We start from the raw sequence: 71160 nt of genomic DNA on the forward strand, positions 1-71160 counted from the left end.
GTGCGGCCGCTCGTCGATCGCACTGCAGTAGCCTCGCTGGAGCTGGCGACACAAACAGGTCGGCCGGTGAAAGTCGCTGAACAGTATTAAAACTTGCGCGTCAGCACGTCACACCAGAGATAGGGAGCTGGGAGCTTCATGGCCCCAGAAGGTAGGAGAGATTGGTCGTCAGCGAGACTACAGTTTTGGAACCAAACCGGCCTAACCATCTTTTCATATTGAGTTTGATCACTTGCCTCTTGCAGAAACTTCAGAGCCGGAATAGTGGCATGGTTTCCTTGGATGAGAACGCCATACATGGAAAGGTCAATTAAATTCCTTTGTTGGCGAAGGAATTTCTGAGTTTGATTTGTTTCCAAAAATCAAGAAGAGGAGACGAAATTGAAGTGCTCTTGATGCTCTCAATTTTTTTCGAAAATATTAACGCCCACACGTGTGGGCGTTTGCATCTCGCCCACACGCGTGTATCCACGTCCGTTTGTGGTTGCACGAATCTTGGCATGTTTGTGGTGCCACGTAGGACTGGGCTGGTGTGTGCGCATTCATCCGGTCGCCCACACAGAAGGACCGGTGTGTGGGCGTTTAGCAGTCCGCCCACTCGTCAGTTTTCACTCACGCACAGGGGCTGGTGTGTGGGCATTTATCGGTCCGCCCACACGCCCGTCTCCTCTCGCACACCCAAAGCTGCCAATTGCCATGTGTTTTGCGGGGTACATGGCAATTGCCCTAGTGTGCTTGTAAGCAGATGACAACTCTCTCTTTTACCCGAACATGTCAATTGCCAGGGGTACATGGCAACTGCCCTAGTGTGCTTGTAAGCAGATGACAACTCTCTCTTTTACCCGAACATGTCAGTTGCCAGGGGTACATGGCAACTGCCCTAGTGTGCTTGTAAGCAGATGTCAACTCTCTCTTTACCCGAACATGTTATTTTGTTATGTCTTTTTGTTGCGCTACACGGCAACTGCCTAGTGTTAGTAGGTGGCAACTCCTAAAGTTTTCAAATCATGGCAACTGTAGTAAACCGGACCATACATGGCAACTGCCTAGTGTTAGTAGGTGGCAACCCCTAAAGTTTTCAAATCATGGCAACTATAGTAAACCAGATCATACATGGCAACAGTTGCAGTTGTCCAAAAATGACATCTGGCACTTGACCTGAGATGGCAACTGCAGTTGAGCAACCATGGCAACTGTAGTTGTCCAACATGGCAACTGTAGTTCAACGACATGACAACTGCAGTTAAACGAACATGGAAGAGGGGCCGGACCATGGCAACTGCGGGGCGCGTGGTGACTGTCACGCGGGGCGTGCGGGACCATGAGGTAGGCGGCCTGACGTACGGGCGTGTGGGCGTTATCTATTTTGTCCACACGTAGGCGTGTGAGAGGGACCGTGAGGAAAAAAAGAGACGTGTGGGCATTATTTGTTTTACCCACACGTAGGCGTGTGAATTGATCCTTTTAAACACCACATAAAACGTGTGGGTAGACCCCTTAACGCCCATACGTGTGGGCGTTATCTGTGTCTTTTTTTAATCTTTAGCCATGCCATTTTATGCTACATAAGGGGAAAAAAACTCTAGCTTGATTGGGACAACTCCAACGTGGTTGCTCGGGCCGGTCGGCATTGAGCAGTCACACTGTTCGGTGATGGGTGCATCTTGCATCATATTTTACTTATTGGTTTTTTTATCGGATATTTTACTTATTGGTTTTGCATTATAGACGTATAATTTTTATGGACTTTAATAGTGAGCTAGCAAGTGCCCCGTTGTCTGGGGCAGGTGCACGAAGACTTCCGGGCTATCATCGATATGGTCAATCGATTCCGGTAAGGGAGTTATGACAGCGACGCGTCGGCGGCTCGTTTTGGTGGTAGCAGTGGCCGTCTGAAATCACCTCCGAAAGTGATCCAACAATGGAATCGGTAGAAGGGCATCCACCTCGGCATTGCTTCAATCAAGGGGGCCACGACATGGACATCCATCCTCACGTCACCATCCACGCTCATCATCGACTCTTCCATCAATATCATTGTAATCCAAAAACATATTGTGGATTCATACGTGGATCACTATAATTATTCATCTGCTATTAATGTGAACACCTCGATTATGTCTAGTGTCCCCATGTCTGAGTAGTTTTCTTAGTTCTCGGTGATATGGAGGAACCCCTAGTATTTCTATGAACTGGATGCAATAAGATATTTGATCTATGCAATATGGTTATAGTAATGTTCCTCGTGATATATTTTTTTGGTATTTTTTTTGTTTCTTCTTCTCTTTTTATTCTTTATTTTTTTCACATGCTAATTCATGAATATATTAAAAGTTGCAAGCATTTAAATACTATGTTTTTTTGAATTCATGAACATTTTTTTAAATCCAGGAACATTTGTAAAATTCACGAATATTTAAAAGTTCATGAAGATTTTTAAAATTCTATGAACATTTTTTAATTAAAAAAACAAATTCATAAACATTGTTTGAAATCCATGAACATATTTTAAATTCATGAGTATTTTTTCAAAATTCATGTTTTTTCACATCATTTTTTCAAAATTCAGGAGTTATCAAAATACATGAACTCTTTTAATTTAATGAACTTCCTAATATTTAGGACAATAAAACTGAACCTAAACGCAACCCTCTCAAGCTAGCCGTCTGATCTCCTCGTTGGCCGTCCTAGACCATCAGATCTGAGTGCACTTTCGCATGGGCTAACTGTGCATGGGCCGAATGTCCTATAGGGCCGCTACTCCGGGAGAAAAATCTGAGCCCTCTGGTTAACTGGGCCTTTTTCTCCCAGCCCAATTGGGAAAACTGTTATTTTCTGGGTTTTTTTTAGGGGGTTATTTTCTGGTTGACTGGACTATTCTTGGCCATCCGACGGTGAGAACAGACTGCTTGGGATGCATCTGTTGATCGGGCTTCATGGGGTGTTTTAGACCCTTGCGAGTTGTGTTTAGCTATCTCTGTCAAAGTTCCCCTAAAAAGAATCTCTGTCATGGTTTCTCGAAAAAAAGAAAGCTACCTCTGTCAAAAAAAAATGTCTTCTCAAGAAAAAACAAATAGCAGCAAGTACCCTGAGGTGCGGCTCTCGTTGCTCGCTCTCTCCGGCTTCAGGTTACGTGCCCCTGCCCGTTGGTCTTCGTTGGTTCTGCACCAACGGACGCTTTTCCATTTATTTAGCGCTTACAAAAAATGGGAGCAGCAACAGTCATCTGCTCCCCCCTTCTGCTTCGTCGGTCCCTGGCATAAGATAATCCATGACCCATAGGAAAAAGAACATAATCCACGTCATTTTTTCTCCCTTTTTTTCCAAAAAAGAAGTTGAAACCCCGGCCTCGGCATCAATTAATGCACACATCCACTTTGTAAAAAATACAATAGCCAGTTTTTTCTGAGCTAGCAGTGAAGCAAGCGAAAAAAAAGCTAAGCGAGTAATCAGGGAGGCAGTTGAGCTGGGAGCGAGAGTTTCATGTGCTAGCCCATGTGAGCGCTATAACAACAATTCATTGTTTCAACGTGAAATGAGAGCTCCCAAAGGGCTCACATAATCAACATCGACTGACAACGTGCGAGGACTCCACAACCATGCACCTAATAACTCCACTCTTCTCTCAGAACAAATATCGTCTCCAACAGAAGCCCAACTTGATATACGAATGAAAAGAACATCGTCAAAACATTATTAAAATTCAAGCCAGCGTAGATAAACCAAAACGAAACAGCCAACAAAATAACCTGCTAGAGAAAAAAGAGTTGATCCCATGAACGAAGAACGGCGTGACAAAGGACACGTTAGCCTCGAAAGTATAAATTATGTGGACTGGATTACTGGAAGGAACCTCCATCGAACCGTTTCAGTTAGTAGTAGTTTATTTAACTGAAAGATAGAGCATGAACAGAGCCACCTTAGTCTGAATCACTGTGTTAACTGAACTGACCAACGTGACTTGGAAAGTTGGAATTGGCAAAGACAAGCTAAAGAACAATGAGATGGAGCAGAGGCCAGAGGAAAGGCTAACAAACAATGCTACTCGTATCATTTTCCATTTTAGCGAGGGAACACAATATCAAAATTCATAAGATGCCTTCTTATGGAGTATCGTCTCACGGTTTCCCGCGCTAGGACCAAGCTATTTATAGTTATCTAAAATGCAAAGACTAAAAAGTTCAGACTTCTGAACTCCTGACATCCATTCAAGTAACCAAAACATAATGCAAACAGAGGAGCGGCCAAATATAATTCCTCAAGGAAGTGACCCATAAGTACAACATGTTTTCAAGACCTCCAACAGTGTATGGTAGTTCGAATTGCTGCAATCTAAACAGATGCAGTTTGGATTGACAAACCATTTTACATCAATTATTGTCACAACTCATATAGAACGATCTCATCAAAAGACATGACTGATCACCAGGAAGATACACCCACCTAGCCATCTCTCTAGATAATAACAGAAGGCAACTGAACAACGAATCCGCCATGGAACTTCAACAATTGTGCCACACAAGCACATGTGAGACAACTAGTAGAGTTCCTCCTCTTGGTGGGTTTGAATGACGCAATCCGCCTTGGGGAATGAAATACAGGTCAGAAGGTATCCCTCACCCATCTGGTTCTCATCGAGGAAGGAGCCCTCCGACTGATCAACCTCCCCGGTAGTCATCTTGCCCGCGCATGTGGAGCACGATCCGGCGCGGCAGGAGAATGGCAGCTCCACTCCAGCATTTTCAGCTGCCTCGAGAATGTAGGTGTCTTCAGGGGCCTCAAACTCGTGCTCTTCACCGTCTGGGCTTATGAGCTTCACCTTGTGCACGGCCGCGGCAGACACCCTGAACTTGTTTGACATCCTTAGGCCAGACAAGTTTGGTGTTTGCTTGGCGTAACCGATGAAGGAAGCGCTCCTGATCGCCGGAGCAACAGCCCGGGAACCAGACCCGGATTTAGCAAAGGACACTCCTGGAGCAGTGGCAGTTGACATCTTGCTGATACTGAAGAAAACACAGAATTAGGTCGAAATAAAGTATAACGGCAGAATTAAGTATCACAACTTTGTAAACTTGTAATCATATACTGCTATTATGATCACCAAAATTCCTAGCTGCACAGCTTTTAGGTTGTAATCATGCATATGATCAACATTAGTCCTATCTGCAAAGCTTAAGAGTGGTCCATTTCCCGGATGGCACATTCACAGGTACAGCAGAGTATGTGGTTGTCTGGTAGAACAACACCAACACCAAATCACTGTCCCGATTTAAACCGGTTCAAATTAGAAGCCCCTAATAACTTGGCAAGTGGATTTCTTGTACAAAAGCCAGTTCTGTCCCCACTTTCCAGAGTTCAGCATGATATGGACAGTAGTACGGTGCTAAGGGCCAAAAACCTATCGACCAGGCACAGATCCGGCGAGCGCATGGACTCGCCGGTCGCCGGCACATGACACTGGAGCCGGGGGCGCATCACAACCAAGGCGGCGATCTACAGCAACAAACAACGGGGCAGCCTAGCGGCGAGCGGGGCGCGGCGTGCGATCGATCAATCAACACGGAAGCGAAGAGGGTGGCGGATCGACAGGCGGGGTGCGTACCTCCTCCGACGAAACAGACGGGGGAGAAGGCGGCGCTGATCTCGCAGGCGAGGCGAGGAGAGGCGGCGGAGGCTGGTTGGACTTTGGGATCGCGAGATGCTGTGGGGGGTGGTGAGGTGGCCAGCACGCGCACGGCGCCTTATTAATAGGGGGGAGGGGTGGCAGACTCTCTGCTGCAGTGCTCGGCTCTGTCTGTCTGCCCGCTGGCCCTGGCTGCCGGGCACGCGCCTCTTCCGTCCTCGCGCTGGGTGGGCCGTGGGTCGCCTCCCCGCGGCTGGCGGCTTGGGCGAAAGGCCGCGGCTGGCCGGTGTGGAGTGCCAAAGCATCGCGCCAGGGCGACCTAGGCCAATTTTTCCTCTGCTTCTTATTTCGAGAGGGATCGTCACTGGAGTAGTTTAGTTCACGGCTCTGATTAGATCAGGCGGCCGCTCTCGGCGTGGGGCGCGCCGCTTGGCAGGGCTCAGGGGCCGGATCGGGCAAGCGGGTAGGTGGGCAGCCCCTGCTGACACCGGGGACCCACGCGCCGGTTCCACTAAAAAAGGAGAATCAAAGGCGCATCAAGCAGACAAACTCAAAGCGGACTAGCGCAGTCAGAGCCGCACATCAGGCTTGATAGGGGTCAAATCACGCAAAACATAGCACAACAGAGATTGGGCACCATGAGCAAAGCAGATTTATGTTATTTAATCACCAGGTAGAGGCAGGCAGTTTACAACTCAGAATATAGCAATGAATCAGCTCCGTTCGAGTGGAGTTTTCATTTCGCGAGAAATATATTAACATTGAGGTTGCCACAATCAATCAAAATCTGCAGTAACTGTTCATCTCACCGATCTGGCAATCGTTGATTAGCACAATGGCATCAGCATGGTACAGTGGTTTTGGAGCCAGAAAATGACAATTAGCGGGAGTATCACAGCATCCTCTGGTGCCGGGTCATGCCACCGAGGAGCCAACCACAGTTATCAACTGCGCAAAAACGTGGGCAAACCTCTGTCTGTGTCATGCCGCGATCAGAAGCCTATGGATCCTTCTTCATAGGGAACCATCCATCAGACAGACTGATTGGTGCGATGCAACGCAGCGGCTGATACATACGTACATAACGGTGATTGTTACATGCACAGGGACCAAAATTAGATACATGTCGCAGCATTCACCTCACTTGACATGCAAAACCAGCAAGCCTGCAACATGGACGAAATCATATCAGCTGAGGACGCTTACAGAGAGATACATCTTATGGAGAATACTAGCTTGGTTTGATGCAGGTAAAGAACTAACTGCTGCCCGTTAGGTTATGTAAATATATGATCTGAGATATAAGATATGTGAACAGTACTAACAGCTGGCAACAATATACGTTGCCTACCAAAGAACGTTAAATTGATAAACTTGACCGATCAACAGTCTGTGAGCAATAATGTGTGTTGCCTACAAAAGAACGTTGTCATCATCATGGATGCTTTGGTCCAATCTTTTCTATTGTCTTGATTCACATAGAGTGAGAGCGCGTGTCTGTGAGCTTGCCCACCCATGTTTGAGGCACAGCCTTCACAGGGTGCCTCACTTCTATTAAAAAACACCCTGGGTGCTAATGTCTATTGGTCGAGTTGTTTTAGTTCATATAAAGAAAAAAGTCCATTTTACTACCCTGAAGAAAATGGTTGGTTCATATAACCCCCTGATCTTTCTTTTTTTGTTCCCTTGACCCCCTGATCTATCCGATACCGTTCAGAAATAGTTATGGGTGATTTGCTCAGGTGGTTTGCTGACATGGACGTAGTCAAAGCAGTTTGTTGACCAGTGTTGACGTGGACATACTCTCTGTGGCATTAATTTTACAGAAAAGCCCCTAAAAGCTAGAAACTCTATCAGCCGGCCACACCAAGCCTCGTGGCCGAACGACGGCGAGCGTGGGCGCAGAGCAGAGGAGGCCCAACCAGGCAACCAGCATCTTATGCAGTTTGGTCCCCAGCATGGTGGTGCACGCCAGTCTTGCTGATGCCCTGCCTCCGCTGCAATTTTCTTCCGACAAGGAACGAGCAAGCCAGCGGCGGGACGCAGCATGTGGCGCGGCTCCATGGCGGTGCAACCTAGGCTAGCGGACTGGTCAGTCAGCCGGTGGCGGTGCGCCAACCACAACGGTGACCGAGCTCCGGGCTCACCTAGCGCTAGCGCGTGAACTTTGGAGGAGGCTGTGGAGCACCGGAGGCAGTTTGACTCCTGACCATGATGCGCCTCGCCTGTGCGCGCGCGCAGACCACAGGGTCGCCGGAGCGGGCCTGGACAGCGCCAGGGAGCGACGGCGAGGAGAGGCTGCGCGCAGGCGCACACTGTTGTGGGGCCGCGCTGGCCGGTAGTAGCGGTGAAGCGTGGCTTTCCCGGAGCGGCGCCTGCAGAGGCTCACACGGCAGCCACGGTTGGTGCTTTGCAGGGGCGACCGCGGGTGCTCGGGGAGCTCCGGACTTGTGTCTATGGTGGCAGCGTGGGGATGCCGTCGACTGAAGCAGTCCCGTGGTGGCCTCGTCTAGAGGAGAGCCTCGTCCCCATCGGCTGGGAGAGAAGGGAGGGGTAGTCGTGGAGTGCCGACTGGAGAGCCGGGCCGTAGGAAAGCACGACGGGAGAACTGGTGGCCACGAAGTAGACGCTGGAGGTCGTCCCCGAAGCCCACGACGGCGTGGTCGGCCGTGGCGCTGCTGGGGCAGCCGGCCAGGGGGAGAACCCACCGTAGGCGGCCGAGGATGAGGACTGAGCGCCGGCTGCCCTCTTCACCTGACGACAGGGCCCTACTGGTCAACAAACCACTTTGACCACATCCACATCAGCAAACCACTTAAACAAACCAACCCAAGACTATTTTTAAACAGTATTGGACAGATCAGGGGGTTAAGGGAGCAGAAAAAATGATCAGGGGGTTATGTGAACCAACCATTTTCTTCAGGGTAGTAAAATGGACTTTTTTCTTTATATAATGCAGCTTATCTTCTGTGTTCTCTTAATTGACATAATGCAATGGTAAATAAAAAAGAGAGTGAATGTTGAGGATATTAAACTATTAAAGAGCATACAACCTTGGTGCTTTCCAGGTGTTTTCACACTAGCTAAGTATTTGTGATGGAACATAATGGATGCCAACAGAAGAAGAATACACAAACTAAAAAACTGTTCCATTCCTACTCAAGTCTTTGATGTGACAGCTGCAAATATAGTGTGCTTACATGAATCAAATATCTGCTTGTTCCTAAGGGATATGGTCGATTGATCTGAAGCTCTGAACGTGTAAAAAGAGATATGAAACATAGCAGCATGCACAGAAATACTCACCAAGGACAGCAAGTGCAACTAGTAGTGATGTTGCTACAAAAAGTTGGGGGTGATTGTAGCGTGTAGAATATTCAGATCTACTTAATGTTCTCTTGATAAGTTCAGGCCAGCAATACATAGTCTGCAAGGAGTAACAATAGAAGGTCATTACTGGGGAAATTAGTATACTACAAGATCATATTCAAAGAACTAACAAGCTGAAACGATGTCTGGATTGTAATATAGAAAACAAACAGAGAATATTGTAGATCATAGCATACCCTTCCTGATGTACGTAGGTTGAAGGGAGGCAATATATTTCCATTTCTCAAGCTATCAACAAATTCTCCATCTTTTCTCCTCTTTGTAAAGCTCTCATGGTCTCTATTCGTAAACCATAAGTTTCTCATAAAACTGCGGTACTGACTGCTCAGTTTGTTCTTGTAATGATGGCTCGTACCTAGCGAATCATCAGCATCCAAACTACACAAAGTGCTACCGTTATGATCTACTTCAGATGCACTTTCTCCACGTGAACATTGCAATCTGGATGCTCCTTCGACATCATTTCCTGAATATCTGAGTTCACGTGTTGTATGTTCTTGGGCAGAATGATAACCATTCATCATAGGTGCACTGTCGAGCTTAAGTTCAGTAATTTCATTTGTATCAGTGGAGTAGTATGCATCACTATGATTGTTGCCACCAGAAAGAAAAGATGCCAGCCCATCTCCATCCTGTTCACTTGAGGAGTATGGAGATTTCGGAGTTCTACTGAAATCTGTCCTAAGAGTCTTCAAGCTTTCTTCCACCTCAGAAATTTGCTCAGCTATAGCTCTAATGAATTGCCTGAATTTTAAGATTGCATTTTCCCTTGAAGTTGACTTATCAGAGAATGCAGCTGCATTCACCTCCCTCTCAAATTGCTCCAACTGCCAGAGTTAGGAAAATAAAAGTCTTAGAAGAAATCCAGAAAGAAGCAGATAACTCAGAAACATGGATAAATGGACTAGCATGGTCAAATATGGAAAGCTTGATTGTTTGAACCTGCCACTTGGTAGTTCCGAGAGCAGTAGCCACATCTCTCTCATACTGTATCGGTGCATGAAGTTTTGCGTCTGAAGTGTCATCTTGTATAACTTTCTTTTCATGCAAAAGCAAGCGGTAGACACCGTCCATCCTGTACAGCAACCCACCCAAAATTAAATCCAATGAGTACAGTCAGCAAACTGCACAACGCACACTCCATGCTAATTAAAAAATATAAGTACACTGGAAGAACTCTTAACACTGTACGTGCTTGCATACTACATAACCTCTAGGAAACTGGGGGAACTCTTAATACTGTACGTGCTTGCATACTAGTACATAATTCTGAGGCAGCATTAAAAAAATATAAGTACCTCTTTATGAGAAAACATAATATTTTCAGGTATGATGACTGGGTCAAAGCTTGGTGTGTTTCTGTGTTTATATTTCTTGCTATAATAACCTTTTCTAACAAGAGATTCCTAATTGTAGGATTGCCAGCTGCTCCCATGCTAAGTGGAACAGACCATCCATGCTAATTGTAGGATTGCCAGCTGCTCCCATGCTAACTGGAAGAGGCCATCCATGGAAATTCAGAGATTATATTTTAAGATTCCGTACTTAAAATATCATGTTGGTTGGGACAATAACAAGAAAAATGTAACTATTAGTGTATTATTATTTTCTTTAGATCGGTGCGGTACACAGTAATTCCAGGATACAACAAGCATATTCAATTATTGAGGAAGAGGTACTTATGAAGAGAAATCCTAAAAATACTAGAGAACATTACTGAACCTCTGTAAACGTGGAGATACATGCTGATGGCTAGTTCGTACCACATTAGCAAACCTGTTTCGCTTTCTGTCAGAAGGTAAGCTATATATATGATCGAACAGAAGGCGTGCACCAAAACCTAATTTGACAGCAATAAACTACTGCAGGTGCATCTATAACTCAATAGATAAGCTACAGAAACCTGTCAGTAATTTCTCATCGAAGACAACCATGATACTTTGGGAATTCACCAAAAACATGGCCCTAGCCTATTGGTCGCAAATGCCAATCCAGGCAGAAACAATCACACCCAGAGATTCCCGAGCTCCGGAACTCGCACCACATGCTCAGAACCCGCACCGAATTCCCCACAATGCGGCGGCGAATCCCGCGAGACAAGCAACCGAAGCTCCTACGCGCGGAATTTCTACCAGCGGGCAGCAGATCACGAAAGGAGACGGAGGGAAGGAGCCGAACCTGTCGGCGGAGTCCTGCACGCACTCGGCCGCGGGGAAGAGCGGATCCGACTCCCAGCGCCCGAAGCCCTCCGCCATGGAGCGAGCGGGATCCGGCCGGCCCGCGACGAGCGGATTCGAATCCGCGGGAGCGGGGGAGGGGACGACGACGGGCACGCGGGCGCTGGAGCGCGGAGGGAGGTGAGAGATTCTCTTCTCCGGTTGGTGGATTTCTGGTTCTGGACTGGTTTTCTGTTGCGTTCCTCCTGCTTGCCCCCTTCCCTTTTCCTCTTTCGTGCGCCGTCTAACGGGTGGCTGCTTTGCGGATGAGCCCCCGTGGCAGCGCAAAATTGCGCGTTCGGGACCTGCAAAGGCCAATGAGTTGCGCGTGCTGCGTGCGCGTCAGTTCCAGCTTAAAATAGGCACCTGACCTGGGCTGAGCAGCCTCGGCCACCTTCAATGTGATTCACATTCAGGCACGCGCTTGTTTTCTTTTGATACAGGACATTTCATTGAATTGATATATTAAGGTGATACAATCGCATCTAAAAAATGTCCAGCCTCTGCATAACTCGATGTATACAGCCAAGAAGCCAACCGACCCAAAAAATAAAAACGTTTTACAACTAAAAAAGATAAATAAGTCCAGCCTATGATGTGGCAGATCCTATTCGGAGATCACACCGCCATTCATGGGGAGAAAACCTCCCTGGTCGTACGCTCCAGCCGCGTAGACGCCATCATAAAAAGGTCCCTGTCCTCCGGCCTCTGCAGGATAGACCAAGTACGGAGCCATCGCATACATACATTCCTGGTAAGCTACAATGCCCAGCATAAGGCAGCCGCCCCCACAAGAATATGTGGAGAAATTTGTTTATCAATACCCCTCAACCAATTGCCGAACATGTTACGAGCACTACGTGGTGGGTATAAATTTGAAGCTACTTGAACTATGGCCAAAACCGCCCGAGCTAACTTACACTCAAAAAATAAGTGCTTAATAGACTCGTCATGTTGGCAAAAAACACACGCCTTGGTGCCTTGCCAGTTGCGTCGTGCCAGGTTATCTCTAGTTAAGATGACCCCTCTGTTTAGGAACCAGCGGAATATCTTCACTCTTAGAGGGATTTTAAGCTTCCACAATTTCCTCTTATCAACTGGAACATCACAATGAACCATTGCATCATACATGGATTTGACTGTAAACTTGCCATTCTGATGCAAATTCCATCGAAAGATGTCCGGTTCATCTAACAGCTGAATAGCCTCTAGACGTATGAGTAGCTCATTCCAAGCTGTCAGGCGAGGTCCTAATAGGTCCCTACGGAAAGAAATATCAGGGTTTTCTTGTCCCAAAACTTATTTGATGGTGACAAATTTATGTCTAACAATGTTATACAAACTCGGGTATTGCACCATGAGTGGTGTGGTCCCTAGCCAGGTGTCTTCCCAGAATCAAACCTGAGAACCGGCCCTAACCGAGAAAGTCCCAAATTGGAAAAAGAATTCCTTGGCCTTCATGACACCAGACCAAAAATGTGAGTCACCAGGTTTCCAATGGACTTGAGAAATGACTTTGGATTCCACGTACTTATTACGAATGATTTCCTGCCATACTCCATTCTCAGTGAGTAGTTTATAAACCCATTTGCTGAGAAGAGCAATATTTTTAATCTCAAGGTCCTGAATTCCAAGTCCCCCTTGACTTATAGGTCGACATAATACAGTCCACCTAGCCAGTCGATATTTCTTTGATTCATTATCGCACTGCCAAAAAACCTAGATCTAAAGTAATCAAGACGCTGAAGAACCCCTTTCAGTAGATGGAAGAATGACAACATATATAAAACCATGTTGCTTAGGACGGAACTGATCAAGATCAACCGCCCCCCATATGACAAGAGTTTGGCTTTCCAACTGGCTAGCCGTTTCTCAAGTCTCTCTTCCACGTGCTTCCACTCAGCGATAGTTAAACGCCGATAGTGTATGGAAATACCCAGATACCGAATCGGGAACTGCCCGAGCTGGCATCCAAAGATGTCAGCATACTCAGGTGCATATTCTGCAGCATCCCCGAAGCAAAAAAGTCTGCTCTTACGAAAATTAATCTTGAGGCCAGAAAGTTCCTCAAATGCACATAAAAGCAGCTTGAGATTTCTTGCTTTATCTAGATCATGATCCAAGAAAAGTATTGTGTCATCCGGATATTGTAGGATAGATAAACCCTCTTCTACCAAATGAGGAATGACGCCGCTAACCTGACCGGCCACCTTAGCCCGCTCAACAAGGGTAGCTAGCATGTCAGCCATAATGTTAAACAAAATGGGTGATGCGGGGTCCCCTTGGCGAAGCCCCTTCTTCGTCTGAAAATAGTTGCCAACCTCATCGTTAACTTTGATGATGTTAGGGCATATTTATCCGTAAGATGTTTTGGTGATTGATGGCAATGCTTTTGCGGACTAATCGTGTGCCTTGAGTATTTCAGACATTTCGTCACTAGGCACAAGACGGTTTGGTGCCCCTCGAAGACTATTGAAGACGGCGTTTTTCTATGTTTCTTTTCGGTGGACTTGAGTCGTAGGAAAGCCGTACTATTAAGAGGGGGTCCGCTTTGAAAAGGTTTGGGTGGAATCTTCACGTACACATCTACTCCTTTTTGCACCCCCTTTCCTTTGGCTCTTTGGAGCATCCTCCGTTTTATCCTCTATGCAACTTGTCTCGGTTGCTGAGCTTGGGCATGCGGTAGTACTGCTCCCTGGAGCGGTAGTACCATAGGCACCTGCGGTAGTACCGGACCTTGGTGCGGTAGTACCGTGGGAGCCCACGGTAGTACCGCTCCTCAGGAGCTGTACTACCGTGGCCCCAGGCCAAGTGCTGCTGCGCAGCGGTAGTAGGGGCGGATGTAATTTTTTACATCCGCGCCCTACACGGTAGTACCGCGCCCTGTGCGCGGTAGTACCGCGCCTCCTGGCCTGGCTCAGCCGCCACGCGGTAATACCGCTCCTCATGCTGTACTACCGTGTCGGATTTTTGCGTCGACTCCAACTCAGCGGAAGTTGCCACAAATGTAATTTTTTACGTCCGTGCCTTCTCGTTTTATGGATCTTCCCTGCCTCGCGGTAGTACCGCTAGGTGGTGCGGTAGTACCGCACAAGCGGTTCTATCGCCCTCCGCTTCAGTGCGGTTGGGCTGTCCAGGTCTGTGCTGCTCGGGCGGTAGTACCGCAAGGCCCTACGGTAGTACCGCATGTGCTTGCGGTAGTACCGCGGCCCGGGCGCGGTAGTACCGTGCTGCGCAGAATGGGTTGGTGGATAACGGTTGGATTTGTCCCTCCACTATATAAGGGGTGTCTTCTTCCCCGAGTTGACTACCTCTTCCAACCCGAAGCTCCATTGTTGCTCCAAGCTCCATGTTCGCCCGATCTCTCTCCCTAGCCAATCAAACTTGTTGATTTTCTAGGGATTGATTGAGAAGGCCCCGATCTACACTTCCACCAAGAGAAATTTGATTCCCCCCACTAATCCCTTGCGGATCTTGTTACTCTTGGGTGTTTGAGCACCCTAGACGGTTGAGGTCACCGCGGAGCCATAGTCCATTGTGGTGAAGCTTTGTGGTGTCGTTGGGAGCCTCCAATTAAGTTGTGGAGATTGCCCCAACCTTGTTTGTAAAGGTCCGGTCACCGCCTCCAAGGGCACCAATAGTGGATTCACGGCATCTCGCATTGTGTGAGGGCGTGAAGAGAATACGGTGGCCCTAGTGGCTTCTTGGGGAGCATTGTGCCTCCACACCGCTCCAACGGAGACGTACTTCCCCTCAAAAGGAAGGAACTTCGGTAACACATCCTCGTCTTCACCGGCTCCACTCTTGGTTATCTCGTGCCTTTACTTGTGCAAGCTTTCTTGTGTTATATCCCTTGCTTGCTTGTGTGCTTGTTGTTGTTGCATCATATAGGTTGCTCACCTAGTTGCATATCTAGACAACCTACTTTGATGCAAAGTTTAATTTGGTAAAGAAAAGCTAAAAATTGTTAGTTTCCTATCCCCCCCTCGAGTCAACTATATCGATCCTTTCAATTGGTATCAGAGCCTCGTCTCTTTATTAAGAACTTTGCCATCCAAAGAGTATGGTTGACACCGTAGACGGCGTGGAGGAGCACTCCGGTGCGAATCCGGTCTCGTCTACGGGCGATGGGGGAACCACGGTCTCTCGTGAGGAATTCAATGTGGCTTTGGACACATTGAAGACCTCCATGACGACCGAGGTTGAAAGCATGTTTAATAAATTCATTGAAGGGCTTAAACTATCCACCGCACCGTTGAAAGTGGGTGATCCCACTAACAAGGTGACGGATGCTAACTCCGACAAGGGGGGAGCTACTAGTGAAAAAGCTCCTTCTTCTAGCGGTAAGATTGGCACCGGCATCTTTGCCCATGTGGAACCTCCACTTGTTTATGGTGGACCGATTCCTTCTACTCATTTGAATCATGCCGGTCCTCCCCCTAAGATTGTAAAAAATGAGGACTTTGATTCTTGGGTTTATCGCTTTAAGCGTCATTTAAATCATGTGAATACTAATCTTTGGAGAATCATTGAAGAAGGTTTCTATCCGCATGACCGAAGCAACTTCACCCCTAGAGAAGCCGCGTATAATCAATTCAATGAGAATGCTCTCTTCATCATCCAAGATGCAATTCCACCCGAAGATCTCCCTCATCTTCGGCCCTTCGCCATGGCCAAAGATGCATGGCATTGTGTTGTCTCCCTCTACCGGGGAAGCGCAAGCATTCAACGCTCCAACTATGAAGTGGTGCAAGATGAAGCCGATGAGTTTGCTATGAAAGAAGATGAAGAACCTCGTGAGCTTTATCGGAGAGTAACCAAACTCGCGGTCTCACTCCGAGATCATGGAAGCAAGGACACAGATGACAATTGGATCAAGCGCAAATTCCTCAAGGCAATGATGCCCTACCACAAGGCCATGTCCTCCGTCATTCGTCAAAGGCCGGACTTCCACACCTTGTCCTCAAGTGAAGTGTTGGATGAGTTTGTGGCTATGAGCATCTTGGACAAGACCGCCGACAATGCGATGCTACATTCTCAAAGAGCAAAGAAGCCCAACCTTGCGTTGAAGGCCAAGGTTAGTGTGGAAGAATAAGAAGAAGAGGAAGAAGAGGAGAGCAACCCCGAAGATACAAAGTACGCCTATCATGAGCACATGGATCTTGCTTCAAGGCAATTTTGGAGCAAGAAGAACACAAGGCCCAACTTCAACAAGAACAACTCAAGTGGCATGAAGGTCAAGCAACGAGTGAGGACTTGCTACAATTGTGGCAATGTGAGTCATTTTGTTGTGGAATGTCCCTACGAGAAGAGGGAGGACAATGGTGGCAAGCTCATCCGAAAGGACAAGGCCAAGTCTTTTCCCAACAAGAGCAACTTCACCAAGAAGACTCCTCCCAAGGCGTTGGTGGTCCATGAGGAGTACAATGAGGATGATGATGATGAAGATGGTGAGTCGGTTGTTGTGGCCTCCATTGCCATTGCAACAACTCCACGGGTGTCTCTCTTCAACTCACCCAATCAAAACATCACCGCCAAGTGCCTCATGGCTAAAGCTACCAACAAGGTAACCCCCAACATCAAAACTACCATCATTAATAATCCTTCCTTGATGGATTGCATTGATGAACACGAGGGTTCTAGTGTGGAGGAGAATGAGTTGAGTCTTTCATGAGTAAACTCAAGGGTAAATCCAAGAAGCACTTCGTTGCTCTCTTGGAACAACTTGGTGAAGCCAATGACATGATCGAGGCTCACGAAGATACCATCTCTAAGATGGAGGGTCATAGTCGTGAATATGCCGATGAGATTTCGGATCTTTCCAATGCCCTTGAGGAAGAGCGTGGTCTTCGTTTGGCTCTTGAGGAGTCACACAACGATGATCATGCTAAGTTAAAGAAAGATCTTGATCATGCCCTTGTAGTCTCTCGTGTGCTAACCTCCGAGAAGGCCAAACTTGGGGTTGATCTTGCTAGACTCAAGGAGGAGTTTGATATACTTGACAAGTCTCACAAGGCCTTGAAAGGTGTTCATGCTAGCCTCAAGGAGTCTCATGATCAACTCCAAGTGAAGCTAACCAAGGAGAAAGCCACCTTTCCTCATATGGTGTTAATTGATAATGCAAATGCTACTAACCCTTGTTGTGAGCATGTGCATCTTGTTGAGGAGAATGCTAAGTTGAAGGAGCAGCTTGAGAAAGGCCTTGTGTCGTTCATACAAGGTGAGAAGAACCTCAATGACCTTTTGAGCAATCAAAAGGAAGTTGTGTCCAAAGAAGGGATTGGGTTCGCACCCATGCCCAAGAACAAGAAGAAGAATGACAAGACCAAACGACCTCCCCCTCTCAAGCAAACCTTTGTGAAGGAGGGAGAGGGTGCTTCCAAGGATAAGAAGAACAATGTGAAGGGTGGTGGTGTCAAGAAAGGCAATGCCACCCCTTCCAACAAAGCCGACGACTTTAACCCTTCTTATGTGTTGTGCCGTGCTAGTGATGGGCATGTTTATGCCAAATTTGTTGGTTCTCCTCATGAGTACATTGAATGGTCTATTTGGGTTCCTAAGACCCTTGTTACTATCATCAAAGGACCCATTACAAAATGGGTACCTAAAACCAAGCCGGTGGGGGATCATGGTTGCTCGATAGTGGAGCAACTAATCATATGACCGGGAGCAAGGACTTGGTGGTGGATGTTCACAAGATTCCATCTATGCCCACCAATGTCGAGTGGGGTGATGCCTCGTCCTCTAAGGTATTGGGACTTGGCAAGGTTGTCATTTCTCATGATCTCACGATCGAGAAGGTCATGCTTGTTGAGTCCCTTGCATACAGTTTGCTTTCCGTTCGACAACTTGCACTCATGGGCTTTGCCACTTTCTTTGATGTTGATACCGTGGCCCTCTTGTGGAGCAAGATTCTTAAAGTAGCCTTTGTTGGGCATGTCGAGAACGGTCTCTATGTGATTAACTTTTCGGAGCGACCCACTAAGACCGCGACATGCCTAATGGCTAAAGTTGACGTGGGATGGCTTTGGCATCGCCGTTTAGCCCATGTCAATATGAGATCTTTGCAAAGTCTTCTCAAGGGGGACCATGTCCGTGGACTAACAAATGTTAGTTTTGCTAAAGATCGTGCTTGCAGTGCCTGTATCGAAGGAAAACTACATGAAAAGGCTCACCCTCCCACGACTATCATCTACTCGAAGAGGCCTTTGGAGCTCCTTCAAATGGATCTCTTTGGGCCTCCATACTTTGATAGTCTTGGGGGTAGAAAGTATTGCTTGGTGATTGTGGATGACTATTCAAGATACACTTGGGTATATTTTTGCTAAAGATCGTGCTTGCAGTGCCTGTATCGAAGGAAAACTACATGAAAAGGCTCACCCTCCCACGACTATCATCTACTCGAAGAGGCCTTTGGAGCTCCTTCAAATGGATCTCTTTCGGCCTCCATACTTTGATAGTCTTGGGGGTAAAAAGTATTGCTTGGTGATTGTGGATGACTATTCAAGATACACTTGGGTATATTTCTTCAAGAGGAAGAGCGAGACCCAACAAACGGTCATTGACTTTGCAAACGAAGCCCAACGTCAACACAATGCAAAGCTCTTGACAATAAGAAGTGACAACGGCACCGAGTTCAAGAACTACACCTTGGATGAGTTTCTTAGTGATGAGGGGATCAAGCATCAATATTCCGCACCTTACACCCCTCAACAAAATGATGTAGCGGAGAGGAAGAACCGGACGTTGATGGATGCGGAAGGACCATGATGGCGGAGTTCAAGTCTCCATACAACTTTTGGGCCGAAGCCATCAACACCGCGTGTCATGCATCAAATCATCTCTATCTCCGCAAAGGCTTGAACAAGACTCCATATGAGATACTCACCGGTAACAAGCCCAACCTCAAGTACTTTCGGGTGTTCGGGTGTAAGTGTTTCATTCTCAAGAAAGGTGTTCGTTTGTCTAAATTTGAGGCTAGAGCTTATGAGGGCATATTTGTTGGTTATGCTACAAACTCTCATGCTTATCGTGTCCTCAATAAGTCCACGAGACTTATTGAAGAGACGTGTAACGTGGATTTTGGTGAGAATAATGGCTCCCAAGTGGAGCAAAGTGGCACTTGTGATGTAGGTGATGAAATTCCTCCCCAAGCCATAAGAAGAATGGGTGTTGGTTTTATCCTACCCATTGAGGAACCCCTTGTGGCCGAAGGAGAAGGACAATGCTTCACTCAAGTGGAGCCATCACCAACCCAAGGCCCACACGCTTCCGAAGAACAAAGTGAAGGCCCTCATCCTCAAGAACAAGACCAAGCGCAAGATCAATCTCAAGATGGTGTTGTAACAACAAGTGATGCCCAAGGTCAAGTTCTCTCCTTCGAGCAAGTTCAAGATCAAGAGCTTCCTCGAGATCAAGAACAAGCTCAAGACGGCGCTCAAGATGATCAAGTGACCGCTCCTCGAGTCACCCCCGAGGAGGAATTGGAGCGTCGTGCCGCCAAGATTGCATCCAAGCTCTCCACCAAGGGTCATCTCATGAAGAATGTGCTTGGAAGAATTCAAAAGGGGGTAAGCACTCATAGACAATTGGCAAAGTATTGTGAACATCACGCGTTTGTCTCTTGTGTTGAACCCCAAAAGGTATATGAGGCGCTCGAAGATCCGGATTGGCTTAATGCCATGCATGAAGAACTCAACAACTTCGAGTACAACAAGGTGTGAGATTGGTGCCAAGGCCAACGGGGAACCACAATGTCATTGGAACCAAGTGGATATTCAAGAACAAGCAAGATGCTCATGGGACCATCGTTCGCAACAAGGCAAGATTGGTGGCACAAGGCTACTCCCAAGTCGAGGGTATCGACTACGGTGAAACCTTTGCTCTCGTTGCTCGCCTTGAATCCATTCGTTTGTTGATTGCTTATGCATCTCATCACAACTTTAAGTTGCAACAAATGGATGTGAAAAGTGCTTTTCTTAATGGTCCTATTAATGAGTTGGTATATGTCAAGCAACCCCCCGGGTTCGAGGATCCCTACTTTCTCGATCATGTGTATCAACTCGATAAGGCACTCTATGGCCTTAAACAAGCCCCACGTGCGTGGTATGACCACCTTACCGAGTTGTTACAAGACCGTGGATTTGAAGTTGGGCTAATCGACCCCACTATTTTTACTAAGAAGGTCAAAGGGGAGTTGTTTGTGTGCCAACTATATGTTGATAATATTATCTTTGGTTCCCCTAACAAAGCTTTCAATGAGGAATTTGCCGCTCTCATGACCTCAAAGTTCATGATGTCTTCCATGGGAGAGTTGAAGTTCTTTCTCGGGTTCGAAGTGAAGCAAAGAAGAGAAGGAACCTTCATCAACCAAGCCAAATACAATCAAGACATGCTCAAGAGATTCAAGCTAAGTGATGTCAAGCCGGCTTCCACTCCAATGCCCACCAAGTGCCAACTTGACATTGATCCCAATGGTAAAGCGGTGGATCAAAAGGTATATCGTTCCATGATTGGCTCCTTTCTTTACCTTTGTGCATCTAGACCGGATATCATGTTGAGTGTGGGAATATGTGCACGGTTTCAAGCCGGACCTAAGGAAAGCCACTTTGTGGCGGTCAAGTGAATCTTTTGATATTTGTCTCATACCCCAAACTTTGGCCTATGGTACCCAAGAGGAGCAAACTTCAAGCTTGTAGGATATTCGGACTCCGATTGGGCGGGAGACAAAGTGGATAGGAAGTCCACTTCCGGAGGGTGCCAATTTCTTGGTTGCTCTTTGGTGAGTTGGTCTTCCAAGAAGCAAAGTTGTGTGTCTCTCTCGTCCACCGAAGCGGAGTATGTGGCGGCCGGTAGTTGTTGTGCACAACTCTTATGGATGAGGCAAACTTTAAAGGATTACGGTGTCATTTGTGACAAAGTGCCTCTTTGGTGTGACAATGAAAGTGCCATCATGATTTCTCTCAACCCGGTGCAACACTTCAAGACGAAGCACATTGAGATTCGGTATCACTTCATTCGGGATCACATTAGGCAAGGGGAGACTGAGCTCAACTATGTCAACACTCATGATAACCTTGCAGATATTTTCACGAAGCCCTTGGATGAAGCAAGATTTCGCGAGTTAAGGCATGAGCTAAATATCATTGGTTCGAGCAATGTGACTTGAACCCTTGCACACCCCACCACACTCAACTTGTTGTCTAGTTTAGATGTAGGCATGGACATAGGGGGAGTGTTGTTCTCTCAATGAACTCTCCCTCCCCCCATTATGCATAAATTAATCAACTCTTTCACATTAGCCATTTTTGATGGTACTTGTGCTTCAAAGACGAGTTTTGGTCATGAGCTCAAGGATAATTCTTCGCGGTGCCATACCAATTGACTCAAACATAGGTGGCTCCGGCCACCACCCTCTCCTTGGAGAGGTTGTGGCTCGTGTTTGGTCTTTGTTGTTTCTTGCCTTTTCTTTCTTCGTGCCGAGCTTGTGCTTGTGAGAGTGAAGACTGTTTTGAACCCTGAATTTGTAGAGCGTGATGTAAATGAACCTCTATCTTTAAATCCCTGAAGTCGATACCCTATACTCGTCGATCCCGGTCAATTTAAACCCTAAATCGATCCTATGCCTGTTTGGAAGGAAAATTCCAACCGGGATCAGTCGTTTCTCTCACTGACCACATAGGCCCACCTGTCATGTTTTATCTTCTTCCTCAACCTCCTCCCGTCCGCCTCTCTCTCCTGGAATCCATCTCGTACACGACAGTCCTCGCACTGGGCTCTCTACTACCCTCTCCGCCGCTACGATTCAGCAAGCTCAAGGCCTGTCGACCATGCCGTCCTCCACCACGCTTCCCTCGGTGCCAGCTTCCATATTTCGCTCTGGCTTTTGGTCGAGCGCCTGGTGTGCACGCACCCCGGTCGATGCCTTAGTGACGAATAGGTCTTGGAGCACAGCTGACGGTGCCAGGATGTTGTCGTAGGTGTACGTCTCGGCCTTCATGGCCAGCACGACGAGGGGAGCAGCGACGGGCGCGCGAACGGGGGCACTTGGGTCGGCGCAGATTGACCTCGACACCGCGATCCTTCGACCGCTGTCGTTGCCGTGGCGGCCAGAGCTCGCCCGCGAGGCCACGGACCCCTGCAGCCGCTGTCGTCGCAGTGGCGGCCGGAGCTCGCCCGCAAGGCCACAGACCCCTGCAGCCGCTGTCGTCGGCCTACGCTAGCAAGTCGATCAGATCCGCCTGGTAGACGTACACGTACACAGCCTTGATTGATTCTCTCCTTTGCTGGCTCACACACAAATACAAATCCCACCTCATGGAACAGGCGGGCACGAGTTGATGGCTACGGCCTACACGATGCGAACGTTCGTTGCTAAAACCTGAGAGAGAGAGAGAGACAGAGAGATTGGGGATGGAAGATGAATATGACAAGTGGGCTCAGGTGGTCAGTGACTGTGGAGAGCGATCCCGACTGGGATGGTTATTTTCCTGGTGCACCAAACAGATCCAGGGTTTAGATTAATCGGGATCGATGAGTATAGGGTATCGACTTCAGGGATTTTGACGTGGAGGTTCATTTGTGTCGGGCTCTACAATCTCAAGGTTTAAAACAGACTTCACTCTGCTTGTGATGTCTCGTTTGTTAGCTCGTTGGTGTGTTCGTTCGTTTGAAGGTTCCTTGCAAAGACCCCTTTCTTCTGTTTGAAACTGCATTTTCATGGGTTCACGGTAGTACCGTGGCATGCCACGGTACTACCGCAGGGACACGGTACTACCGCAACCAGTACGACAGTAATTTTTTACTGCCGCTGGTGGAACAGTACTACCGCCCACGGCGCGGTACTTCTGCCCGGGCGGTACTACCACAATGACGCGCGGTACTACCGCGTAGTAGCGAGCGCGTGGGGGTTAAGAGCGGGCAAGGGGAGTTCCAACTCCCCCATACCCATTCACTCTTTCTCCCCATGCCGCCTCTCTCTCTCCTGCCCAAGAACAGCGCCGGAGGCCCTCGCCGGATCTCCGTCTTCGGCCGCTCTCCTTGGATTCCGACCGGTGGGATCGTTCCCCACCACTTCCTCTTGCCATGGAACAAGGTTTCTCACCAAATCCCTCTCTCCTTGGTTCGTTCTTTTGCTTCTAGGTTTTGGGGAGATGCATGTTGTTCCTGAGATTTTAGGCCAAATCTTTGCAAGAGTAGGATGTAGGAGAGTAGTGATGCGTAGAAATTGTACTTGGTATGGTGTCCCGTGGTAGATTTGATCAACCGTAGTACCGCCTCGTTGTCACGGTTGTTCTTAGATTCAAATTGGTTCGAATCTGGCGCCGTGCGGTACTACCGCGACTCAGGAGCGGTACTACCGCTCGTACGGTACTACCGCCCCTCAGGCGTGGTACTACCGTGCGAGCCGAGGTACTAAAGTCCTACTACCACTCCGAGCCACGGTACTACCATGCTGCCGCACGGTACTACCGCGACTAGGAGCGGCACTAAAATTTTAGTACCGCGCGAACAGGTTGTACTACCGTAGCTATCAAATCTTCTTCTTGGCAACTACCAAGTGCAAATTCTACTTGTTTCACCTGTTTTTTCTATGGTCTTTGCATTGATCCGTCTCGCTTCTCGTGCGTGTTTTGTGTTTTGTGTCTTAGGTGGTGGCTCTGGTGCTCCTGCTCGCCGTTCCAATCCCAGCCGTGACACGGGTTCCAAGTGTCTGCGCAACCAAGATGAAACCCCAGAAGGCTCCAATGCCCCCCAACGCAGGACCAAGACTACCGCCACCAAGCAGAAGGAGCCATCCATGGGCATGGATGAGATTCCGCAGGCAGAGTTTCTCGCTCGAAGGAGGATCAACCCTTATGTGAATCCTCTTGCCAACGTCAGAGGCAATGATCTGTTCTGGAACAAGCAGCAGAATCTCATTTATTTGGATGTGATCAAGGGCAAGCAGAACACATATGTGGACATGCACTGGATTGATATGCTTCACATGCGGGAGGAGAAGCACCGTGCCTACTTTGGTGAGGCCTTGGATCTCGTGGAGCAGTTTGCCATTGAGGATGTGATCTCTTTTCACCTGGACTATATCCCGAGCTTGTGGCCCAGTTCTTTGCTTCGGTTCACTTTCACACTGAGGAGGATCGGAGGTTGACCTGGATGACCAATGGACGTCAGCTGTCTGCTACATGGCAGGAATTCATGGCTTTGCTCAATGTACCTGATGAGGGGCTCAACACGCCCGTTGGTGTCCGCCCTCATGCCAACCCCGAGTCTGCCAACAAGAATAAGCTTATGCCATACTATGTTGAGAAGCTCCTTCCAAGCAGTAAGAAGACATGGGTTCTGAACCCTTTCCTTGAAATCATGCACCGGATCTTCCGCAACTCTCTCTTCCCACGCATTGGGGACAAGGACAAGGTGCATGCTTATCTTGTGGACATGTTGCTTCTCTGTGAGGAGGCGCGGATCTCTCAGACTCAACCCTTGGATGTTTCCCACATCATGTGGTGCGAGCTTCGCTTTGCGGTGTTCAACCGTAAGGTTCCCATCTATGGACCTTACCTGTTTCTGCTGATCTCAAAGACATGGGAGCAGCGATTCCCTCAGGATGAGTTTCTGGCCCCTGACTGGATCCGTCATGACCCCATCAGACTTCGCATCAAGCCCCAGTGGGCTAACACTACTACTCGTGCTGAGGCAGCGGCTGCTAAGATGGCTGTTGATGGGGAGGAAAGTGAGGAGGAGAATGCAGATGAGGACCGCCCTACTGGACATGCCCCTTCCTCCACTGAGCCCTCTTGGGCTAAGAAGCTGAAGGCCAAGATGAAGGCCTTGTTCTGCATGCAGGCTAAGGGGCAGTACCGGACTCATGTCGCCTCCAAGGAGAGTCGCCGTCGCGACAAGAAGATCATGAAGGTGTTTGGAGAGGAAGTTTCCGGCGGCTCCGAGGAGCACATCACTCCAGAGGCCGAGTGGATGGCCAAACAAGGTTACAAGTGGACTGATTCTGAGGAGGAGTCCATCCCCGCCGCCGAGTCTGACGGAGAGCGCGCGAGTGACTACTCCGCTTGAGCCACCACTTGTGTTGTAGGTGTCCTCTCTGCCTTTTTGGCATCTCGATGCCAAAGGGGGAGAGAGTGTAGGGATTTGCGAGTTGTGTGTCGTGTTTGGTTTGTTTGCCTTCTCGTTTGAACCTCGTTTGCTTTGGTTTAGTTTGCGCTTGTGAGACATATCTATCATATGGTGTAAGACATATGCACTCTATCACATCTTATTAAGCTTATGATATCTTGTGCTATGTATATTATGCTCTTACTTTCTATCTTGCTTAGTGTTAGCCTTTTGTTGCAAGATATGCATTGTCTATAAAATATAGGGGGAGTGTTGATCCTAGTATGTGTGTCGTGCAGTCCAAAGCACCTATCTAGATAGCACACATCTAGGGGGAGCCCGTCTATATTTTAGAGTTGTGGGTTTGCTTATGATCTATGTCTTTCCCTTTATGCAAATCCCATATTGTCATCAATCCACCAAAAAGGGGGAGATTGTTAGGGCATATTTATCCCTAAGATGTTTTGGTGAATGATGACAATGCTTTTGCGGACTAATTGTGTGCCTTGAGTATTTCAGACGTTTCGTCACTAGGCACAAGACGGTTTGGTGCCCCTCGAAGACTATTGAAGACGGCGTTTTTCTACGTTTCTTTTCGGTGGACTTGAGTCGTAGGAAAGCCGTACTATTAAGAGGGGGTCCGCTTTGAAAAGGTTTGGGTGGAATCTTCACGTACACATCTACTCCTTTTTGCACCCCCTTTCCTTTGGCTCTTTGGAGCATCCTCCATTTTATCCTCTATGCAACTTGTCTCGGTTGCTGAGCTTGGGCATGCAGTAGTACTGCTCCCTGGAGCGGTAGTACCGCACGCACCTGCGGTAGTACCGGACCTTGGTGCGGTAGTACCGTAGGAGCCCACGGTAGTACCGCACCTCAGGAGCTGTAGTACCGTGGCCCCCAGGCCAAGTGCTGCTGCGCAGCGGTAGTAGGGGCGGATGTAATTTTTTACATCCACGCCCTACACGGTAGTACCGCGCCCTGTGCGTGGTAGTACCGCGCCTCCTGGCCTGGATCAACCGCCACGCGGTAGTACCGCTCCTCATGCTGTACTACCGTGTCGGATTTTTGCGTCGACTCCAACTCAGCGGAAGTTGCCACAGATGTAATTTTTTACGTCCGTGCCTTCTCATTTTCTGGATCTCCCTGCCTAGTACCGCTAGTGTTGGGGAACGTAGTAATTTCAAAAAAATTCCTACGCACACGCAAGATCATGGTGATGCATAGCAACGAGAGGGGAGAGTGTGTCCACGTACCCTCGTAGACCGAAAGCGGAAGCGTTAGCACAACGCGGTTGATGTAGTTGTACGTCTTCACGATCCGACCGATCAAGTACCGAACGCACGGCACCTCCGAGTTCAGCACACGTTCAACCCGATGACGTCCCTCGAACTCCGATCCAGCCGAGTGTTGAGGGAGAGTTTCGTCAGCACGACGGCGTGGTGACGATGATGATGTTCTACCGATGCAGGGCTTCGCCTAAGCACCGCTACGATATTATCGAGCTGGACTATGGTGGAGGGGGGCACCGCACACGGCTAAGAGATCAATGATCAATTGTTGTGTCTCCAAGGGGTGCCCCCCCCGTATATAAAGGAGTGGAGGAGGGGGAGGGCCGGCCCTATCTATGGCGCGCCCTAGGAGGAGTCCTACTCCCACCGGGAGTAGGATTCCCCCCCCCCCTTCCAAGTAGTAGGAGTAGGAGTCAAGGAAAGGGGAGAGAGAAGAGAAGGAAGGAGGGGGCGCAGCCCCTCCCCCTAGTCCAATTCGGATTAGGCCTTGGGGGCGCCCAGCCTCTCCTCTCTCTTTCCCCTAAAGCCCAATAAGGCCCATATACTCCCCGGCGAATTCCCGTAACTCTCCGGTACTCCGAAAAATACCCGAATCATTCGGAACCTTTCCGATGTCCAAATATAGTCGTCCAATATATCGATCTTTACGTCTCGACTATTTCGAGACTCCTCGTCATGTCCCTGATCTCATCCGGGACTCCGAACTACCTTCGGTACATCAAAACACATAAACTCATAATATAACCGTCATCAAACTTTAAGCGTGCGGACCCTACGGGTTCGAGAACAATGTAGACATGACCGAGACACGTCTCCGGTCAATAACCAATAGCAGAACCTGGATGCTCATATTGGCTCCCACATATTCTACGAAGATCTTTATCGGTCAAACCGCATAACAACATACGTTGTTCCCTTTGTCATCGGTATGTTACTTGCCCGAGATTCGATCGTCGGTATCTCAATACCTAGTTCAATCTTGTTACCGGCAAGTCTCTTTACTCGTTCCGTAATACATCATCCCGCAACTAACTCATTAGTTACAATGCTTGCAAGGCTTATAGTGATGTGCATTATTGAGTGGGCCCACAGATACCTCTCCGACAATCGGAGTGACAAATCCTAATCTTGAAATACGCGAACCCAACAAGTACCTTCGGAGACACCTGTAGAGCACCTTTATAATCACCCAGTTACGCTATGATGTTTGGTGGCACACAAAGTGTTCCTCCGGTAAACGGGAGTTGCATAATCTCATAGTCATAGGAACATGTATAAGTCATGAAGAAAGCAATAGCAACATACTAAACGATCAAGTGCTAAGTTAACGGAATGGGTCAAGTCAATCACATCATTCTCCTAATGATGTGATCCCGTTAATCAAATGACAACTCATGTCTATGGCTAGAAAAGTCAACCATCTTTGATTAACGAGCTAGTCAAGTAGAGGCATACTAGTGACACTATGTTTGTCTATGTATTCACACATGTATCAAGTTTCCGGTTAATACAATTCTAGCATGAATAATAAACATTTATCATGAAATAAGGAAATAAATAATAACTTTATTATTGCCTCTAGGGCATATTTCTTTCAGTCTCCCACTTGCACTAGAGTCAATAATCTAGTTCACATCGCCATGTGATTTAACACCAATAGTTCACATCACCATGTGATTAACACCCATAGTTCACATCGTCATGTGACCAACACCCAAAGGGTTTACTAGAGTCAATAATCTAGTTCAGTTCGCTATGTGATTAACACCCAAAGAGTACTAAGGTGTGATCATGTTTTGCTTGTGAGAGAAGTTTAGTCAACGGGCCTGCCACATTCAGATCCGTATGTATTTTGCAAATTTCTATGTCTACAATGCTCTGCACGGAGCTACTTTAGCTAATTGCTCCCACTTTCAATATGTATCCAGATGAAGACTTAGAGTCATCTGGATCAGTGCCAAAACTTGTATCGACGTAACCCTTTACGACGAACCTTTTGTCACCTCCATAATCGAGAAACACATCCTTATTCCACTAAGGATAATTTTGACCGCTGTCCAGTGATCTACTCCTAGATCACTATTGTACTCCCTTGCCAAAAACAGTGTAGGGTATACAATAGATCTGGTACATAGCATGGCATACTTTATAGAACCTATGGCTGAGGCATAGGAAATGACTTTCATTCTCTTTCTATCTTCTGCCGTGGTCGGGCTTTGAGTCTTAATCAATTTCACACCTTGTAACACAGGCAAGAACTCTTTCTTTGACTGTTCCATTTTGAACTACTTCAAAATCTTGTCAAGGTATGTACTCATTGAAAAAACTTATCAAGCGTTTTGATCTATCTCTATAGATCTTGATGCTCAATATGTAAGCAGCTTCACCGAGGTCTTTCTTTGAAAAACTCCTTTCAAACACTCCTTTATGCTTTGCAGAATAATTCTACATTATTTCCGATCAACAATATGTCATTCACATATACTTATCAGAAATGTTGTAGTGCTCCCACTCACTTTCTTGTAAATACGGGCTTCACCGCAAGTCTGTATAAAACTATATGCTTTGATCAACTCATCAAAGCGTATATTCCAACTCCGAGATGCTTGCACCAGTCCATAGATGGATCGCTGGAGCTTGCACATTTTGTTAACACCTTTAGGATCGACAAAACCTTCTGGTTGCATCATATACAACTCTTCTTTAATAAATCCATTAAGGAATGCAGTTGTGTTTATCCATTTGCCAGATCTCATAAAATGCGGCAATTGCTAACATGATTCGGACAGACTTAAGCATAGATACGAGTGAGAAACTCTCATCGTAGTCAACACCTTGAACTTGTCGAAAACCTTTTGCGACAATTCTAGCTTTGTAGATAGTAACACTACTATCAGCGTCCGTCTTCCTCTTGAAGATCCATTTAATCTCAATGGCTCGCCGATCATTCGGGCAAGTCAATCAAAGTCCATACTTTGTTCTCATACATGGATCCCAACTCAGATTTCATGGCCTCAAACCATTTCGCGGAATCTGGGCTCATCATCGCTTCCTCATAGTTCGTAGGTTTGTCATGGTCAAGTAACATGACCTCCAGAATAGGATTACCGTACCACTCTGGTGTGGATCTCACTCTGGTTGACCTACGAGGTTCGGTAGTAACCTGATATGAAGTTACATGATCATCATCATTAGCTTCCTCACTAATTGGTGTAGGAGTCACAGGAACCGGTTTCTGTGATGAACTACTTTCCAATAAGGTAGCAGGTACAGTTACCTCATCAAGTTCTACTTTCCTCCCACTCACTTCTTTTGAGAGAAACTCCTTCTCTAGAAATGATCCAAATTTAGCAACGAATATCTTGCCTTCAGATCTGTGATAGAAGGTGTACCCAACTGTCTCCTTTGGGTATCCTATGAAGACACATTTTTCCGACTTGGGTTCGAGCTTATCAGGATGAAACTTTTTCTTATAAGCATTGCAATCCCAAACTTTAAGAAACGACAACTTTGGTTTCTTGCCAAACCGCAGTTCATATGGTGTCGTCTCAACGGATTTAGATGGTGCCCTATTTAATATGAATGTAGCTGTCTCTAATGCATCACCCCAAAACAATAGTGGTAAATCGGTAAGAGACATCATAGATTGCACTATATCCAATAAAGTATGGTTATGATGTTCGGACACACCATTATGATGTGGTGTTCCAGGTGGCACGAATTTGTGAAACTATGTCACATTGTTTTAATTGAAGACCAAAATCGTAACTCAAATATTCGTCTCTGCGATCAGATCGTAGAAACCTTATTTTCTTGTCACGATGATTTTCCACTTCACTCTGAAATTCTTTGAACTTTTCAAATGTTTCGGACTTATGTTTCATCAAGTAGATATACCCATATCTGCTCAAATCATCTGTGAAGGTCAGAAAATAACGATACCCGCGAGCCTCAACACTCATCGGACCACATACATCAGTATGTATGATTTCCAACAAATCTGTTGCTTGCTTCATTGTTCCGGAGAACGGCGTTTTAGTCATCTTGCCCAAGAGGCATGGTTCGCAAGCATCAAGTGATTCCAAAATCCCATCAGCATGGAGTTTCTTCATGCGTTTTACACCAATATGACCTAAACGGCAGTGCCACAAATAAGTTGCACTATCATTATTAACTTTGCATCTTTTTGGCTTCAATATTATGAATATGTGTATCACTACGATCGAGATCCAACAAACCATTTTCGTTGGTGTATATGACCATAGAAGGTTTTATTCGTGTAAACAGAACAACAATTGTTCTCTAACTTAAATGAATAACCGTATTGCAATAAACATGATCAAATCATATTCATGCTCAACGCAAACACCAAATAACACTTATTTAGTTCCAATACTAATCTCGAAAGTATAGGGAGTGTCGATGATGATCATATCAATCTTGGAACTACTTCCAACACACATCGTCACCTCGCCTTTTACTAGTTTCTGTTTATTCTGCAACTCCCGTTTCGAGTTACTACTCTTAGCAACTGAACCAGTATCAAATGCCGAGGGGTTGCTATAAACACTAGTAAAGTACACATCAATAACATGTATATCCAATATACCTTTGTTCACTTTGCCATCCTTCTTATCCGCCAAATACTTGGGGCAGTTCCGCTTCCAGTGACCAGTCCCTTTGCAGTAGAAGTACTTAGTCTCAGGCTTAGGACCAGACTTGGGCTTCTTCACTTGAGCAGCAACTTGCTTGCCGTTCTTCTTGAAGTTCCCCTTCTTCCCTTTGCCCTTTTCTTGAAACTAGTGGTCTCGTCAACCATCAACACTTGATGTTTTTCTTGATTTCTACCTTCGTTGATTTCAGCATCACGAAGAGCTTGGGAATTGTTTCGGTTATCCCTTGCATATTATAGTTCATCACGAAGTTCTACCAACTTGGTGATGGTGACTAGAGAATTCTGTCAATCACTATCTTATCTGGAAGATTAACTCCCACTTGATTCAAGCGATTGTAGTACCCAGACAATCTGAGCACATGCTCACTGCTTGAGCTATTCTCCTCCATCTTTTAGCTATAGAACTTGTTGGAGACTTCATATCTCTCAACTCGGGTATTTGCTTGAAATATTAACTTCAACTCCTGGAACATATCATATGGTCCATGACGTTCAAAACGTCTTTGAAGTCCCGATTCTAAGCCGTTAAGCATGGTGCACTAAACTATCAAGTAGTCATCATATTGAGCTAGCCAAACGTTCATAACGTCTGCATCTGCTCCTGCAATAGGTCTGTCACCTAGCGGTGCATCAAGGACATAATTCTTCTGTGCAGCAATGAGGATAATCCTCAGATCACGGACCAAGTCCGCATCATTGCTACTAACATCTTTCAACATAGTTTTCTCTAGGAACATATATAAAACATAGGGAAGCAACAACGCGAGCTATTGATCTACAACATAGATATGCTAATACTACCAGGACTAAGTTCATGATAAATTAAAGTTCAATTAATCATATTACTTAAGAACTCCCACTTAGATAGACATCCCTCTAATCATCTAAGTGATCACGTGATCCAAATCAACTAAACCATAACCGATCATCACGTGAAATGGAGTAGTTTTCAATGGTGAACATCACTATATTGATCATATCTACTATATGATTCACGCTCGACCTTTCGGTCTCAATGTTCCGAGGCCATATCTGCATATGCTAGGCTCGTCAAGTTTAACCTGAGTATTCTGCGTGTGCAAAACTGGCTTGCACCCGTTGTAGATGGACGTAGAGCTTATCACACCCGATCATCACGTGGTGTCTGGGCACGACGAACTTTGGCAACGGTGCATACTCAGGGAGAACACTTTTATCTTGAAATTTAGTGAGAGATCATCTTATAATGCTACCGTCAATCAAAGCAAGATAAGATGCATAAAAGATAAAAATCACATGCAATCAATATAAGTGATATGATATGGCCATCATCATCTTGTGCTTGTGATCTCCATCTCCGAAGCAACGTCATGATCACCATCGTGACCGGCGCGACACCTTGATCTCCATCGTAGCATCGTTGTCGTCTCGCCAATCTTATGCTTCTACGACTATCGCTACTGCTTAGTGATAAAGTAAAGCATTACAGGGCGATTGCATTGCATACAATAAAGCGACAACCATATGGCTCCTGCCAGTTGCCGATAACTCGGTTACAAAACATGATCATCTCATACAATAAAATTTAGCATCATGCTTTGACCATATCACATCACAACATGCCCTGCAAAAACAAGTTAGACGTCCTCTACTTTGTTGTTGCAAGTTTTACGTGGCTGCTACGGGCTGAGCAAAAACCGTTCTTACCTACGCATCAAAACCACAACGATAATTTGTCAAGTTGGTGCTGTTTTAACCTTCGCAAGGACCGGGCTTAGCCACACTCGGTTCAACTAAAGTTGGAGAAACTGACACCCGCCAGCCACCTATGTGCAAAGCACATCGGTAGAACCAGTCTCGCGTAAGCATACGCGTAATGTCGGTCTGGGCCGCTTCATCCAACAATACCACCGAACCAAAGTATGACATGCTGGTAAGCAGTATGACTTATATCGCCCACAACTCACTTGTGTTCTACTCGTGCATATGACATCTACGCATAAAACCAGGCTCGGATGCCACTGTTGGGGAACGTAGTAATTTCAAAAAATTTCCTACGCACACGCAAGATCATGGTGATGCATAGCAACGAGAGGGGAGAGTGTGTCCACGTACCCTCGTAGACCGAAAGCGGAAGCGTTAGCACAACGCGGTTGATGTAGTCGTAGGTCTTCACGATCCGAGTACCGAACGCACGGCACCTCCGAGTTTAGCACACGTTCAACCCGATGACGTCCCTCGAACTCCGATCCAGCCGAGTGTTGAGGAAGAGTTTCGTCAGGACGACGGCGTGGTGACGATGATGATGTTCTACCGATGCAGGGCTTCGCCTAAGCACCGCTACGATATTATCGAGCTGGACTATGGTGGAGGGGGGCACCGCACACGGCTAAGAGATCAATGATCAATTGTTGTGTCTCCAAGGGGTGCCCCCCTCCCCGTATATAAAGGAGTGGAGGAGGGGGAGGGCCGGCCCTCTCTATGGCGCGCCCTAGGAGGAGTCCTACTCCCACCGGGAGTAGGATTCCCCCCTTCCAAGTAGTAGGAGTAGGAAAGGAAAGGGGAGAGAGAAGAGAAGGAAGGAGGGGGCGCAGCCCCTCCCCCTAGTCCAATTCGGATTAGGCCTTGGGGGGCGCCCAGCCTCTCCTCTCTCTTTCCCCTAAAGCCCAATAAGGCCCATATACTCCCCGGCGAATTCCCGTAACTCTCCGGTACTCCGAAAAATACCCGAATCATTCGGAACCTTTCCGATGTCCAAATATAGTCGTCCAATATATCGATCTTTACGTCTTGACTATTTCGAGACTCCTCGTCATGTCCCTGATCTCATCCGGGACTCCGAACTACCTTCGGTACATCAAAACACATAAACTCATAATATAACCGTCATCGAACTTTAAGCGTGCGGACCCTACGGGTTCGAGAACAATGTAGACATGACCGAGAAACGTCTCCGGTCAATAACCAATAGCGGAACCTGGATGCTCATATTGGCTCCCACATATTCTACGAAGATCTTTATCGGTCAAACCGCATAACAACATACGTTGTTCCCTTTGTCATCGGTATGTTACTTGCCCGAGATTCGATCGTCGGTATCTCAATACCTAGTTCAATCTTGTTACCGGCAAGTCTCTTTACTCATTCCGTAATACATCATCCCGCAACTAACTCATTAGTTACAATGCTTGCAAGGCTTATAGTGATGTGCATTACTGAGTGGGCCCACAGATACCTCTCCGACAATCGGAGTGACAAATCCTAATCTTGAAATACGCGAACCCAACAAGTACCTTCGGAGACACCTGTAGAGCACCTTTATAATCACCCAGTTACGTTATGACGTTTGGTAGCACACAAAGTGTTCCTCCGGTAAACGGGAGTTGCATAATCTCATAGTCATAGGAACATGTATAAGTCATGAAGAAAGCAATAGCAACATACTAAACGATCAAGTGCTAAGCTAACGGAATGGGTCAAGTCAATCACATCATTCTCCTAATGATGTGATCCCGTTAATCAAATGACAACTCATGTCTATGGCTAGGAAAGTCAACCATCTTTGATTAACGAGCTAGTCAAGTAGAGGCATACTAGTGACACTATGTTTGTCTATGTATTCACACGTGTATCAAGTTTCCGGTTAATACAATTCTAGCATGAATAATAAACATTTATCATGAAATAAGGAAATAAATAATAACTTTATTATTGCCTCTAGGGCATATTTCCTTCAGCTAGGTGGTGCGGTAGTACTGCACAAGCGGTTCTACCGCCCTCCGCTTCAGTGCGGTTGGGCTGTCCAGGTATGTGCTGCTCGGGCGGTAGTACCGCAAGGCCGTGCGGTAGTACCGCATGTGCTTGCGGTAGTACCGCGGCCCGGGCGCGGTAGTACCGTGCTGCGCAGAATGGGTTGGTGGATAACGGTTGGATTTGTCCCTCCACTATATAAGGGGTGTCTTCTTCCCCGAGTTGACTACCTCTTCCAACCGAAGCTCCATTGTTGCTCCAAGCTCCATTTTCACCCGATCTCTCTCCCTAGCCAATCAAACTTGTTGATTTTCTAGGGATTGGTTGAGAAGGCCCCGATCTACACTTCCACCAAGAGAAATTTGATTCCCCCCACTAATCCCTTGCGGATCTTGTTACTCTTGGGTGTTTGAGCACCCTAGACGGTTGAGGTCACCGCGGAGCCATAGTCCATTGTGGTGAAGCTTCGTGGTGTCGTTGGGAGCCTCCAATTAAGTTGTGGAGATTGCCCCAACCTTGTTTGTAAAGGTCCGGTCGCCGCCTCCAAGGGCACCAATAGTGGATTCACGGCATCTCGCATTGTGTGAGGGCGTGAGTAGAATACGGTGGCCCTAGTGGCTTCTTGGGGAGCATTGTGCCTCCACACCGCTCCAACGGAGACGTACTTCCCCTCAAAAGGAAGGAACTTCGGTAACACATCCTCGTCTTCACCGGCTCCACTCTTGGTTATCTCGTGCCTTTACTTGTGCAAGCTTTCTTGTGTTATATCCCTTGCTTGCTTGTGTGCCTGTTGTTGTTGCATCATATAGGTTGCTCACCTAGTTGCATATCTAGACAACCTACTTTGATGCAAAGTTTAATTTGGTAAAGAAAAGCTAAAAATTGTTAGTTGCCTATCCTCCCCTTTAGTCAACTATATCGATCCTTTCAGATGGCCACACTACCTCCAGAAACAAAACTCTCAACCCATCGACACCATTTTGGTGAAAACCCCTTCATGCGTAAAGTTTTCAACAGAAAGGGCCATTTAACTTTATCATAGGCTTCTTCGAAATCTATTTTAAAGATCACTCCATTCAACTTTTTGCGGTGAAGCTCATGTACCGTTTCATGCAGCACAACCACACCATCTAGTATGTTGCGTCCTTGCATGAATGCTGTTTGAGTGGGCTTGACAACATGGTCAGCCACCCCGTTCAACCGGTTAGTTGCGACCTTCGTAAAGATTTTGAAGCTTATATTGAGAAGGCAAATCGGTCGATATTGTTGAATACGACTGGCCTCCTTAATCTTAGGCAGTAGGATAATCTCCCCAAAGTTTAAGCGGGAAATATCAAGGTCTTCGGTATTCAGTTGGTTAAACAACCGAATCAAGTCCGCCTTGATCACGTCCCAAAAGCATTGATAAAACTCTGCCGGAAAATCATCCGGTCTCGGAGCCTTGTTGTGTTCCATTTGAAACACCGCGGTTCGAATTTCTTCTTCAGAAAATGGAGAGGTTAAGAATTCATTTTCCGCTTCCGAAACTTAAGGGATGTCATGAGTGATAGACTCGTCCAGCTCAAAATGTGTTTCAGTGGAAGGGCCAAAAAGCTCTTTGTAGTATTTAGTAATAAAGTCTCTTAGCGGTGCTTCCCCCTCAATACGGCCTTCCTCTTGGTCAAGAGCAAAGATACGTTTCTTTCTATATCTGTCATTGGCTAGCATTTGAAAGTATTTCGTATTATCATCACCTTCAACGAGCGAATCAGCCTTGCAACGTTGGTACCATTTAATCTCTTCCTCACGAAGCAAGCGTGCAATCTGCTCATTAAGATGGCTTTTTTGCTCAATCTCAGCAGCAGAAAGAGGCCTCACGTCCGCAATTTTATCAAGGGTATCGATTAAAGCAAGAGAAAATGTCGAGAGAATGCTAGTACATACAATGGTTCAAAACCTCATCGTCTACCAACCTCTCGTCCTGAATTCTTCATCTGATCTTATTTGAACACAACAGGAGATCGAGGCTCGATGTAACCCAGCCATCCGGGCGCGTTTCGAACACGAGAATTTCACAAGAATCGACTTATTTTCCACAGGAACAAGCAAAGCTCCAAACGGGGCCATCGGATGGCTGAGAAGAGACCGCCATGAATGGTCTACACGCTGAAAAGATACGATTTCATATGCACTCTAATGCTATCACACACACGGTCTATCACCTAAAGCTTTTGCAATGAAAGGAAACAAAGAAGAAAGGCATAACTAAGAGTCTACTGCAAGAACTCGTGACACTGGAAAGATGAGCTAGACTACTTGGGGGGTCTTCAGCCTCTGGAAAACCCCGAACGCCCTTTCCGCTGTAGGAACTCGGGAATCTGCAGCTTCGGGCCTTCGTCCTGGGAGGATGAAGAGAACCGGGAGCTGCGGCCGCGGTTGCCGTCGCCTCCAGCCTGAGCATCCAGGATTTACATTAGAACACTGGGCGCGGAAGTGAGCAGAAAGTAGTCGGTGGAAGGAACGCAAGAGGGTGTACCTGCGCGGGTCGGACTTCACTTTCCTCCTGGCGCTTGAATCCAGTTGCAATCAAGGTTATGCTCACCTGAAAGGGGTTCCATGTTATTAGCATGTGGGATGATGCCGTGCGTTTGTTTACCGGGGTGTGTTTTAATTGTCTTTGAATTGTAAAATATGGTTTACTTGACTAAAAGTAAATGCAATTTTTATATCTCTCGCTGGGCGAGAAGACTCTTGTGACGGGCGTTGATTACTTACCTGACCAGTATATGATGGGTCTATGACAGACCCAAATATTAGATTTGCACCAGGATCGACGAGATCATATATCACTTCAGCTGCTGCATTCACCTACAAAGAGGATGACCAAATATATGATGGGTTCAGGCCAAAAGTAATTCAAAAATTTAGTGACGCTCTTCCATGTTAGCAGCAGGCTCAGTGCAAGCTCAAAGTTACAAGGGAATGAGGCCTGATTTAGAAATGAGGCCTTCTAAATTAACTTAGCTTATAAAAACAAATAGATTTGCTTAGCTTGTTATGTTGGTCACAATATAAACTATTAAGCATATAACTTCAACAAGCCGTTCTGTCTAACAGAGATTGTGCGTATGCTACCTCTGTCAATGTTAGGTCACTCCCTCCGGTGATATTCCACACAATTCCTGTTGCCCTTTCAATACCAATATCAAGTAGAGGAGACTGTATGGCATTGAGTGCAGCATCTCTTGCTCGTGTCTTACCTGCAGATAGGCCAACAGAAACAGCAGGACAAAAGAGAGAGGGTAAGCGGTTGTTGGTGTGGCTGTTGGCATGCTATGATGTCCAGAAATGCAATCTAAGCATGATTAGGAGTCATTATAACTGCATAAAGCCACACACAAAACTGACAAATATATATATATATATATATATATATATATATATATATATAGAGAGAGAGAGAGAGACTTTCAACGGAGAAAATCAAGTAATTAACTACATTCCATTTATGTTATTAGCACAATATCCTTAGAAGTTTCACAACAAGCATTAACTCTATATGAATGCGAGGCAGTATACATGTGCATGTAGCATTTGATGTTGAACAAATAAAGTTCCCTGAAATTTAACCTGTTGCTGTTCCAATTCCCATCAAGGATGAACCTGCATCTGACATAACTGATCGTACATCAGCAAAGTCAACATTAACCAAACCTGGCACCTGCAAGCAAAAAAAGGTAGCACCAAATCACATGTTTAGCTGCATATATCAGGCAACTCTAGTCAGAGTAAATATGTTAACAAAAACATGGGCTAAAGATATATGAACTTTCAGACTCGTGCAAATGGCATAACAAGCAGACAGGCAGTGAATGTTGTGTAAAGATAATAGCTAGAAACAATGGAGGAACGAAGTTCAATAGTCGGCAATGGGATTCTACTTTTATCCTGTTCCAGCTAACTGGGTATACATAATGGTAAAAATTAAGATACAATGACGTAGTTTGGATATTCCAAAGAAGTGTATATAATGTTGGATCAGGAATGAACTAGGAATCAATAATAATTTAAACCCGCTGCATAGTCTGAAGGTGATAATTTTGGAACACAAAAAAATGCTAAACAGGGAAATGGTCAGAGGAGATTGTTGATCCATAGTTGCATGAGTGTGTAAACTGTAAACCAAACTTGGTTTTCTTAAGACATCGCATGCCACTTCTTTCAAATCATACTTGGCAAATGTAAAATAGCTAACACGAGGTATAGCATAGCAGCATATTATCTTACAGTGATGATATCTGAGATTCCACGGACACCCTGCCGGAGAATATCATCTGCCAAATTAAAGGCTTCTGTCACAGGAGTATTTGGAGAAACAGCAGTCAGTAACTTATCATTTGGGATTACGATCAGTGTATCAACATTGCTCCTCAAGGCCGCAATTCCTTCTTGTGCCTGGAGTGCCCGTCTTCTTCCCTCAAATGAAAACGGAGTAGTCACGATTCCGACAGTTAATATACCCATAGACTTTGCGATCCCTGCTATAACAGGCGCCCCGCCAGTGCCTGTTCCACCTCCCATTCCAGCCTGTAAAATGAATTTGAAGGTTCAAAGGCGACCAATAGAGCATATCAATTATCATATCCACCCCCCCCCCCCCCCCCCGCAATTTTTTTTACATATTCCTTTCAGTCAAAGCACAGAAATGATTATATTTGGGTAAACTAATAAGTACTCAAACTTAACATGTATATCTAGGATATCGTTACTCTCAAATAAGATCAATTCCTGATGTGTTCTAAAATCTCTATATTAGATGCCAAGCAAGATGTTGCAATTCACAAATTCTACGTCAATTAAGCAACAGCAAAAGCGCAACTTGCACAAGCAGCTGGACGTACCGTGACAAAAACCATATCAGCTCCAGACACTGCCTTTTCTACCAACTCCTGGCTTTCCTTGGCTGCATTCATGCCGATTTCTGGGTTCCCACCAGCACCAAGACCTCTTGTCAGTTCCTGGCCAATCGGCAGCCTATTTGCCGGGTCAATGGGCGACATCCTCATAGCCTGGAAGTCAGTGTTCACGATCCAGAACTCCACCCCCTTCATGGAGCTCTCAATCATCCTGTTCACGGCGTTGGAGCCGGCGCCTCCAACCCCAATGACTTTAATCCGGGGCTCATTGTAGCGGTACGCGATAGAAGCATCTGCTAGCGGTAAGGTCTCAATTGCTTTCCCGATACCCTGCTCCTTGCTGGGGGCAGCAATTGCGCCATTATCCTCTCCATAGAGCATCGAGATCTCAGGGTGGAGGTCGTACATGGTGTCCTTGGGGGTGCGCCGCGGCCCAGATTGGCGCGAGTTTGCGGAGCATTCGAATCGACCAGGGCAACCGGCAAACCGCCTGTTCCTCAGGAAACGCGTCGCGCTGACACCACGAAATGTCTTCCCGGCCGGCGGCGGATCCAGATGGCGTGCCGGGTGCGCACCGGCACACCCGAAACTTGTGGAGAAGCTCATACCTCAGAACCGATGACCGAGATTGCGGACGGGGTGGAGACGGCGGGGACGCGGGGAGGTGGAGCGCGGACGGCGATGGAGGCGGCGCGGGGGATAGGCGGACGGTGCGGCGGTCGGCCGGCGGCTCTAGGGCACGGGCCGCCTTTGGGTCGGCCGGCAGCTTGGGGTAGGTCAGAGGAGCAAAGGTGATGGTGGTGGGGGCGGAAAACCCTTTGCTGTTTTCAGCTAAAATAAAATAAAATGGAGAGGGTGGCCGCGGAAGATTTTGATGGTTCGGATTCGTTGGCTGGGTGGACGGAGGGCGCGGATTTGATGATTTCGAATCAATCCAAAGAAACACGTGATTACCGAGTCCATGGAGATGGATGCCCTAACAGCATACCAAATCCGATTCAAAGACATCTTAAAAGAATCGATGTCAAGAGATGTTTTTGATGCGAACTGAGCATAGCTCGTAGCTGAGATGAATGAATAAGTTCCTTGTGGTGGAACCTTGTCACCAGGGTTTAAATTCTAGATTTGACACTGGTGTACATACTTTTTGAATTTATTTTCACACTCTCCTGTGATGTTCGTCCGGAGGGAAGATATGTTCTCGTCGACTTACGAGACGCCTATGATGACTTCTTCAATCTTAAAATGATGTGTCGGTTCACTACTGTATCTCGGAGGTGCTCCTAGGGGTGGATGTGCGCGCTTGTGTGCATTCATAAGGATGAGTGTATATTAGTGTCTGCGATTGTATTGTGTATAAAAAAGATATTTTTCGTGCATCTTTTCTTTTGAGAAAAACATATGTATATGTGATTGATTATCATGGGTGTGGTTAATTTTCGCGCAAGGCTCTACTGGTTCGATTAAACCTTGTTTCTTAACTAAGGGAAATGTTTTCTATTGTTGTGCTACATCAACATTTCTCTTCGGGAAAATCCAACAACTCGTACAGGAGTAGTTGCTAGCAAGCACAATATCATATAAGTAAAGACAACAGACAAATAACTATGAGTGAAGAGTTAGGGTTAAGGATAACCGAAACTCCGGAGAAAAGAATGTATCACGATGTTCACTTTCTTGGAGGGCAGCTAGTCACCGTTGGAGGGGCAAATGTTAGCTACCACGAGGGCACACCAACGCCACGAAGGTTTACTCTATTCTCCTTGTGGCAATACCATGAAGGCGTTTCTCAAGTGGCAGACCTTGAGGTGCTCTCCAAACCTTCACAAACTTTCGAAGGGTAATCACAATGAACAATTCATCTGTGAAGACCTCCTACCGCCTAGAAGTGTCCAACCTCCAAGAGTAACAAGATTAAGGGAGGAAATGCTCAAGACTTGCTCAAATCATGATTTTCTTTGGTCAAAAGAGGGAAAGGGAGTGGATCTATCACTTCGTGGAGTTTCTCTCAAGAAATCTCACAAACGCCTCCGGGATCTAGGATTTGGTGTAGAACATAGTGAGACGGAGCACTTTACAGCCTGTTTGGGACTGCTCTGCTCCTTCAAATTTAGCTCTGCTCCAGAAAACGCAAGCCAAACGGGATAGTTCCACGATATGTCGCTCCCAAAAAAACTAGAGTCTGGGGTACAACTCTCGGTTTTTTATGAAGCTCTTCAGGGGGTGTCGGTGTCAAAACCGGCAAATCTCGGGTAGGGGGTCCCAAGCTGCGTGTCTAAGGATCGATGGTAACAAGGGACAATACAGACACAATGTTTACCCAAGTTCGGGCCCTCTTAAAGGAGGTAAAACCCTACGTCCTGCTTGATTGTATTCGATGAGTATATGGATTACAAGAGTTGATCTACCTCGAGATCGTGATGGCTAAACCCTAACTGTCCAGCCTATGATTATTCTGATAGCCTCTACGGACTAAACCCTCCGGTTTATATACACACCGGAGGGGCCTAGGGTTGTACAGAGTCGGTTTGCAGAGGAAGGAAATAGTACATCCGGACACAAAACGTGTCGTCCACGCATATAGGAGTCCTATCCGGACACGGGGGATAGTCTTCTGCTTTATCTTCACGGCCCATCAGTCCGGCCTATATCGAATAAACCGGATACCCGAGGACCCCCTAATCCAGGACTCCCTCAGTAGCCCCTGAACCAGTCTTCGATGACGATGTGTTCGGCACGCGGATTATATTCGGCGTTGCAAGGCGGGTTCCTTCTCCTGAATACTTCAAGTTAGCTTCCTGCATAAGGGAACAGTGTCCGACTCTGCATAATCAATACAACCCTTAGCCACGAAGGCAGGATGTAAATAGGAACAGTGTCTTTTACTGACAACTTTTTCGGCAAAGCGTCACACTTGACTCTTTAACATTTCAAACCGTTTTCACGCCTTCCATTTCACGTTTCAAGGTCTAGCCTCCATTGGCACGTCTCGTCAAAACAGAGATCGTGCCCGCCCATTACTGGATTCTCATCAATATGGTTTGGGTAATCCAACCGCACCTCACGCACGATCTCGTTGGGAACAGGCGAGGTTTATGGCTTGAGAGGGGGACGCTTGGTATTTTCACCGTCTATAAGAGAGAAAAGACTCCTCCTTTTTCTTCACGCCTTCCTCTAGCTCATGTCTTCCAATATCCAAACTCTAGCGCTTACAACTCAGACCTCCCCCACCGCCGCCATCCTTTTCAGCAATTGCCGGGTCTGGCTCCAAGGGCAAGTGGGAGGCCTCCTCCGTCACTGAAAAGGACGTCAAGGATCTCCGGAGCGTGGGGTATCTGTCCGCGGATATCGTGCATAGGATCCCTGACAAAGATCAGGTTATCCCTACACCGGAGCCCGGTGAGAGGTGTTGGGGAACGTAGTAATTTCAAAAAAATTCCTACGCACACGCAAGATCATGGTGATGTATAGCAACGAGAGGGGAGAGTTTTGTCCACGTACCCTCGTAGACCGAAAGCGGAAGCGTTAGCACAACGCGGTTGATGTAGTCGTACGTCTTCACGATCCGACCGATCCAAGTACTGAACGCACGACACCTCCGAGTTGAGCACACGTTCAGCTCGATGACGTCCCGCGAGCTTCGATCCAGCAAAGCTTCGCCGTAGAGTTTTGCCAGCATGACGACGTGATGACGGTGATGATGATGCTACCGACGCAGGGCTTCGCCTAAGCATCGCTATGATATGATCGAGGTGGATTATGGTGGAGGGGGGCACCGCACACGGCTGGGAGAGATCAACAGATCAACTTGTGTGTCTAGTGGTGCCCCCTGCCCCCGTATATAAAGGAGCAAGGGGGAGGCTGGCCGGCCCCTTGTAGGTGCGCCAGGAGGAGGAGTCCTCCTCCTAGTAGGAGTAGGACTCCCCTCTTTCCTACTCCTACTAGGAGGGGGGAAGGAAGGGGGAGAGGGAGAAGGAAAGGGGGGCGCTCAGGGAGTCCTGGACTAAGGGGTCCTCGGGCGTCTGGCCTGTTATCCATGGGCCGGACTGATGGACTGTGAAGACACGAAGACCGAAGACTATACCCGTGTCCGGATTGGACTCTACTTGGCGTGGAAGGCAAGCTAGGCGACCCATTATGAAGATTTCCTCCTATGTAACCTACCTCATGTAACCCTAGATCTCTCCGGTGTCTATATAAACCGGAGAGCATAGTCTGGATAGGACAGATTCATTACCATATTCACATAGGCTAGACTTCTAGGGTTTAGCCATTACGATCTCGTGGTAGATCAACTCTTGTAACACTCATATTCATCAAGATCAATCAAGCAGGAAGTAGGGTATTACCTCCATAGAGAGGGCCCGAACCTGGGTAAACATCGTGTCCCTCGTCTCCTGTTACCATCGATCCTAGACGCACAGTTCGGGACCCCCTACCCGAGATCCGTCGGTTTTGACACCGACATTGGTGCTTTCATTGAGAGTTCCACTGTGTCGTCGACGAAAGGTTTGATGGCCCCTTCAATCGTCAGTAATGACGTGGTCCAAGGGGAAACTTCCTCCCCAGACAGATCTTTGTATTCGGTAGCTTCGTACTGCGGGCCAACTCGCTTGGCCATTTGGAGCAGATCGATAGCTACGTCCCTGGCCATCAGGTCAGATTCGGAAGCCTGAACTACGTCGCGGACATCCATGGAGACTTGATCTTCGACGGATTCGAGACCGCGGCAACCGCTCCCCTTCGCCCCGATGAACATGGCTTAAACCTGTCATCGGGCCGCATCCAGGAGATAGCTCCTGTAACAACTCTGGCCTTAGATCTGGAACAGATCAAGTCGTCCGAAGATGGGAGACTCAACCCCATCACGGGGGCTACCGAGTCTGTGGCGTTGGAGCCGCGCGCAGATCCCACTTCATACGATACCTGCATCAACGGAACCCCGGACTCGTCTCTGATATCGAGTTCCAAACCCTGCGAGCTCGCGGATACCGAACTCGATCGTTTATTGATATTCAAGTTCAGCTCCGCAGATGTCTTCCAACACTCGCCCATGGGTGACCTACTAAACTTACTAAAAAACCTATCCCTGGCAGACGGCTCATCGCCGAACTATGTTCGGTTCGACCTTACGGCGGATGATGGAGAATTTTGCTTCCCACCCGCCACCCACTTCATAGCCACCGTCGAAGACCCAACCAACACGCCGGGCCTCTGCTCTGAAGACATCGACGGTCTGGACGATGATGAGGGGCAAGGCCAGAGCTTACTATCCGCTAGATGCGGGGCGACCACTTCCTGGTATGACGTGTGCATGGTAGACACACCCAACGGCGATCTCGACGATGACAAGGAAGATCCAGTCGAGGATAAGCCTCCTGGTACACAGTCCGAACACCTGCGCCCCCGGCGCCACTCTCAGTCACGTCACTCAAGAGAAAACAATACTAGCACCGGAGGCGATAACACTCCGGACAACTAAGGCCCTGTTGAGACAGGATCCGAACAGGAGGACCAGGAAAACAGGCAAGATAGCCCTGATGAACAAGTCACATTCGGAGACTCGGAGGATAGTAATTATCTCCTACTCTCCGAGGAAGAGGAGAGCCTCTACAACGAGGAATTCATCGTGCCTGAGGAACCTCTCGAGCAGGAGCGCTTTAAACGCCGGCTAATAGCCACGGCAAGGAATCTAAGAATAAAGCAGCTGCAGCTTCAAGCAAGCCAAGATCTGCTCAATGATAAATGGACCGAGGTCCTGGCCGCTGAAGAATACGGCCTTAGCGGTCCAGACAAAAGCCACCACAACTGTAGGTGGCTCCCTCAATACGATGGCAAGGCGTTGGAGCCCACACCACCATTGAATAAGCCAGTAGGCCGACCATAGTTCGGTCCGGACAAAGCAGCAGCCCAAGCAGAGCACCATACCAACCCATCCGGCAGTCCAAGCAAGAACAAAGAAGCTCGGGGGAACACTCGCGACATCCAACAAGACCTGGAGGGTAGAACAGGACACACAAAATTGACACACAGATCGCGGAGACATGCCCCGGGCAGTAATAACAGTTATCTATTCGGACACAACAGACCCGAGCACGCTCGGTCCAAAAACCGTAAGCGGAGTCCGTCGGAGGTGCTTCACAGTGTGGCCCAACATAGAGGAGCCGCACACCCTCTTTGCTTCACCAACGAGGTGATGGAGCACGAATTTCCAGACGGGTTTAAACCCATCAACATCGCATCATACGATGGAACAACAGATCCCGCGGTATGGATTGAGGACTATCTCCTCCATATCCACCTGGCTCGCGGAGACGACCTTCATGCCATTAAATACCTACCTCTCAAGCTTAAGGGGCCAGCACGGTACTGGCTAAACAGTTTGCCAGAAAATTCTGTTGGCAGCTGGGAAGATTTGGAAGACACCTTTCGTGACAACTTCCAAGGAACATATGTCCGGCCATCAGATGCCGATGACTTAAGTCATATTGTCCAACAGCCCGGCGAGTCAGCCAGGGAACTCTGGACTAGATTCTTAGTCAAAAAGAACCAAATTGTCGACTGTCCGGACGCGGAAGCCCTTGCGGCCTTCAAATATAGCGTTCGGGACGAATGGCTAGCACGTCACCTCGGCCAGGAAGGACCTAAATGCATGACAGCCCTTACCGCTCTAATGACTCGCTTTTGTGCGGGAGAAGACAACTGGCTCGCTCGTAAAAACAACAACGCCAGCGACCCGGGCACTTCCGAAATCCGAGACGGCAACGACAAGCCACGACTAAACGAACACAACAGTCGCAGCAATAATGAAAAATTACGCGACACAGCGGTCAACGCCGGATTTCACAATCCAAAAACTGGTCAACAAAAGAAGCCATTCAAGGCAAACCAGGATGGACCATCCACCCTCGACAGGATATTGGACCGACCTTGTCAGATTCACGGTCACCCTGATAAGCCAGCTAATCACACCAACAGAAACTGTTGGGTCTTTAAGCAGGCAGGCAAGCTTAACGCCGAACACAATGGGAGGAGGCCACCAGGCGATAAAGACGATGGAGCGGCTCGCAGCCGAACACCACGGGCCAGAAACAGTTTCCCTCCGAAGCTCGACCACTCCCGGAACAGAAATAGCAGTTCGGCTTCCGCCACCCACCCGCTATACCGGCAAGATTCACACCACGCATACATCACTATGCGCTCAAGATACCATGGGCACCGGCGGAAGCACAATACGGGCAACCCTGCAAACATTTCCGTAACGTTTTTTATCTGTTTTCCATATTTTTCTTTATTATCTCTTAAAAACAGGTGACCATCAAGACAACATCTAATCGGACTCTATTGGAGTTCGGATCCGTACGCTCACCTAAGGGGCCACTTCCGTTAAGGACTCCCCTCCCCGAGGACGGGTGGCGCAGACGTGCGACAGGAGGTCCAAAACAGCCTTTTTGTAGACCGCACTCTTTATTTTGAGCCTGTACTATGCCTTTTTCCTCCGTTCCCGACCCGAGCATGTCAAATAGCCGGGTTGTGGTTTTTCTCTTCTTTTTATATATATGAATTTATCATTGGCTTATTGCTCCACTCCCAGTAAACTTCATCCGAACTAATCTTCCATACTCTTTCTACAACGAGTACGCCCGTAACGGCGGTGTTACAAAGATGCACCTCAGCATCACTTGCCAGGGGCTCGGTATGGGAACAAATGAGTCGCCAATAAAAGTCCGAACAGCTCTATAGCGTAATTCGGCGTCGCAAGTTTGGCCTTATATGCATCAGCTCCGAATCATTGTCTTTGGTCAATAGTTGGGTTGCCCGGCTCCTGTGCTTGCTACCCTACGTTTCGCTCTATCGGCTAGGGTAGTAAAGGGAGAACTACTGCAATTGTGCCCTGGCTTTGACCGGATGAGCACCTCAGTAGAGAAAGCCGAAAACTGACTGTCATGATGCGGCGAGAGTTGGTCAACCACTTGACGATTTATCCGAATCTTTAGCGATTCTCCGTGTTACACGAAGGATCTTTTTCAGATCAAAACATGTAAGGCAAAATATTACGGTACGCCGCATACATACTAGGGGCTATGTCGTAGCCCCACCATAAAACTCCTATGGCTAAGTGGAAGTGTTAACGCCCTATAGTCCGATTGCCTGGTTCGATGCATTATCACCTCCTTTATGGACCAAGACGTTGGATAAAGAGTGATTCAATGCTTTTCCGAACACCCCCGTATTTCCTACGAGGGGGCTGAAGCCGATGATTGGAAAACTTTCAAATTACATTAAAATGGACGCACAGGAGGAATACAAGCTTTCGAGCAAAAAATAGATTAACTATAAAGTTGTCTGTTACAACCCTTGTACACATCACTCGAATATTATGTCTTTCGAGCATTCACCCTCTATCAAGCGGGCGGCCTCTAGGACGTCTCCAAAATAATGCTCCGGTTCCGGACGGTCCTTGCCTTTGGGTGGACTCTTCGTCGCAACATCGATGTCCTTCATCTTCCCCCAGAATGTCTTGACTCGGGCGAAGGCCATTTGTGCACCTTCAATGCACGCCGACCGCTTCACAACGTTGATACGCGGCACCGCGTCAGCAAGCCGCTGCACCAGGCCGAAGTAACTACTCGGAACAGGTTTAGTCGGCCACAAACTGGCCACGACGTTCTTCATGGCAGCGCCGGATATCCTATGTAGCTCGGCCCACCGGGACATCTGTTCATTCAGCAACAGAGGACGCTTCGACGCGCCAAATTGCGACCAGAAAAGCTTCTCTGTTGCATACCCCTCTTGCGCCTGATAAAACCGCGCCACATCGGAAGAACTCTTCGGCAAGTCTAAAAAATTGTCCGAAGAACTCCATACTTGGTTAAGCTGAGCATAGTTCGGATCGCCGAACTTAGCCTGTAGCAAAAAGGGCTTGCCAGCCACAATCTCCCCAGCTTGCCGGATCTCCTCACGGGCTACTCTGGATTCAGACCGCGCTTCTCTCGCCTCTCGTAAGGCCTTGTCAAGTTCAGCCATTTTGGCTTCATTTTCCTTCTCAAGAAGTTTACAGCGGCCAGCCGCATTCTCTAACTCGCGCGCCATGGTAGACATTGCCTCCTTATCCTGGCGCCGCGCGTCTTGTTCAGCCTTCAATTCAGCCGATGCCTTGTCGGTAGCCGCATTACTAAACCGGGCCTGCTCCTTGGCCCGGGATAGCTCCGCTCGAAGGGCTTCCACGGCGGCAGCACCATCTGCATTGATGCACATTTCATATCAAACTCTCTTCAGAGTCAGGCTTACATTACAAGCATATTGGTGTAAGGAATGCTCGAAATATATACCTTGCGAGTCGTCAAGACGCCTGTTGATCAAACCAATGTCATCCTCCGCAATATCCAGCTTTCGCCGCAATTCGGTTAACTCCGAATTTCGGGCAGTGGCAGGAGGGGAGACAGCCTGCATTCCAAATTAAACCAAGGTTAGTACCTGAAAATATCTTTTCGATCCTCCGATCACTTCCTTTGGAAGGCGATCCGAGTCTCAGGGGCTACTGCATACACAACAGGTGCATTCTGTCAATATTATTCAATTGGCAACATTACATCACAAACCTCAAAACCTCTCAGAAGGCTCGTAAAGGCCTCGTTCAACCCGCTCTTCGCGGATACAACTTTTTCGACCACCGTAACCATTAAGGCATGGTGCTCCTCTGAAACGGACGCTCGTCGCAGCATGTCCGTCAGCGTCTCCGGCACTCCTGGGTCTTCGGACACCACTGCCGGAGCACGACGTTCCTTTGAAGGAATCCACTTACCCGCCTCCAGCATTGTCTCCGGCTGTAAACCGGACAGTTCGGGGCCGTCATTCTTGATCCCCGAACCCTGAGTGACAGAGGCACCACCTTCGGGTAGCTCCTTCCTCGTTTCCTGCGCTACTTGCCGGTTGGGAGGAGCCCTCCGGGACGACACCTCGAGATCATCCGCCCTGTTAGGCAAGGAGGCCGGAGAAGGCGGGTCGCTCTCCATCATCTCCGAAAGAAGGTCTCCCGAGGAGGAGGATGATTGAGAAGCACCAGGCGTTAACCTGCGAGGATGCACATATGTCGGAGGGTTATTCCAGTAATAAGAAAGGAATGAGGTAGGGTTAAAGCGCCCTGCTCCACTTACGGTCTGGCCGGAGGTTCGTCCTCATCATCAAGCTCAACGACGACATCGCTTACCCGGCTCAAGCCGCCCGACGAGGGCATTTTCCCTTTCTTGGAAGGCTTCCCCTCCCGACCTCCAGAAGCGGCCCTCTTCTTGCCATGAAGTGCCCCCTCCACACCTTTGCCCCCGGGCAAAAGGGTTTCAGTTTCCCCGAACACAGCGCCTAAATCGCCCTTAGGATGGGCATCTCCTCTGGGCTCCCCGCTCTCGCCTCCCTCTGTAGACACCAGGTACGGTCTCGGGATCAACATCCGCGTCAGTAGGGCGGATGCAGGGTCTTCGGGAAGGGGCACCGGACACCAGATTAACACTGCTTTCTTTATTCAGTCCTGTATAAGGGCAGGTTGTTTAGTGTCTTGTCAAGAGATGCTTGAATGAAAGGTTTGCGGGGATTAAATATTTACCGGAGTGTCCAGATGATTGCAGTCGAGGCCGACGTCTTCGGTGGTGTCCGGCCATTGCTCTCGCTCCCCGGAATATAACTTCCACATTCCTTCGTGCGTAGTACCGAAGAAGTGCTGAAGAGTCCGCCGCCCTTCTGGATTGAACTCCCACATAAGGAGAGGCCGCCGTTGACACGGCAGGATCCGGCGGACCAGCATTACCTGAACGACGTTCGCAAGATCGATGCCCTTCTCGGTAAGACTTCGGATGCGACCTTGCAGAGTCTGCACCTCATTAGCGGATCCCCAGTCCAACCCCTTGTTGATCCATGAAGCAAGCTGAGTCGGAGGGCCGGGTCGGAATGCAGGCGTAGCCACCCACTTGGAGCCCCGCGGCTCGTTGACATAAAACCACCCATGCTGCCATAGTTTGGAAGACTCGACAAAGGATCCTTCAAACCAAACTGCGCTGGCAAGCTTGTTTATTACAACGCTGCCGCACTCCGCCTGCTCCCCCTCTATCACTCGCGGCCTCACATCAAAAGTCTTGAGCCACAAACCAAAGTGCGGAGGAGTCCGGAGGAAGGCCTCACACGTGACGATGAATGCTGAGATAAGAAGAACAGAGTCCGGGGCCAGATCGTGAAAATCTAGCCCATAGTAGAACATGAGCCCCGGACGAAGGGGTTAAGCGCGAACCCTAACCCATGGAGGAAGTGGGACACAAATACTACCCTCTCGCCGGATTTGGGGGTGGGAATAATCTGCCCCTCGGCAGGAAGCCGATGAAGGATTTTTGGGGTCAGGTACCTCGCTACGCGGAGCTTTGCAATATCCTCCTCCGTGACGGAAGAGGCCACCCACCGGCCTGAACGGCTGGACCCGGACATGATTGGGGCTGGTGGTGATTGGAACTCGAGGGCTAGAACTCGAGGTGGCCGGGGTTGAGGAAGAAGCAAGCGCGGAAGAAAAAGACAAGTCTGGGTCCCTATATGAAGGCCCAGAATATCGAGCGTCCCCTCCTGGGTCTTGAAACTTACCTATCCCCAAAGAGTTGTACCCAGGGACGGTTGGGTTATCCATACCTACATTATCGAAAATCTCGTGAATAAGGGGACATGATCTCTGCTTAGACAAGACGTGCCAATAAAACCGCTTCCCGAGACGTGGGGCGACGGGCTAGCCAACGGTTGGAAATAATAATCGGGCAGGCGTGATACAATGTCATAAACAGTTGTCAGCAGATTGGGCTCGTGGAGTATTGTATTTTCTGCAATTATATACATAGGTCCGGATACAATCGTCACATCTGAAGACTACCTTGGGGTTCGGAAGAAGGGGAACCCGCCTTGCAATGGCGAAGACAATCTGCGCGCTGGACTCCTCGTCATTGAAGCCAGGTTCAGGGGCTACTGAGGGAGTCCTGGACTAAGGGGTCCTCGGGCGTCTGGCCTGTTATCCATGGGCCGGACTGATGGGCTATGAAGACACGAAGACCGAAGACTATACCCGTGTCCGGATTGGACTCTACTTGGCGTGGAAGGCAAGCTAGGCGACCCATTATGAAGATTTCCTCCTATGTAACCGACCTCACGTAACCCTAGATCTCTCCGATGTCTATATAAACCGGAGAGCATAGTCCGGATAGGACAGATTCATTACCATATTCACATAGGCTAGACTTCTAGGGTTTAGCCATTACGATCTCGTGGTAGATCAACTCTTGTAACACTCATATCATCAAGATCAATCAAGCAGGAAGTAGGGTATTACCTCCATAGAGAGGGCCCGAACCTGGGTAAACATCGTGTCCCGCGTCTCCTATTACCATCGATCCTAGACGCACAATTCGGGACCCCCTACCCGAGATCCGCCGGTTTTGACACCGACAGGCGCCGCCCATCCTCTCCTAGTCCAATTCGGACCAGAGGGGGAGGGGCGAGCGGCCTGCCCTAGGCCAGCCCTCTCTCTCTCTCTCCACTAAGGCCCATAAGGCCCACTATTTCTCCCGGGGGGGTTCCGGTAACCCTCCGACACTCCGGTTTTCTCCGAAACCACCCGGAACACTTCCGGTGTCCGAATATAGTCGTCTAATATATGGATCTTTATGCCTCGACCATTTAGAGACTCCTCGTCATGTCCGTGATCATATCCGGGACTCCGAACTACCTTCGGTACATCAAAACACAAAAACTCATAATACCAATCGTCACCGAACTTTAAGCGTGCGGACCCTACGGGTTCGAGAACTATGTAGACATGACGGAGACACGTCTCCGGTCAATAACCAGTAGCGGAACCTGGATGCTCATATTGGCTCGTACATATTCTACGAAGATCTTTATCGGTCAAACCGCATAACAACATACGTTGTTCCCTTTGTCATCGGTATGTTACTTGCCCGAGATTCGATCGTCGGTATCTCAATACCTAGCTCAATCTCGTTACCGGCAAGTCTCTTTACTCATTACGTAATGCATCATCCCGTAACTAACTCATTAGTCACATTGCTTGCAAGGCTTATTGTGATGTGCATTACCGAGAGGGCCCAGAGATACCTCTCCGACAATCGGAGTGACAAATCCTAGTCTCGATCTATGCCAACTCAACAAGTACCATCGGAGACACCTTTAGAGCACCTTTATAATCACCCAGTTACGTTGTGACGTTTGGTAGCACACAAAGTGTTCCTCTGGTAATCGGGAGTTGCATAATCTCATAGTCATAGGAACATGTATAAGTCATGAAGAAAGCAACAGCAGTAAACTAAACGATCAAGTGCTAAGCTAACGGAATGGGTCAAGTCAATCACATCATTCTCCTAATGATGTGATCCCATTAATCAATTGACTACTCATGTCTATGGCTAGGAAACTCAACCATCTTTGATCAACGAGCTAGTCAAGTAGAGGCATACTAGTGACACTATGTTTGTCTATGTATTCACACATGTATTATGTTTCCGCTTAATACAATTCTAGCATGAATAATAAACATTTATCATGATATGAGGAAATAAATAATAACTTTATTATTGCCTCTAGGGCATATTTCCTTCAGTCTCCCACTTGCACTAGAGTCAATAATCTAGATTACACAGTAATGATTCTAACACCCATGGAGTTTTGGTGCTGATCATGTTTTGCTCGCGGAAGAGGCTTAGTCAACGGGTCTGCAACATTCAGATCCGTATGTATCTTGCAAATCTCTATGTCTCCCACCTGGACTTGATCCCGGATGGAATTGAAGCGTCTCTTGATGTGCTTGGTTCTCTTGTGAAATCTGGATTCCTTTGCCAAGGCAATTGCACGAGTATTGTCACAAAAGATTTTCATTGGTCCCGATGCACTAGGTATGATACCTAGATCGGATATGAACTCCTTCATCCAGACTCCTTCATTTGCTGCTTCTGAAGCAGCTATGTACTCCGCTTCACACGTAGATCCCGCCACGACGCTTTGTTTAGAACTGCACCAACTGACAGCTCCACCGTTCAATGTAAACACGTATCCGGTTTGCGATTTAGAATCGTCCGGATCAGTGTCAATGCTTGCATCGACGTAACCATTTACGACGAGCTCTTTGTCACCTCCATAAACGAGAAACATATCCTTAGTCCTTTTCAGGTATTTCAGGATGTTCTTGATCGCTGTCCAGTGATCCACTCCTGGATTACTTTGGTACCTCCCTGCTAAGCTAATAGCAAGGCACACATCAGGTCTGGTACACAGCATTGCATACATGATAGAGCCTATGGCTGAAGCATAGGGAACATCTTTCATTTTCTCTCTATCTTCTGAAGTGGTCGGGCATTGAGTCTGACTCAACTTCACACCTTGTAACACAGGCAAGAACCCTTTCTTTGCTTGATCCATTTTGATTTTTTTTAAACTTTGTCAAGGTATGTGCTTTGTGAAAGTCCTATCAAGCGTCTTGATCTATCTCTATAGATCTTGATGCCCAATATGTAAGCAGCTTCACCGAGGTCTTTCATTGAAAAACTCTTATTCAAGTATCCTTTTATGCTATCCAGAAATTCTATATCATTTCCAATTAACAATATGTCATCCACATATAATATTAGAAATGCTACAGAGCTCCCACTCACTTTCTTGTAAATACAGGCTTCTCCAAAAGTCTGTATAAATCCATATGCTTTGATCACACTATCAAAACGTTTATTCCAACTCCGAGAGGCTTGCACCAGTCCATAAATGGATCGCTGGAGCTTGCACACTTTGTTAGCTCCCTTTGGATCGTCAAAACCTTCCGGTTGCATCATATACAACTCTTCGTCCAGAAATCCATTCAGGAATGCAGTTTTGACATCCATTTGACAAATTTCATAATCATAAAATGCGGCAATTGCTAACATGATTCGGAGAGACTTAAGCATTGCTACGGGTGAGAAAGTCTCATCGTAGTCAACTCCTTGAACTTGGCGAAAACCTTTCGCAACAAGTCGAGCTTTGTAGACAGTAACATTACTGTCAGCGTCAGTCTTCTTCTTGAAGATCCATTTATTCTCTATGGCTTGCCAATCATCGGGCAAGTCAACCAAAGTCCACACTTTGTTCTCATACATGGATCCTATCTCAGATTTCATGGCTTCAAGCCATTTTGCGGAATCTGGGCTCACCATTGCTTCTTCATAGTTCATAGGTTCGCCTTGGTCAAGTAACATGACCTCCAGAACAGGATTACCGTACCACTGTGGTGCAGATCTTACTCTGGTTGACCTACGAGGTTCGGTAGTAACTTGATCTGAAGTTTCATTGTCGGGTGGTTGGTGCGACATATGCCAACGGATGGCTTATCATTGTGGGTGCCGATAAGACATCGCCGGTGCCTGGAAACGGGATGAGGCGAAGACATGCACGCCGGCGGATCTTACCCAGGTTCGGGGCTCTCCGAGGAGATAACACCCCTAGTCCTGCTCTGCGGGGTCTCCGCATGATCACTAGATCAAGGAAAGGTAGCTACAATCGCTCCTAGAGCTGTTGGGTTCAAGGGAGAAGAAGAACAAGGCTAGCTCTTGCTTCTCTCTATCTCTATGGTGTGTGTGCTGTGTTCAAAAGCTCACCCTTTGCATGGGTGCTCCGGGGGGTTTATATAGGCCTACCCCCCGGGGGTACAATGGTAATCCGGCTGGGCTCTGGTCCCAGCCGTCAGTGTCTACGCTCGCCGGCTTCTCCGCCGGCTGTTGGGTCCCGCCGGCTGCCGGCTTCTTGGTCGACAGGCCGGCCCCACCGCCTAGGGTCTTGTCGGCGGCTGCTTACTGTAGCCTCGCCTCTGATGACGAGGGCTTTGTCGAGGTAAGCATGGCTACAGTGGGCCGCCTCGGGGGCTCTCACTGTAGCCTCACCTCGTCTTGTCTTCTAAATGGGGCTCCTGCTTCGAGGAAGGGGGTAGCCGGCTTCTGGGGGCCGGCTACACCCTCGGTCGACTGGGGGAGGCCGGGCCGCCTCCGCGTCTCTCTCTGGCGGAAGGGGCCCGGTGCCTGCGGGCCGTACAGGAGTCGGTCGTGGATGACGTTGAGGCTGGCATGGCTACAGTGCCGAGCCGAACAGGAGACGGTCATCCCGTACGGCCTCCTGTGGCCATGCCTGCCTCGGGCCTCGGGGGTAGTGGGCCGCACTGTGGCCACACCCCGTGTTGTCACCGTTATGTGGGTGTGGCTTTGGTGGTTGTGGTCTCGGCCGGCTTCTTGGAGTCGGCGTTCTTCTTGGCCGGCTTCTTGGAGTCGGCTACCCCGTAGTCGTCCCGGGGAGAGGTTGCTGAGGCTGGGTCGCCTTCCGGGAGTCGGCGTCAGAGGTAGCCGGCCAGGGAAGGCGGCCCAATGCTTGGAGTGCTTGGAGGCCCGAAGGCCTGATAATTTTTTCAGAAGAACCAGGGGCAGTCGGTTAGGCTACCCGTGGCCATTTACTCCGACAGTAGTCCCGGAAGCTGATTGGGCTTCGAGGTGGAGTAGGGGTTGAGAAGCTCGATCAGCTTCCTATCTTGACAAGTCGGCAGCTGGGAGTCGGCTTTAGTTAGGCGTGCCGCCTTGGTCGAAAACGCCGGAGTCGGAGGGCGGGAGCTCGCTAGCGTGTGCTTCGGGCCGCGGGCCGGCCACTTGCCGTCTGCGGACCACGTGGCCTCCCTCGGCCAGAAAGCCTGCCAGCCCACGCGCGCGACGGGACGTCGCCGCAGGGCGGGGGCCCGCCACGTCCGCGCCCGGGCCCAGGCGCGGATTCTCTGTATCCCGAAACCGCCCGCACGTCTCCTTGCGGCAGTTTCGGCTCGCCTTTAGGGCGCAATAATCGCGGGGCGTGGGGGGAATGGGTGCGGTTAATCCCACGTCCCCCCCACGTCCGGCCTCTTCGGCCTCGCCTCGCGAAGCTATAAGTAGGGGGAGGTGGAGGGCGGCAGGCCCTCGCACGCTCCTCCTACTTCCACCATCTTCTTCGCTCGCCGTTTCTTGCAACAGCGCCTCGCCACCGCGCTCTTCCACCGCACGTTCCTCCGCCACTGCGCTAGTTTTCTGCCATGCCTCCCGCCACGGAGTAGTATGGCGGGGATTGGGATGGCTCCAATGTCCACGGAGACCATGTCGAGTTCCTTCGCAACACGCGGCGGCTGCCCGGCGCGGACAAAGTGAAGGTCCGTCTCGCGCCGGCGAGGGAAATCACGCCGGAGCCGCGGGAGGGCGAGCGGGTGGTCTTCCGCTCGCATTTCTTGCGCGGCATCGGCCTGCCCACGAGCGCTTTCTTCTGCTCCTGGCTCGACTTTTATCAGCTCCAGCCGCACCATCTCACCCCAAACGCGGTGGTGCTGCTGTCCGCCTTCGTCACCCTGTGCGAGGGCTACCTCGGCGTCCTCCCCACCCTTGAGCTCTTGGGGGAGTTCTTCCAATCGAAGCTGGGCACGCGCATGCGGGGCGTGCCGGCTCAGACTGGCGCCTTCATCGCGTCACGGAGATCGGTCGCCGACAACCCCTTCCCCGTCATTACGCTGATCCAATCGGTGAAGAAGTGGCAAAAATCGTACTTCTATGTACGGAACATCGCCCCGCGGGGCAGCTACATCAACCTGCCGGCTTACGTAGCCGGCCCACCGGAGGGCAGGCGGCCCCAATGGTCCTTCCGGGCCGTGACTCTGACGCCGGTCGGGTCCGCCGCCGTCGCCCGCATGCGGGAGCTGACCCAGGCAGAGGGCTTGACGGGGCCCGACCTTCTGGCCGCGTTCGTCACGCGCCGGGTTCTTTCGCTCCAGAGCCGGCCTCATCTGATCTGTTAGATGAGCGGCCAGCTCGATCCGAGCCGAATGTGTACCAAGGAGATGCCGCGTGAGGAGGTCGCCTATATGGTGAACTACCTTGCGAACTGCAAAATCACCGAAGAGTGGCAGTTCGGCAAGGAACCGTATAGCCGAGCCAATCCGCCGCCCACGGTATGCTCTCCTTGTCTCTTTTCCTCTCTCTTTGCTTTGTTGCCGAGTTCCTCTTAGCCGATTCTAACTTAGTCGGTTTGCTTTTCGACAGAGCCCTCTGCTTCGGCCGGCCGGCGGGTCAGACGCGGAGCGCCGATTCGTCCCCGACCGGACCGAACACGATCTGGAGGACCCCGACCTGGGGGCGGCCGGTATGGACGACGACGTCGAGCCGAGTGGTGGCCAAGCCGGCGGCGAAGCAGGCGGCTCCGGGCTCGGAGTCACCTTTGACGACTGGTCGGACGACGATGAGGCCGAAGTCGTCACACGCCGCCAGCCGGCATTTGGGCGCGGCACGGGTTCCTCCGCCGCGCTGCCTGCTCGGGGTGGAGGTCAAAAGCGTCGCGCCGCCCAGGGTTTGTTCGGCAGCCGAACGAAGAAGCCCAGAGGCGGGGCGGCAGCCACCAGGCGGGAGGAGGCGGCCGCAAAGGCGGCTCGCTTCCGCAAGACGGTGAAGCAACCGCAGACCGTGTCGGCGTAAGTTCACTTTCTTTCGTATACTCTTTTTTCTTTCTTTTCTTTGGTGGTTCTTGAGCTCTTGTCTTCTTCTCCAATGATCAGGGCTCCGCTGTCGCTTGAGCGGGCGGCTGCTGCCTCCGTCGTCGAGTCTCCGAGGGGGTCTGGGAGCACCACCCGCCGTGTGGACCCCCGCGCCGAGCTTCAGGCGGCGACGGAACGGAACGCGCGGGAGGCGCGGGAGGAGCAGGAGGCACGGGAGGCGGAGGCACGGAAGGCGGCCGCCGCCCAGGCGGCACGGGAGGAGGAGGCGGCGAAGGCGCTCGCCGATGCTGCAGCCAGGGCCCAAGCAGAGGCTGCAGCAGCAGAAGCAGCGGGGGAGGTCTTGATGGTCACCCCTCTGCGCGTTGCGGCGCCGGGGCCCATGTAGCCCTCGCTAGAGGGAGCCAGCGGCGACCAGCCAGGGCTGGGGGGAAGCGACGACGTCATCATCTTGGAGAGGGCGCCGGTGCCGACCCCGCCAACTGGGGCGGCCCAAGGCGGCCGGCCTGATCCGCCGCCTGCACAGTCGGCGGGGGGCGAGCCGGCCGTGAGGGCTGAGACGGCGGTCCGGATTCCGTCGAGCCGGCGTGCGGGGAAGGCCGCGTCAGAGCCGCAGAAGGCCGCGTCGGAGCCACAGCCGGCCATGGGTTCCAGCTCGTCGGCCCGAGATGCGGAGGCGGCCAGCGCTACCTCGGGGTGGACGCCAGGCGGAGGGACGGCCGTGGTGAACGTGGCTGCACAGGACGTCCGGACCTGGCTCCAGGGTCAAGCTGCGGCGCTGAGGCAGTTCACCAACGAGTTCCTCGCGACGCGGGCGGCCATCCGGGTTAGTGTTCCCATCTTGCTTCTTGATCTTGATTTCTTTCGTGGGAGCGCGTCAGCGCACCCACTGGGTGTAGTCCCCGAGTTCCGAGTCGGCTGCTGAGCAGGCGGCTTGGAACTTCTTGGTGGATTTGTCTTTGCTATTCTTGTTCTTACTTCGATCTTTTGTCCATCTTGCAGGACTACCACAACCTTCGAGCGGCCGCCTTCAACTCCCAGGCTCGGGAGTTGACTCAGAAGACCGCCGACCTTACTGAGAGCCGAGGTACGTGCTTTGTTCTTTATCTCATGTGGGGGCGCGTCAACGCACCCACTGGGTGTAGTCCCCGAGATTCGGGCCGACTGCTGAGCAGTCGGGTCGGATCTTCCTTGACGATTTCTTATTGTTCTTCTTTTCCTGCCGTCTCTGCAGCGGCCAACGCCAGTCTGAGGGCACAACTGGGAGAGTCTCAGACTGCCCTTCGCGCCAAGGATGCCGAGCTCGCCGCCTTGGTGCAGGAACGCGACCGCCTGGCCAAGAAGTTGGCCGACCAGGAGGAAAGCCACAAGGCGGCACTGAAGGCGGTGCAGGACCGCGAAGCTGCCCTTCAGGCCGAGTACGAGACGGAGGCGGCTGGCTGGGCCGAGGCTAGGCAGACTTTGATCTCTGGCTATGGCCAGATTGAAGATCTGGTTGACGGTAAGCCGCCTACCTCTTCGTCCTTTCTTGCCATCTGCCACTTTGGCTCTTTTTCTGATTTGGTGCTCTTTTCTCCCTTCCTTCTTCTTGCTTGCGCAGAATATTTCCCTGGCTATTCTACTGCTGCCAACCAGACCATCGAGGCCCGCCGCCAGGCGCGAAGGCAGGCTGGCTTTGAGATCTCGCCAACCGCCGGCCGTTCGCTGGAGGAGGAGCTCTTGGCGATCCAGGCCCGCATCCAGCCGGCTCACCGACTGCTCCGCCGTCTTCAACGTGCCGGGGCGCAGGTCTTGGCCGCCCTCTGGCCCGGCCAAGTGGTTCCTCGCACCCCCAGTCGGACTGCCGACTGGCTGGAGGTGGCAGTCGGCCGCTTCGAAGCCTGGAAGGCCTCGGCGGCTCGCTCCGGTGCCAGGCGGGCGCTGGAGTTCGTCAAGGCCTGGTATCCCGGCCTGAGCCTGGATCAGTTGGCTACCTGGCGGCAGCAAGCCGACACAGAGCTGGAGCCGGCGCGGCCGGCCATCATCCGGCGGGCTTCGGCGATCGCCGACTACACCGACACCAGCGTCTTCGCCCCCGAGGTGGACGACAATGGTGTCACCCAGCCGGAGGAGTGGTTCGGTCTGAACCCGGCGGATGGCGAAGACTCGGTGGAGGAGATCGACTCCAGCGACGAGGGTGAAGAAGAGGAGGAGGAGGGTGAAGACGCCGAGCCGGCTGGTGGAGCAGCCGGCCAGCCTCAGCCTGACCGCGCCTCCAGCACTACGTCGCGCGCGAGTGCGTCTCCTGCCGTAGGTGGTGGTCAAGCCGGGACCCGCTAGTCGGCCACTCCTTCAGCCGGCGAGGCCGCCTTCACCGACCAGCTCGGCCTCCTCAGCGCGCCTTAGTCTGCCGTCTTTTGTTTCCCTGTCTAGTTACTTTTGGAACAATGTTTGGTGAAGTCTGCACAATTCCACCCACTGGGTGTATTCGAACTTAAGTCTGTTGCCAGCCTGTTGGGGGCTTTATGTGTGTATATAACTTATGCATGTGGCCTTTCCTTGTACTTTGCTCTTTATCCTTCTGCTTTTTCCTTTGCCGCCCTCCCTTGGTTGCCGCCTCCCCAGTCAAACAGTTGCTCTGCAATCTGTAGCCGGAGGAGTGCCTGGCCGATTGGGGGGGGGAAGTACTCTAGCTCTGCTGGACTAAAGCTAAGTTTTTCAGGAAGCCGGCCAGCCGGCTGTTCTGGCAGCCGGCAGGCATGTTTGGAGGCCGTCTCTTTGCTATATAGGTTCGTTGTTCCTTAGCCATTTTTCGTGTGGGCGTCCTTTCTGTCTTGCCTCTTGCTAGTCGGACAGTCAGTTCTTTGAGCTGCGACTTTCAACAAGAGAGGACTCGGGAGCCGGCGCACTACTTTTCTGACTTTAGGGAAAACTTTCAATATAGCTCAAGGCGGCCAGTCCCCGGGCCGACAAGTCGAACCCGGTGCCGGACCAAAAAATCAAATGTAATGATACATTCATGGATATGACACTCGTCATTCATAGATAAATAAAAGGCAGTCCCCGAGTACTGTTCGGGGGGCCTGTTGGTTCGTGCTTAATATCAAAAGGGTAGCATGATACATACTGCTTTCAACTGTAAAATCTTCTCAGGAGGTTCGCGTTCCATGGCCACTCCGACTCCTTGCCAGAGTCGTCTCTCTTGCGTGCTCTTGGTTTTTGCGCATCGATCAAGTAGTAGGAGTCGTTGCCGAGTGCCTTGCTGACGACGAAGGGGCCTTCCCAAGGGGCCGAGAGCTTGTGCTGGCCGGCAGTTGCTGGATCAGCCAGAGCACAAGGTCGCCCTCTTGGAAGGATCTTGGCTTGACCTTGCAGTTGTAGTAGCGGCGCAGCCCTTGCTGGTAGATGGCGGACCGGCTGAGTGCTAACAGCCGGCCTTCTTCCAGTAGGTCCACGCCGTCTTCTCTTGCTTCTTTAGCCTCCTCCTCCGTGTACATGGTGATCCGAGGCGAGTCGAACTCGATGTCTGTTGGGATGACAGCCTCAGCACCGTACACGAGGAAAAACGGAGTGAAGCCGGTTGACTTGTTGGGCGTAGTGCGCAGACTCCAGAGGACAGCCGGCAGCTCTTCGAGCCAGCAGCCGGCCGATCGCTCCAGTGGTACAACCAGTCGGGGCTTGATGCCAGAGAGGATGAGTCATTTGCTCGCTCGACCTGACCGTTTGACTGCGGGTGGGCAACGGACGCTAAGTCCAGTCGGATGCCCTTCGTCGCGCAGAAACGTGCCAGTGCTCCTTTGGCGAAGTTCGTGCCGTTGTCGGTGATGATGCTGTCCGGCACGCCGTACCGAGTAGTGATGTCGGTGATGAATGTTACGGCGGTCGGCCCATTGAGCTTCTTGATTGGCTTTGCTTCAATCCACTTTGTGAACTTGTCCACAGCAACAAGTAGATGTGTCAGGCCGCCGCGGGCTATCTTGAAGGGGCCCACCATGTCCAGTCCCCAGACGGCAAAAGGCCAGGTGAGGGGAATGGTCTTGAGTGCAGAAGCCGGCAGATGTTGCTTGGAACTAAAAACTTGGCATCCTCTGCAGCTCTTGACTATTTCTTTAGCATCCTCCAAGGCAGTCGGCCAGAAGAAACCATGGCGGAAAGCCTTGGCCACAAGGGATCTTGAGGCTGCGTGGTGGCCGCATTCGCCTTGGTGGATGTCTTTGAGGATTGCCACTCCTTTTTCTGGCTCGACGCAACGCTGGAAGATTCCAGTGACGCTGCGCTTCACAAGCTCTCCGTTGATTATTGTATATGCTGCGGCTCGTCGTTGCACTAGTCTTGCTGAGATCTCATCAGCCGGCAGCTCTTTGCTGACTAGGAACTTGAGGATGGGTTGGGCCCATGAGGGAGCTGTGACTTCTTCTTCTGTTAATGTAGCCACCATGACTCGGGTGGGTGGGTTGGGTGAGTCGGCCACTGCTTCTTGTGTCGTTGCAGTCCCCGGGCCGACTGCTGTAGTCCCCGAGCCGGGTTCTGAAGTCCCCGGGCCGGGTGCGACTACGGCAGTCCCCGGGCCGGTTGTCGAAGTCCCCATGCCGCCTGCGGGGTTTCTCCAGTCGGATCCGGCTGTATCTGGCGCAGGCGGTACGAAAATGGAATCCGACTCTGGAGACGGCTTGATGGATGGCTTGAGGAGGCGCTGGAGGGAGACGCCAGTCGGTATGGCCTGTCGGGTGGAGCCGATCCGTGCTAGGGCATCTGCTTGGTCGTTGTCGGCCCTTGGCACGTGAAGGAACTCGCACCCTTCGAAGTATCCGCTGATCTGCTGGACGAGGAATCGATAGCTCGCCATGTTCGCGTCCTTAGCGTCCCAGTCGCCAGATGATTGCTGGACCACCAAGTCTGAGTCGCCGTAGCACAGGATCCGGCGTATGCCAAGCTCTTTGGCTAGCCGGAGCCCATGTACGAGCGCCTCGTACTCGGCCACGTTGTTGGAGGCGGCGAAATGGATCTGCAGCGTGTACTTGAGCTTGTCGCCTTTGGGAGAGGTGAGGACGACGCCGGCTCCCAAGCCGGTGCGCATCTTGGACCCGTCAAAGTGCATCCGCCAATGGGTAGAGTCGGGAGCCGGCGGTAAGTACTGGGTCTCGGCCCAGTCGACGAGGAAGTCGGCCAATGCTTGCGACTTGATGGCGGTGCGGGGTTGATAGAAGATCGTGTAGGGCGCCAATGCAATGGCCCATTTGGCCACCCGGCCGGATGCATCCCGGCTGCCTATGATCTCGGCAAGCGGGGCGGTGCACACGACCGTGATGGGGTGCTCTTGGAAGTAGGGCTTCAGTTTCTTGGCAGCGAAGTACACCCCATAGCACATCTTCTGGTAGTGCGGGTAGTTTTGCTTTGAGCTGGAGAGCACTTCGCTGAGATAGTACACCGGCCTCTGGACTAGCTGGGCTCGGCCTTCCTCCGGGTGCTGGACCACAACAACAGTGCTGACGACTCGGCTAGTCGCGGCGATGTAGAGGAGCATGGGCTCCTTCTCAGTCGGCGCAGCCAGGACAGGCGGAGTGGTCAGCATTTTCTTCAACTCATGGAAGTCTTGGTCGGCTTGATCATTCCACTCGAAGTGAGTGGACTTCTTCATGAGTCGGTACAAGGGGAGAGCCTTTTCTCCTAGTCGGCTGATAAAACGATTCAGGGAGGCTAAGCAGCCAGTGAACTTTTGCACATCTCGCAGCTTGGTGGGAATCTCCATCCTCTCGATGGCCTTGATCTTGACGGGGTTGCACTCAATGCCGCGTTCGGAGACCAGGAAGCCTAGCAGCTGGCCGGCTGGCACTCCAAACACGCACTTCTCGGGGTTGAGCTTGATCTGGAATCGGCGCAAGTTGGCGAATGTTTCTTTCAGGTCTTCCAGCAAGGTACCGCGCTTCTCTGTCTTCACCACAATGTCGTCTACGTAGACGTGGGCATTTCTGCCGAGTTGTTTCAAGAGACATTTCTGCATGCAACGCTGAAAAGTGGCACCGGCATTTCTCAAGCCGAATGTCATAGTCAGGTAGCAGAAAGCTCCAAAGGGTGTGATGAAGGCCGTCTTCAGGCGGTCCGCTGGGTCCAACTTGATCTGATGGTACCCTGAGTACGCATCCAAAAAACTTAACAGCTCGCATCCGGCTATGGAGTCTATCACTTGGTCAATCCGTGGCAGAGCGAACGGATCCTTTGGGCAGGCCTTGTTCAGACTGGTGTAGTCTATACACATACGCCACTTGTTATTCTTCTTCAGAACCAGAACTGGGTTGGCAAGCCACTCTGGAAAGAACACTTCCATGATAAAGCCAGCGGCAAGGAGCCGGGCTATCTCTTCTCCCACAATTCTTCGCTTCTCTTCTGACAGTCGGCGGAGGGGCTGCTTGACCGGCTTCGCATCAGCTCGGACATGTAGCTTGTGCTCGGCGAAATCCTTCGGGACACCCGGCATGTCCTTTGGGGACCATGCAAAGATGTCTCGATTCTCACGGAGGAAGTCGACGAGCTCGCCTTCCTATTTACTGTCCAAGTTCGCCCCAATGACGGCGAACCTCTCCGGGTTCTCCGGGTCCAGAGGTATCTTCTTTGTCTCTTTGGCCGGCTGGAAAGAGCCCTGCGCATCACAATCTTTGGGGTTGGGGGACAAAGCCGACTGTTTGCCGGCCATGGCCACAACCCGTTCCAACATCTTCTTCTCTTCAGCCACCACGAGGGACTCGGCCAGACGGCTACTGGCCATGGCGCACTCGATGGACTTCTTGTAGTCGCCGGCTACCGTGATGATCCCCTTCGAGCTCGGCATCTTCATCTTCAGGTAGGCGTAGTGGGGCACAGCCATGAACTTGGCCAGGGCAGGTCGGCCGAGCAGTGCATGATAGGGGCTCTCCAAATCCACTACCTCGAACCATATTGCTTCTCGGCGAAAATGATCTTTGTCTCCGAAGAGAACATCCATTTTGATCTTGTCGATCGGGGAGCAAGACAGGCCGGGGACGATACCATGGAAGACGGTGCGGCTCGGCATGAGCTGCTTCGCTTTGATGTTCAGCTTCTCCATGGTATCGCGGTACAGTATGTTGATACTGGTTCCGCCGTCTATCAGGACGCGGGAAAATCTGGTAGCTCGCCTCTCCGTCGCGAGGGTGACGTCCAAGACCATTGCATAGGAGCCAGGCGAAGGCATCACCTCTGGGTGGTCGGCCTGGCTCCAGCTGATTGGCTTTTCTGACCAGTGCATGAACTCGGGGGCACTGGTGGCGACCGCATTCACTTCTTGATGCTGTCGGCGTCGGCTGCGCTTGTCGTCGGCTTGACTGGTGAAGACGACGTAGGCGGCGTGCTCTTTGGGAAATTCGGCTTGGATGGCGCCGACTGCCGGCCGAGCCGCCGGCTGCTGGGGGGCTGGAGGCGGCGGGCCGGGAGGCGGAGGCGGCAACATCCCCTCGCCCTTGGTGATGCGGGTGAGCCAGTGGCATTTCCAGGTTGTGTGGTTGGACGGCTTCGCGCCGCTGTGGAATTTGTAGGGGGCATCGAGAGCTTGCTCGTAGGAGAAAGACGGCTGCCAAGCCGGCCTTCCACCCTTCTTCTTAGGAGCGGGCCGTTCTTCAGGCTGCTCGTCTTCAACTGTGGCCACCTGCCGACTGGAGGAAGTCGGCATGGGGGCCTTGCGCTTGTGGTCGTTCTGGTAGGGGCGCCGATTAGGGTCGCCAGCCGGCGTCTTAGGAGCCGGAGCAATCACTTTCCCTGAGGCGTCCACTCGGAGCTCCGTTTTCATTGAGGAGTCAGCGGTGGCGTACTTGTCCGCGATGACCAGCAACTCATCGAGGGTAGCCGGCTCGTCGCAGAGGAGTCGGTGCTTGAGGAGGGTGCCCTCTCGGCACCCGGCGGTGAAGTACTCGATGGCCTGGACCTCGTGCACCCCCTCGCAGGAGTTGCGGAGCTCGGCCCATCGCGTGAGGTAGTCGCGGGTCGACTCGTTGGGCCCTTGGACGCAGAGGGAGAGCTGGCGAGGCTTGGGAGGCCGCTTGTAGGTGCTGGTGAAGTTGCGGACGAAGACTTTGGTGAAGTCCAGCCAACTGTTGATGTTGTAGGGCTTGAGGCTATTGAGCCATGTGCGCGCCGTGCCTTGCAGCATGAGGGGGACGTACTTCATGACGACGCGCCGATTGCCGTTGGCTATTCTGACGGCCGTGGAGTAGTCGATGAGCCAATCTTCCGGCTTCACCGAGCCGTTGTACTTGGGCGTGTCTCTGGGGAGCGAGAACCGTTTGGGGAAGGGCTCGTCGCGGATGCGGGGGCCAAAGCATGGCGGGCCGACATCGTCTTCTTCTTCTAACGCCAAGGATCGAGCAAGGCGATCGATCCTGTGGCGGGCGTCGTTCTCGCCGACTCCTTCTCGGCGGCCGAGTCGGTCGCCAAGAGTCGGGTGTGTGATAGGCGGCGGAGTGAGGCGTCTTTCTCTTCGAGGCGGGGGAGGAGGCAGATTTCCTTGGTGTTCAACCGCTCGAGGGCGGCCTTCCGCGTCGCGCTCGATGGTAATGCGAGTCCGGCTGCGGCTGGCAGTCGGCTCCTTGTCTTTCTTCTGGCGCGCGCCGCTCGCAGTCGGCGAGCGGGACGTCGCGGCGTGCTCCCGGCGCGGGGGATGACTATCAGCACGGGCGCCGGCTTCGTGCCGTTCTGCAGCCGCGTCGATCAGCTGCTGGATCCGTCTTGCCATGTAGGGGAGCTCATCGGCTCCCAGCCCATTGAGCTCTTCTGCAGCCGCCTGAGCGGCTCGCAGATTCTCGAGCGGGGTGGCGTAGACGGGGCGATCTGCCCCCAGCATGCTGGCGACGGCCGCGCCGCACTTCTGGACGAAGCCGGCTCGGCTCGGGCCGCTAGGCATCGGCGTGCCGAAGGCGGCGCGGTCGACTTCGTGCTGGTGGGCCTCGCTGAGGCGTCTCATGGAGGTTATCTTCTGGCCCTCCGCGATGAGGGCAAGGCGGTGTGCCTCCAGGGTCTCGGCGTCGGCGTCGGCCGGGATGGGGACGGAGAGGTCCTGCATTGCTGCTTGCAAGGCGTCGTGGGCATTCTCGCCCGAGTTGGCGACGTGGCTGATGACCAGCACTTCGGTGACAGCGCTGCTGCCGCTGTCAGCTCGAGGGAGGGGGTCGTCGAAGACCACCACGTCGGAGGGGTAGGCGTCGAGCGACGCCGCGTCGGAGTCGATGAGCATCGGGTCGGTGGAGCCGACCGACTCCATGTCTGCAGCAGGCTCGCTGGAGACGTGAAGCTGGTCGAGGAGGCTGACGAGGCGGTTCTCGGGGTAGTCGGTGCCTGCGTCGGACGCAGGCTCGTCAGAGATGCGAGTCTCGCCGAGCAGATCGGCGAGGCAGCTCGCTGCGCAGGCGTCGTCGACGCCTTGCAACGCGTCGAGGCAAACGCCATCGGGCGCAGCAGGCTGGCTGCGCTCGCGAGGGAGGAAGAGGGTTCCCGTCCAGAACAGATCTCCGGACGACGGTGCACCTGGCCCCACGGTGGGCGCCAAATGTCAGGTGGTTGGTGCGACATATGCCAATGGATGGCTTATCATTGTGGGTGCCGATAAGACATCGCCGGTGCCTGGAAACGGGATGAGGCGAAGACATGCACGCCGGCGGATCTTACCCAGGTTCGGGGCTCTCCGAGGAGATAACACCCCTAGTCCTGCTCTGCGGGGTCTCCGCATGATCACTAGATCAAGGAAAGGTAGCTACAATCGCTCCTAGAGCTGTTGGGTTCAAGGGAGAAGAAGAACAAGGCTAGCTCTTGCTTCTCTCTATCTCTATGGTGTGTGTGCTGTGTTCAGAAGCTCACCCTTTGCATGGGTGCTCCGGGGGGTTTATATAGGCCTACCCCCCGGGGGTACAATGGTAATCCGGCTGGGCTCTGGTCCCAGCCTTCAGTGTCTACGCTCGCCGGCTTCTCCGCCGGCTGTTGGGTCCCGCCGGCTGGTGGGTCCCGCCAGCTGCCGGCTTCTTGGTCGACAGGCCGGCCCCACCGCCTAGGGTCTTGTCGGCGGTTGCTTACTGTAGCCTCGCCTCTGATGACGAGGGCTTTGTCGAGGTAAGCATGGCTACAGTGGGCCGCCTCGGGGCTCTCAATGTAGCCTCACCTCGTCTTGTCTTCTAAATGGGGCTCCTGCTTCGAGGAAGGGGGTAGCCGGGTTCTGGGGGCCGGCTACACCCTCGGTCGACTGGGGGAGGCCGGGCCACCTCCGCGTCTCTCTCTGGCGGAAGGGGCCCGGTGCCTGCGGGCCGTACAGGAGTCGGTCGTGGATGACGTTGAGGCTGGCATGGCTACAGTGCCGAGCCGAACAGGAGACGGTCATCCCGTACGGCCTCCTGTGGCCATGCCTGCCTCGGGCCTCGGGGGTAGTGGGCCGCACTGTGGCCACACCCCGTGTTGTCACCGTTATGTGGGTGTGGCTTTGGTGGTTGTGGTCTCGGCCGGCTTCTTGGAGTCGGCGTTCTTCTTGGCCGGCTTCTTGGAGTCGGCTACCCCGTAGTCGTCCCGGGGAGAGGTTGCTGAGGCTGGGTCGCCTTCCGGGAGTCGGCGTCAGAGGTAGCCGGCCAGGGAAGGCGGCCCAATGCTTGGAGTGCTTGGAGGCCCGAAGGCCTGATAATTTTTTTAGAAGAACCAGGGGCAGTCGGTTAGGCTACCCGTGGCCATTTACTCTGACATTCATGATCAATATCATTAGCTTCCTCACTGATTGGTGTAGGTGTCACAGGAACCGGTTTCTGTGATGAACTACTTTCCAATAAGGGAGCAGGTACAGTTACCTCATCAAGTTCTACTTTCCTCCCACTCACTTCTTTCGAGAGAAACTCCTTCTCTAGAAAGGATCCATTCTTAGCAATGAATGTTTTGCCTTTGGATCTGTGATAGAAGGTGTACCCAACAGTCTCCTTTGGGTATCCTATGAAGACACACTTCTCCGATTTGGGTTCGAGCTTATCAGGTTGAAGCTTTTTCACATAAGCATCGCAGCCCCAAACTTTAAGAAACGACAACTTTGGTTTCTTGCCAAACCACAGTTCATAAGGCGTCGTCTCTACGGATTTAGATGGTGCCCTATTTAACATGAATGCAGCCGTCTCTAGAGCATAACCCCAAAACGATAGCTGTAAATCAGTAAGATACATCATAGATCACACCATATCTAGTAAAGTACGATTACGACGTTCGGACACACCATTACGCTATGGTGTTCCAGGTGGTGTGAGTTGCGAAACTATTCCACATTGTTTCAAATGAAGACCAAACTCGTAACTCAAGTATTCTCCTCCACAATCAGATCGTAGAAACTTTATTTTCTTGTTATGATGATTTTCCACTTCACTATGAAATTCTTTGAACTTTTCAAATGTTTCAGATTTATGTTTCATTAAGTAGATATACCCATATCTGCTCAAATCATCCGTGAAGGTGAGAAAATAACGATACCCGCCGCGAGCCTCAATATTCATCGGACCACATACATCAGTATGAATGATCTCCAACAAATCTGTTGCTCGCTCCATTGTTCCGGAGAACGACGTTTTAGTCATCTTGCCCATGAGGCATGGTTCGCAAGTACCAAGTGATTCATAATCAAGTGATTCCAAAAGTCCATCAGTATGGAGTTTCTTCATGCGCTTTACACCAATATGACCTAAACGGCAGTGCCACAAATAATTTGCACTATCATTATCAACTCTACATCTTTTGGCTTCAATATTATGAATATGTGTATCGCTACTATCGAGATTTAATAAAAATAGACCACTCTTCAAGGGTGCATGACCATAAAAGATATTACTCATATAAATAGAACAACCATTATTCTCTGATTTAAATGAATAACCGTCTCGCATCAAACAAGATCCAGATATAATGTTCATGCTTAACGCTGGCACAAAATAACAATTATTTAGGTCTAAAACTAATCCCGAAGGTAGATGTAGAGGTAGCGTGCCGACCGTGATCACATCAACTTTGGAACCATTTCCCACGCGCATCGTCACCTCGTCCTTAGCCAATCTTCGCTTAATCCGTAGTCCCTGTTTCGATTTGCAAATATTAGCAACAGAACCAGTATCAAATACCGAGGTGCTACCGCGAGCATTAGTAAGGTACACATCAATAACATCTATATCACATATACCTTTGTTCACCTTGCCATCCTTCTTATCCGCCAAATACTTGGGGCAATTTCGTTTCCAGTGACCAGTCTGTTTGCAGTAGAAGCACTCAGTCTCAGGCTTAGGTCCAGACTTGGGTTTCTTCTCCTGAGCAGCAACTTGTTTGCCGTTCTTCTTGAAGTTCCCCTTCTTCTTCCCTTTACCCTTTTTCTTGAAATTGGTGGTCTTGTTGACCATCAACACTTGATGCTCCTTCTTGATTTCTACCTCCGCAGCCTTTAGCATTGCGAAGAGCTCGGGAATTGTCTTATCCATCCCTTGCATATTATAGTTCATCACAAAGCTCTTGTAGCTTGGTGGCAGTGATTGAAGAATTCTGTCTATGACACTATCATCCGGAAGATTAACTCCCAGTTGAATCAAGTGATTGTTATACCCAGACATTTTGAGTATATGTTCACTGACAGAACTATTCTCCTCCATCTTGCAGCTGTAGAACTTATTGGAGACTTCATATCTCTCAATCCGGGCATTTGCTTGA

The 71160-nt window shown here is 50.1% G+C and overlaps 3 protein-coding genes across 3 annotated transcripts; all 3 read right to left on the reverse strand.

The window, feature by feature from the left end:
* Window positions 1-4224: 4224 nt before the first annotated feature.
* Window positions 4225-5943, reverse strand: LOC109744143 (ferredoxin-6, chloroplastic). The gene is made up of 2 exons (XM_020303247.2): window positions 5603-5943; window positions 4225-5003 (listed from the first exon to the last, which is right to left on the reverse strand). Exons 1-2 carry the CDS (start codon window positions 5926-5928, stop codon window positions 4538-4540), a joined length of 792 nt encoding a protein of 263 aa, XP_020158836.2. The 5' UTR covers window positions 5929-5943; the 3' UTR covers window positions 4225-4537.
* Window positions 5944-6262: 319 nt separating this feature from the next.
* Window positions 6263-11554, reverse strand: LOC109744122 (uncharacterized). The gene is made up of 5 exons (XM_020303216.4): window positions 11192-11554; window positions 9956-10088; window positions 9190-9840; window positions 8930-9050; window positions 6263-6789 (listed from the first exon to the last, which is right to left on the reverse strand). The coding sequence occupies exons 1-5, from the start codon at window positions 11266-11268 to the stop codon at window positions 6764-6766; spliced, it is 1008 nt and encodes a 335-aa protein (XP_020158805.1). The 5' UTR covers window positions 11269-11554; the 3' UTR covers window positions 6263-6763.
* A 25526-nt stretch (window positions 11555-37080) lies between these two features.
* Window positions 37081-40744, reverse strand: LOC109744112 (cell division protein FtsZ homolog 2-2, chloroplastic). The gene is made up of 7 exons (XM_020303208.4): window positions 39912-40744; window positions 39298-39597; window positions 38641-38731; window positions 38146-38270; window positions 37786-37878; window positions 37547-37612; window positions 37081-37463 (listed from the first exon to the last, which is right to left on the reverse strand). Exons 1-7 carry the CDS (start codon window positions 40530-40532, stop codon window positions 37338-37340), a joined length of 1422 nt encoding a protein of 473 aa, XP_020158797.1. The 5' UTR covers window positions 40533-40744; the 3' UTR covers window positions 37081-37337.
* Window positions 40745-71160: the final 30416 nt, after the last annotated feature.

Source organism: Aegilops tauschii, chromosome 1 (genome assembly GCF_002575655.3).
Source record: "Aegilops tauschii subsp. strangulata cultivar AL8/78 chromosome 1, Aet v6.0, whole genome shotgun sequence".
NCBI classification, from domain to species: Eukaryota; Viridiplantae; Streptophyta; class Magnoliopsida; order Poales; family Poaceae; genus Aegilops; species Aegilops tauschii.

Coding starts and splice junctions, on each gene's coding strand:
- LOC109744112 (XM_020303208.4), bottom strand. CDS start 40,532: ATGAGCTTCTCCACAAGTTTCGGGTGTGCCGGTGCGCACCCGGCACGC. Junction 38,732..39,297: donor GAATCTCAGATATCATCACT/GTAAGATAATAT, acceptor TTTTGCTTGCAG/GTGCCAGGTTTGGTTAATGT. Junction 38,271..38,640: donor GGGAATTGGAACAGCAACAG/GTTAAATTTCAG, acceptor GCCTATCTGCAG/GTAAGACACGAGCAAGAGAT.
- LOC109744122 (XM_020303216.4), bottom strand. CDS start 11,268: ATGGCGGAGGGCTTCGGGCGCTGGGAGTCGGATCCGCTCTTCCCCGCG. Junction 9,051..9,189: donor ACCTACGTACATCAGGAAGG/GTATGCTATGAT, acceptor TACTCCTTGCAG/ACTATGTATTGCTGGCCTGA. Junction 6,790..8,929: donor AGTTGCACTTGCTGTCCTTG/GTGAGTATTTCT, acceptor TCCATGTTGCAG/GCTTGCTGGTTTTGCATGTC.
- LOC109744143 (XM_020303247.2), bottom strand. CDS start 5,928: ATGCTTTGGCACTCCACACCGGCCAGCCGCGGCCTTTCGCCCAAGCCG. Junction 5,004..5,602: donor CGTCTGTTTCGTCGGAGGAG/GTACGCACCCCG, acceptor TGTTTTCTTCAG/TATCAGCAAGATGTCAACTG.